Below are 72,089 nucleotides of genomic sequence, written 5' to 3' on the forward strand. Positions count from 1 at the left end.
AATCGGGTTGCAATGGAAGATTGCCTCGGCGGGATTTGTAAAAGCAACGGCGTCCGCCACCTTCATGGATATGTTCTTCATTTTGACGTGTAGCTCGCAGCTAGTGTTCTCCGTGATGTCATCCACGGGGTATCTACCCAGCATTGCGTCGTCCGGGGCAGAACCCACGCTGCTTCTCGGCATGGATGGGGCGGTGCTATCCAATGCTGGATCATTCGCTAGCTGCTGCAGCTGCTGAGACCCCCTTTGCTGGGTAAGTGAGTCGATCTGCTCCTGCTGCTGCTGGAATTTGACTACCAATTCCGCTTGACTTGCTTCTAGGCCTTGAAGGCATTCATAGTCCCGCTTCCTCTGCTCCTCCTCCATCTTCCTCTTCTTCTCCTCCGCAATCTTCTTTCTCGCACGGGTTCTGTAGTCGGTGTTCCAGTCTGAAAACCCCTCATACCACGGAATAGCGCCCTTGCCTCGTGTTCTTCCCGGGTGTTCAGGATTTCCCAGGGCACGCGTAAGCTCGTCGTTCTCTCTGTTGGGCTGGAACACCCCCAATCGTGCCTCTTCTATTGCAACAAGTATCGCATCGTCGGCTCCCTTCAGACTTGCCCTCGTTGAAACATTGCCTGTCTTCGGGTCCAACTCCCCCCCCCCATGCGCATAGAACCAAGTCCTGACCCTGGGGGGCCAGCTCTTAGTAACCGGAGTGGCACCTGCATCCTCCATCTCTTTCTCAGACTTATCCCACTTAGGCATTGCCACCGCATAGCCACCTGGCCCCAGCTTATGGAACTTATCCTTTTTTCGGCATTCTTCTTGTTTATTCTCGACCGTTCCTTAGCTAATTCCGAATCCTTGAATTTCACGAAATCATCCCAATGAGCACGTTGGTTCTCTAGTGTTCCCCCGAATACTGGAGTCTTCCTTCCTCCCTTGACGTACTTGTCCCATTCACGATTCTTGTGGTTCTTGAATGCAACCGCCATCTTCCTAAGAGCAGCGTCCTTGACTTTCTGCACATCTGCTTCTGTGAAATGATCTGGTAGGGTGAAATGTTCCATGAGAGTATCCCAAAGCAGATCTTTTTGATTCTTGTCGACAAAAGTAACATCTGGACGTGGAGCAGCGTCCTCTTTGCCTTTTTGTCTTTTGTCTTTTGCTGGCTCTCTCCATTCTTGAAGGGAGATCTGGAGTTGGTCCTTCACAAGAACTCCGCACTGACGAACGAACTTGTCCGCAATCTCCTTAAGCGCTAATGGTTCACCATTAGGTCTGACTGCCTCGATATTGTACTTTATGCCCTCCTTCAACTTTTTGTTCGGGCCACGTTTCGTCCTTTTGCCTGAAGATTTGCTCGATCCGGATGGCTGAAAGAACAAAGATCGATTCGTTAATATATCTTCAAGTCATTTAAAACATGTGATGATCACCAGATACCTGCTTATATAAATATATATACCTCGCCGGTCTTTGTTGTTTCAGGATCAACATGTTCTTCGTCATCGTCATAATCGTAGTTCATGACTTCATCAATTCGGTCGTCGTGATCGAATATCATATCACCCTCTCTGGTGTTGTTTAGAAATTCGGAGCCGTCATAATCTTCTTCATTCTGATCATCATCTGGCCCGCGTATCATATCGAACATGGTCTGTTCTCCCTCTTTGTCGGTATTGTCTGCCATAGCTTTTATTTAACTAATTCAAAAGAAATATAAAACAATTTAGTATTCAAATTACATCGTCTCGAATAATAGATATAATCTCGAATACTTCGTCTAGAATAATAGATATAATCTCGAATACATCGTCTCGAATAATATATAAGATTGAATAGTACATCACTGGCTAGCTAATTAAAGATCAAATACTACAGAAGAATCTAGGACACTCGCGGTTCCTGCGGCGCGGGCGGTGGACACCCAAAGAGAAGGAACCCTCACAGGATCATAGCTGAAGTGAGATCCCCGAAGATACTGCCATGTATTGGAGAACTTACCGCCCTCTAACGCAACCATGTAGCGATGGACGTGCTCGTCCTCCTCCCTGACACGGCGACGTACCACCTCCGGCGGGGCCGGGTCCCTCCGCACCGAAACTGGCCCACGCGAACGCCACCAAACGAGATCAGGGTCGACGACGGGACCCGGGGCCGGGTTCCTCATCAAGCGGCGCGCCCCTCCAGGCAGCACCTCCCAGTGCCAGCCCGGTGGAGCCCAGTCCCGGACATGGGTCGGCTGGACGTCGTCGCGGACGGGTCGACGGCGAGGATGCGGGCCGGGCATCGTCGAGAACAAATACTAGCTATATGCCCGCAAAAAGTAACATTTTTTTAATGATTGGATTTTGATAACTAAAATTTCTAACATTTCTATATAACACTAATTATGCTAATCTAAATAATCTAAATAACACTAAAAATTTTAACATTTCTAACATTTCTATATAACACTAATTTCTAACATTTCTATATAACACTAATTTCTAACTGATTAAACACTAATTATATCCATCTAACATGCATTCATACATATATAATAGTGAAAAAATAATAATCTAAACTAATTAAACATACAAAATACGTGTGTGTGTGTACTAATTAAACACTAATTATCTAAACTAATTAAACATACAAAATAATAATCTAAATAATCTAAACTAATTAAAGACTAATTATCTAAACTAATTAAACATGCTTGTGTGTGTATGTACGGGCTCGGGGAGGGCTCACAGCAGGCGAGGCGACGGCGAGGCGACGGCGAGGCGACGGCCGGGGCGGCGACGGCGGGGACGGCGCGACGGGGACGGCGCGACGGGGACGGGGACGGCGCGACGGTGACAGGCCCGGGGCGGCGACGGAGACGAGGGCGGCGACGGGGACGGGGGCGGCGACGGAGACGAGCGGCGACGGAGACGATCGAGGGCGACGGTGACGGCGACGGAGACGGAAACAGAGGAACGAACAGAGAGGGAAACTGAAATTTTCGTAGCCGTTGTATATATAGAAGGCACCTTTAGTACCGGTTGGAGCCACCAACCGGTACTAAAGGCCTGTTTTGGCCAGGCCAAGCGGCGGGAAGCGACCCCCTTTAGTACCGGGTGGTGGCACAAACCTGTACTAAAGGCCCCCCCTTTAGTGATGATAGCTAGTACCCTAACTATTACAGAGATTCCCCTCTCGGTGCGAAACACAGAAAAAAGTGATGATAGCTAGTGAAGCCGATCACATCCCAGATCTTTGGGTGTGAAACTTTTTCTTCGCGTGTGTCCCTTTGCGCCGTAACCATGGAAAATCTTCATCATTTAACGGGATGCTCGGGTCAATATTCACTGTGAATGGAGCAATTTCATCAAACTTTTCATAATCTTCTGACTTTTCTGTCTTGTCATCCACTCCCACGATGTTTCTCTTCCCAGAAAGAACTATGTGCCGCTTTGGCTCATCGTACGATGCATTCGCTTCCTTATCTTTTCTTTTTCTTGGCTTGGTAGACATGTCCTTCACATAGAAAACCTGTGCCACATCATTGGCTAGGACGAATGGTTCGTATGCATACGCAAGATTGTTGAGATCCACTGTTGTCATTCCGTACTGCGGGTCTTCCGTTACCCCGCCTCGTGTCATATTGACCCATTTGCACCAAAACAAAGGGACCTTTAAACCACGTCGATAGTCAAGTTCCCATATGTCCTGTATATAACCATAATATGTTTCCTTTCCCGTCTTGGTTTCTGCATCAAAGCGGACACCACTATTTTGGTTGGTGCTCTTCTTATCTTGGGCGATCGTGTAAAATGTATTACCATTTATCTCGTACCCTTTGAAAGTCATTATATTCGAAGATGGTAACTGGGACAGCAAGTACATGTCATCTTCAACAGAGGTGTCATGCATGGTACGTGTCTGCAACCAGCTGGCGAAACTCCTGGTTTGTTCACGTGTAATCCAGTCATCAGACCGCTCCGGGTGTTTGGAGCGTAGCAAATTCTTGTGTTCATCCATATACGGAGCCACCAAGGCGGAATTATGTAGAACTGTGTAGTGTGCTTCAATGAGAGAATGTCCGTCCATACATATTATTTGTTCCCCTCCTAGTGTGCCTTTTCCATCCAGTCTGCCCTTATGCCGCGATTCAGGAACACCAATCGGCTTAAGGTCAGGAATAAAGTCAATACAAAACTCAATGACCTCCTCATTTTCATGGCCCTTGGAGATGCTTCCTTCTGGCCTAGCACGGTTATGAACATATTTCTTTAAGACTCCCATTAACCTCTCAAAGGGGAACATATTGTGTAGAAATACAGGACCCAAAATGTTAATCTCTTGGCACAGGTGAACTAGGACGTGTGTCATGATGTTGAAGAAGGATGGTGGCAACACCAACTCGAAACTGACAAGACATTGCACCAAATCATTCTGTAACCTTGGTATGATTTCTGGATCCATTACCTTCTGAGAGATTGCATTGAGAAACGCACATAGCTTCACAATGGCTAATCGAACGTTTTTCAGTAGAAGCCCCCTCAATGCAACCGGAAGCAGTTGCGTCATAATCACGTGGCAGTCATGAGACTTTAGGTTCTGGAACTTTTTCTCTGCCATGTTTATTATTCCCTTTATATTCGACGAGAAGCCAGACGGTACCTTAATACTGAGCAGGCATTCAAAGAAGATTTCCTTCTCTTCTTTGGTAAGAGCGTAGCTTGCATGACCCTGATGTATGCCGTCTTCTCCGTGCATACGTTGCTGGTCCTCCCGTGCCTCAGGTGTATCTTTTTTCTTCCCATACACGCCCAAGAAGCCAAGCAGGGTCACGCAAAGATTCTTCGTCACGTGCATCACGTCGATTGCGGAGCGGACCTCTAGGTCTTTCCAATATGGCAGGTCCCAAAATATAGATTTCTTCTTCCACGTGGGTGCGCGTCCATCAGCGTCCTTTGGAACAGATTGTCCGCCAGGACCCTTTCCAAATATCACCTTCAAATCCTTGACCATATCATGTACATCAGCACCAGTACGGTGGCGAGGCTTCGTTCGGTGATCCGCCTCACCTTTGAAATGCTTGCCTTTCTTTCTTACGGGATGCCTACTCGGAAGAAATTGACGATGTCACAGGTACACATTCTTCTTACAACTATTCAAATATATACTGTCGGTATCATCCAAACAGTGCGTGCATCCGTGGTATCCCTTGTTTGTCTGTCCTGAAAGGTTACTGAGAGCAGGCCAATCATTGATGGTCACGAACAGCAATGCCTTTAGGTCAAATTCTTCCTGTTTGTGCTCATCCCATGCATGTACACCTGTTCCATTCCACAGTTGTAAGAGTTCTTCAACTAATGGCCTTAGGTACACATCAATGTCGTTGCCGGGTTGTTTAGGGCCTTGGATGAGCACTGGCATCATAATGAACTTCCGCTTCATGCACAACCAAGGAGGAAGGTTATACAAACATAGAGTCACAGGCCAGGTGCTATGGTTGCTGCTCTGCTCCCCAAAAGGATTAATGCCATCTGCGCTTAGACCAAACCATACGCTCCTTGCGTCATCTGCAAACTTCTTCCCGTACTTTCTTTTGATTTTTCTCCACTGCGACTCGTCAGCGGGTACTCTCAACTTTCCGTCTTTCTTACGGTCTTCTCTGTGCCATCGCATCACCTTGGCATGCTCTTTGTTTTGGAACAAACGTTTCAACCGTGGTATTATAGGAGAATACCACATCACCTTGGCAGGAATCTTCTTCCTGGGGCGCTCGCCCTCGACATCACCATGCTCATCGCGGCTGATCTTATAGCACAATGCACCACATACCGGGCAAGCGTTCAAATCCTCGTACTCACCGCGGTAGAGGATGCAATCATTAGGGCATGCATGTATCTTCTGCACCTCTAACCCTAGAGGGCAGACAACCTTCTTTGCTTCGTACGTACTCTCGGGCAATTTGTTGTCCTTTGGAAGCATATCCTTTATCATTACCAGCAACTTTCCAAATCCCTTGTCAGATACACCATTCTCTGCCTTCCATTGCAGCAATTCCAGTGTGCTGCCCAGCTTTTTCTTGTCACCTACGCAATTCGGGTACAACAATTTTTTGTGATCCTCTAACATGCGCTGCAACTTCTTCTTCTCCAAATCACTTGCGCAGTTTCTCTTTGCATCGGCAATGGCCCGACCTAGATCATCAACAGGCTCATCTGATGCCTCTTCTTCAGCTTCTTCCCGCATTGCCAACTCAGCTTCTTCCCGCATTACCGGCTCAGCTTCTTCCCCCATTGTTGTATCATCGTATTCAGGGAACCCATGGCCAGGATAGCTGTCGTCGTCCTCTTCTTCTTCATTGTCTTCCATCATAACCCCTCTTTCTCCGTGCTTGGTCCAAACATTATAGTGGGGCATGAAACCGGACTCAAACAGGTGGACGTGAATGGTTCTTGACGTAGAGTAATTGTGACCATTCTTACAGCCAGCACATGGACAAGGCATAAAACCATCCGCCCGCTTGTTTGCCTCAGCCGCAAGCAGAAAAGTATGCACGCCCTCAACGAACTGGGGAGAGCATCGGTCATCGTACATCCATTGCCGGCTCATCTTCATTACACAACACCAAATAGACCAAATTAATACAAGTTCATACATAAAGTTCATACAACACTTAAATGCAACAAACAAATAACTCTCTAGCTAAAGCATTTAAATGCAACAACAAATGTGATCAAGATCGCAACTAAGGTAACAATTGATCCAACAGCATAATGATACCAAGCCTCACTATCGATGGCATATTTTCTAATCTTTCTAATCTTCAAGCACATTTTCTCCTTCTTGATCTTGTGATCATCGACGACATCGGCAACATGCAACTCCAATTCCATCTTCTCCCCCTCAATTCTTTTCAATTTTTCTTTCAAGTACTCGTTTTCTCTTTCAACTAAATTTAACCTCTCGACAATAGGGTCGGTTGGAATTTCTGGTTCACATACCTCCTAGATAAAAATATCTATGTCAACTTGATGGGCATAATTTGTCATAAACACGAAATGCAACAAATAGTTTTAAAAGAGAATATACCACATCCGAATCATAACAAGGACGAGGGCCGACGGGGACGGATATCAAAACCATGGCACTATGTATAACAAATAACGTACGGGTAAGATAATTATTATACGAGTAACTATATATCCAAATCACACAAACATCAATTTTTTATATAAAATTTCATGAACAAGAGGCTCACCACAAGGTGGTGCCGGCGACGGGACGGTGCGGGCGATCAACGGTGGTTACGACGGAGATTTAGAAGGCACTAAGTAAACCACACCTACATATGCAAACTAAGTGTTATTTTAACCTCAAATTGCATATAAATCAAATACTAGCACATATATATATTTCCTCCCAAATTACTAAACTCACAAATTAATAACTATATAAAGCATTGCAAGAGCTAATCTAGCAATGAGAGATGAAAGGACAAAGTTGCTAACCTTTGTGATCATTTGAATGGATGGGGGCCTTCAAATCTTGACAAATTTTGGGCAAAATGTGTGATGAGCTCGAGAGGAAGAGGGGAAGAACAGAGAGGAGAGGGGAAAGGGGAAGAACAGAGCGAGCTCGGGTGGATGAAGGGTTTATGTAGGACGACCTTTAGTACCGGTTCGTTCCAAGAGCCGGTACTAAAGGTGCTGGAGGGGGCCCAGACTGACAACATCCTGCCACCACTCTCATTAGTACCGGTTCGTGGCACGAACCAGTGCTAAAGGTTAGCCACAAACCGGTACTAATGAGAGCGGCCTGGCTAGCCGTTGGAACCGGCACTAATGTATACATTTGTGCCGGCTCAAATACAAACCGGCACTAATGTGCTTCACGTTTGACCCTTTTTCTACTAGTGATGGCTCACGCTCATGTATTGCGTGAAATTTGAAAAAGTTTGAGAATACTAAAAGTATGAAACAATTGCATGGCTGAAACCGGGGTTGTGCATGACTTAAATATTTTTTGCGATGAAGATAGAGCATAGCCAGACTATATGATTTTGTACGGATAGCTTTTCTTTGGCCATTTTATTTTGAGAAGACATAATTGCTTTGTTAGTATGCTTGAAGTATTATTGTTTTTATGTCAATATTAAACATTTGTTTTGAATCTTATGGATCTGAATATTCTTGCCACAATAGACAAGATTACATTTATAAATATGTTAGGTAGCATTCCACATTAGAAATTCTGTTTTTATCATTTACCTACTCGAGGACGAGCAGGAATTAAGCTTGGGGATGCTTGATACGTCTCCAACGTATCTATAATTTTTGATTGTTCCATGTTATTATATTATCCATCAAGGATGTTTTATATGCATTTATATGATGTTTTATATGATTTTTGGGACTAACCTATTAACCTAGAGCCCAGTGCCAGTTTTTTGTTTTTTCCTTGTTTTTTAGTTTTACAGAAAAGGAATACCAAACGGAGTCCAATTGACGTGCCAATTTTTGATGATTTTTATGGACCAAAAGAAGCCCGCGAAGTAAAAGAGTTGGGCCAGAAGAGTCCCGAGCTGTCCATGAGCGTGGGGGCGTGCCCTACCCCCCGGGCGTGGGCCCCTATCTCGTGGACGACTCGGAGACCCCCTGACATGAGACCTACGCCAAAAATTCCTATAAATACAGAAACCTCCAGAAAATAACCTAGATCGGGAGTTCCGCCGCCGCAAGCCTCTGTAGCCACCAAAAACCAATCGGGACCCTGTTCCGGCACCCTGTCGGAGGGGGGATCCCTCACCAGTGGCCATCTTCATCATCCCGGCGATCTCCATGATGAGGAGGGAGTAGTTCGCCCTCGAGGATGAGGGTATGTACCAGTAGCTTTGTGTTTGATCTCTCTCTCTCTTTTGTGTTCTTGATTTGGCACGATCTTGATGTATCACGACCTTTGCTATTATAGTTGGATCTTATGATGTTTCTCCCCCTCTACTCTCGTGTAATGGATTGAGTTTTCCCTTTGAAGTTATCTTATCGAATTGAGTCTTTAAGGATTTGAGAACACTTGATGTATGTCTTGCATGTGCTTATCTGTGGTGACAATGGGATATTCACGTGATCTACTTGATGTATGTTTTGTTGATCAACTTGCGGGTTCAGTGACCTTGTGAACTTATGCATAGGGGTTGGCACACGTTTTCGTCTTGACTCTCCGGTAGAAACTTTGGGGCACTCTTTGAAGTTCTTTGTGTTGGTTGAATAGATGAATCTGAGATTGTGTGATGCATATCGTATAATCATACCCATAGATACTTGAGGTGACATTGGATTATCTAGGTGACATTAGGGTTTTGGTTGATTTGTGTCTTAAGGTGTTATTATAGTACAAACTCTATGATAGATCGAACGGAAAGAATAGCTTCGTGTTATTTTACTACGGACTCTTGAATAGATTGATCAGAAAGGATAACTTTGAGGTGGTTTCGTACCCTACAATAATCTCTTCGTTTGTTCTCCTCTATTAGTTACCTTGGAGTGACTCTTTGTTGCGTGTTGAGGGATAGTTATATGATCCAGTTATGTTATTATTGTTGAGAGAACTTGCACTAGTGAAAGTATGAACCTTGGGCCTTGTTTCCTAGCATTGCAATACCATTTACGCTCACTTTTACCACTTGTTACCTTGCTGTTTTTATATTTTTAGATTATAAAAACCTATATCTACCATCCATATTGCACTTGTATCACCATCTCTTCGCCGAACTAGTGCACCTATAGAATTTACCATTGTCTTGGGTGTGTTGGGGACACAAGAGACTCTTTGCTATTTGGTTGCAGGGTTGTTTGACAGAGACCATCTTCATCCTACACCTCCCATGGATTGATAAACCTTAGGTCATCCAGTTGAGGGAAGTTTGCTACTATCCTACAAACCTTTGCACTTGGAGGCCCAACAACGTTTACAAGGAGAAGGTTGCGTAGTAGACATTAACAACTTATTTATGGCACTTCTGCTTAGGTCATATTGGTATAAAGCGCATGAAGAAACTCCATGCTGATGGACTTTTGGAATCACTTGATTATGAATCACTTGATGCTTGCGAACCATGCCTCATGAGCAAGATGACTAAGACTCCGTTCTCTGGAACAATGGAGCAAGCAACTGACTTATTGGAAATAATACATACTGATGTATGCGGTCCGATGAGTGTTGAGGTTCGCGGCGGGTATCATTATTTTCTGACCTTCACAGATGATTTATCTACTTGATGAAACATAAGTCTGAAACATTTGAAAAGTTCAAAGAATTTCAGAGTGAAGTGGAAAATCATCGTAACAAGAAAAAGTTTCTACGATCTGACCACGGAGATGAATATTTGAGTTACGAGTTTGGTCTTCATTTGAAACAAATGTGGAATAGTTTCACAACTCACGCCACCTGGAACACCACAGCGTAATGGTGTGTCCGAAGGTCATAACCGTACTTTATTAGATATGGTGCGATCTATGATTTCTCTTACCGATTTACCACTATCCTTTTGGGGTTATGCATTAGAGACAGCTGCATTCACGTTAAAAAGGGCACCATCTAAATCCGTTGACATGACACCGTATGAACTGTGGTTTAGCAAGAAACCTAAGTTGTCGTTTCTTAAAGTTTGGGGTTGTGATGCTTATGCAAAAAAGTTTCATCCTGATAAGCTCAAACCCAAATCGGAGAAGTGCGTCTTCATAGGATACCCAAAAGTAAATGTTGGGTACACCTTCTATCACAGATCCGAAGGCAAGATATCGGTTGCTAAGAATGGATCCTTTCTAGCGAAGGAGTTTCTCTCGAAAGAAGTGAGTGGGAGGAAAGTAGAACTTGATAAGTTAATTGTACCTTCCCCTGAATTGGAAAGTAGTTCATCACAGAAATCAGTTCTAGTGATGCCTACACCGATTAGTGAGGAAGTTAATAATGATGATCATGAAACTTCAGATCAAGTCACTACCAAATCTCGTAGGTCAACCAGAATACGTTCTACACCAAAGTGGTACGATAATTCTTTTCTGGAAATCATGTTACTAGACCATGACAAACCTATGAACTATAAGGAAGCGATGATGAGCACAGATTCTGCAAAATGGCTTGAGGCCTGCTACGTCTTGAGCTTGCATTGGTTTTCCTTGAAGAGGAAAGGGTGATGCAGCAATAGTAGCGTAAGTATTTCCCTCAGTTTTTGAGAACCAAGGTATCAATCTAGTAGGAGGCTCCTCAGAAGTCCCACGCACCTACACAGACAAACAAAGAACTCGCAACCAACGCAATAAAGGGGTTGTCGATCCCTTCACGGCCACTTGCGAAAGTGAGATCTGATAGAGATAGTATGATAAGATAAATATATTTTTGGTATTTTATAATATAGATTGGAAAAGTAAAGATGCAAATAAAAGTAGATTGAAAGCTTATATGATAAAAGATAGACCTGGGGGCCATAGGTTTCACTAGTGGCTTCTCTCAAGATAGCATAAGTATTACGGTGGGTGAACAAATTACTGTCGAGCAATTGATAGAAAAGCGAATAATTATGAGATTATCTAGGCATGATCAAGTATATAGGCATCACGTCCACGACAAGTAGACCGACTCCTGCCTGCATCTACTACTATTACTCCACACATCGACCGCTATCCAGCATGCATCTAGAGTATTAAGTTCATAAGAACAGAGTAACACATTAAGAAAGATGACATGATGTAGAGGGATAAACTCATGCAATATGATATAAACCCCATCTTTTTATCCTCAATGGCAACAATACAATACGTGCCTTGCAACCCCTACTGTCACTGGGTAAGGACACCGCAAGATTGAACCCAAAGCTAAGCACTTCTAACATGGCAAGAAAGATCAATCTAGTAGGCCAAACCAAACTGATAATTCGAAAGACTTGCAAAGATAACTCAACCACACATAAAAGAATTCAGAGGAGATTCAAATATTTCTCATAGATAAACTTGATCATAAACCCACAATTCATTGGATTTCAACAAACACACCGCAAAAAGAGTTACATTGAATAGATCTCCACAAGAGAGGGGGAGAACATGGTATTGAGATCCAAAAAGAGAGAAGAAGACATCTAGCTAATAACTATGCACACGAAGGTCAGTGGTAAACTACTCACAACTCATCGGAGGGGCTATGGTGTTGATGTAGAAGCCCTCCGTGGTTGATTCCCCCTCCGGTGGAGCGCCGGCGAAGGCTCCAAGATGGGATCTCGCGGATACAGAAGGTTACGGCGGTGGAAATTGTTTTTCGTTGGCTCCATTGATGTTTTCAGGGTACGTGGGTATATATAGGAGGAAGAAGTAGGTCGGTGGCCGCCCGAGGGGCCCACGAGACAGGGGGCGCGCCCTGTAGGGGTGGGTGCGCCCTCCACCCTTGTGGCCACCTCGGCTGCTTCTTGGCTTGCACTCCAAGTCCTCTGGATCACGTTCGTTCCAAAAATCACGCTCCCGAAGGTTTCATTCTGGTTGACTCCGTTTGATATTCCTTTTCTTCGAAATACTGAAATAGGCAAAAAAACAGCAATACAGGATGGGCCTCCGGTTAGTAGGTTAGTCCCAAAAATGATATAAATGTGTAAAATAAAGCCCATAAACATCCAAAAGGGGTAATATAATAGCATGGAACAATCAAAAATTATAGATACGTTGGAGACGTATCAAGCATCCCCAAGCTTAATTCCTGCTCGTCCTAGAGTGAGTAAATGATAAAAACGGAATTTTTGATGTGGAATGCTACCTAGCATAATTCTCAATGTAATTTTCTTTATTGTGGCATGAATGTTCAGATCCAAATGATTCAAAATAAAAGTTCATATTGACATAAGAAATAGTAATACTTCAAGCATACTAATCAAAGCAATCATGTCTTCTCAAAATAACATGGCTAAAGAAAGTTCATCCCTACAAAATCATATAGTTAGGCTATGCTTCATTTTCGTCAGACAAAAATGTTCCCAAATTCTACACCCCCGATGACAAGACAAGCAATTGTTTCATACCTAAATAATCTCAAAAAAATTCAACTTTCACGCAATACATGAGCATGAGCCATGGATATAGCACTATGGGTGGAATAGAATATGATGATGGGGATTGTGTGGAGAAGACAAAAAAGGAGAAAGTCTCACATTGAAGAGGATAATCAACGGGCTATGGAGATGCCCATCAATTGATGTTAACATGAGGAGTAGGGATTGCCATGCAACGGATGCACCAGAGCTATAAATGAATGAAAGCTCAACAAAAGAAAACTAGTGGGTGTGCATCCAACTTGCTTGCTCATGAAGACCTAGGGCATTTGAGGAAGCCCATCGTAGGAATATACAAGCCAAGTTCTATAATGAAAAATTCCCACTAGTATATGAAAGTGACAACATATGAGACTCTCTATATGAAGAACATGGTGCTACTTTGAAGCACAATATATGAGACTCGCTATATGAAGAACAGGGTGCTACTTTGAAGCACAAGTGTGGAAAAAGAGATAATAACATTGCCCCTTTTTTCTTCTTATTTTTTTCTTTTTCTTTTTTTCCTTTGGCCTTTCTTTTTTTCTTTTTGGCCTTTCTTTTTTTTTCTTTGGGACAATGCTCTAATAATGATGATCATCACACTTTTATTGATTACAACATATGAATTACAACTCAAAACTAGAACAAGATATGACTTTATATGAATGCCTCCGACGGTGTACCGGGATGGTGAAATGAATCAAGAGTGACATGTATGAAAAATTATGCATGTTGGCTTTGCCACAAATACGATGTCAACTACATGATCATGCAATGGCAATATGACAAAAGTAATGCGTGTCATGATGATAAATGGAACGGTGGAAAGTTGCATGGCAATATATCTCGGAATGGCTATGGAAATGCCATAATAGGTAGGTATGGTCGCTGTTTTGAGGAAGATATAAGGAGGTTTATGTGTGATAGAGCATATCGTATCACGGGGTTTGGATGCACCGGCGAAGTTTGCACCAACTCTCAAGGTGAGAAAGGGCAATGCACGGTACCGAAGAGGCTAGCAATGATGGGAAGGTAAAAGTGCGTATAATCCATGGACTCAACATTAGTCAAAAGAACTCATATGCTTATTGCAAAAATTTAGAATTCATCAAAAACCAAGCACTACGCACATGCTCCTAGAGGGATAGATTGGTAGGAAAAGACCATCGCTCGTCCCCGACCGCCACTCATAAGGATGCACAATTCAAGTACACTTCATGTTTCAAATTTGTTACACAACTTTAACCATATGTGCATGCTACGGGACTTGGTAACTTCAACACAAGCATTCTTTAAATTCATAATCACCCAACTAGCATGACTTTAATATCACTACCTCCATATCTCAAAACAATTATCAAGTATCAAATTGATCATAGCATCCAACTCACTTCCTATGATAGTTTTTATTATACCAAACTTAGATGCCTATCATTCTAGGACCAATTTTATAACCATAGCAAATACCATGATGTTCTAAGAGACTCTTAAAATAATATAAGTGAAGCATGAGAGACTAGTAATTTCTACAAAATTAAGCCACCACCGTGTTCTAAAAGATATAAGTGAAGCACTAGAGCAAAAACTATCAAGCTCAAAAGATATAAGTGAAGCACGTAGAGTATTCTAACAAATTTCAATCAAGTAGGCTTCTCCAAAAAGGTGTGTATAGCAAGGATGATTGTGGTAAACTAAAAATCAAGGACTAATATCATACACGACGCTCCAAGCAAAACACATATCATGTGGTGAATAAAAATATAGCTCCAAGTAAAGTTACCAATGAATGAAGACGAAAGAGGGGATGCCTTCCCGGGGCATCCCCAAGCTTAGGCTTTTGGCTACTCTTGAATATCTTGGGGTGCCATGGGCATCCATAAGATTAGGCTTTTGCCACTCCCTATTCCATAGTCCATCAAATCTTTACCCAAAACTTGAAAACTTCACAACACAAAACTCAACAGGAAATCTCATAAGCTCCGTTAGTGAAAGAAAACAAAACTACCACATAAGGTACTGTAATGAACTCATTATTTATTTATATTGGTGTTAAACCTACTGTATTTCAAGTTCTCTATGGTTCATACCACTTAATACTAGCCATAGATGCATTAAAATAAGCAAACAACACACGAAAAACAGAATCTGTCAAAAACAGAACAGTCTATAGCAATATGTAACTAACGCAAACTTCTACAACTTTAAAACTCCTACCAAAATAGGAAGTCCTGGGAAATTTGTCTATTGATCAGCAGCAAAAAGAAACAACGCAAAAGCACGTTTCTGTGATTCAACAAAACTAATTTCGTGCGCGCAAAGTTTCTGTTTTTCAGCAGAATCAAATTAACTATCACCATAGGTTATCATATAGGTTTCTAAACAGAAGGTAGATGCAAAATTAGTTTCTTGGCCGCCTCGGCTGTTTCTTGGCGTGCCCTCCACCCTCGTGGCCGCCTCGGCTGCTTCTTGGCTTGCACTCCAAGTCCTCTGGATCACGTTCGTTCCAAAAATCACGCTCCCGAAGGTTTCATTCCGTTTGGACTCCGTTTGATATTCACTTTCTTCGAAATACTGAAATAGGCAAAAAAACAGCAATACGAGATGGGCCTCTGGTTAGTAGGTTAGTCCTAAAAATGATATAAATGTGTAAAAATAAAGCCCATAAACATCTAAAAGGGGTAATATAATAGCATGGAACAATCAAAAATTGTAGATACGTTGGAGACGTATCAAGGCCATGAAATCTGAGATGGGATCCATGTATGAGAGCAAAGTATGGACTTGTGTTGACTTTCCCGATAATCGGCAAGCAATAGAAAATAAATGGATCTTCGAGAGGAAGGCGGACGCTGATAGTAGTGTTACTATCTACAAAGATAGACTTGTCGAAAAAGGTTTTTGACAAGTTCAAGGTGTTGACTACAATGAGATTTTCTCACTCGTAGCGATGCTTAAGTCTGTCCGAATCATGTTAGCAATTGCCACATTTTTACGAAATCTGGCAAATGGATGTCAAAACTACATTCATTAATGGATTTCTTAAAGAATATTTGTATATGATGCAACCAAAAAGGTTTTGTCAATCCTAAAGGTGCTAACAAAATGTGCAAGCTCCAGCGATCCATCTATGGACTGGTGCAAGCTTCTCGGAGTTGGAATATACGCTTTGATGAGTTGATCAAATCATATAGTTTTATATAGACTTGCGGTGAAGCCTGTATTTACAAGAAAGTGAGTGGGAGCGCTACAGCTTTTCTGATAAGTATATGTGTATGACATATTGTTGATCAGGAAATGATGTAGAATTTTTTTGGAAAGCATAAATGAGTGTTTGAAAGGAGTTTTTTCAAAGAAAGACCTCGGTGAAGCTGCTTACATATTGAGCATCAAGATCTATAGAGATAGATCAAGACGCTTGATAAGTTTTTTCAATGAGTACATACCTTGACAAGGTTTTGAAGTAGTCCAAAATGGAACAGTCAAAGAAGGAGTTCTTGCCTGTGTTGCAAGGTATGAATTTGAGTAAGACTCAAAGCCCGACCACGGCAGAAGATAGAGAGAGAATGAAAGTCATTCCCTATGCCTCAGCCATAGGTTCTACAAAGTATGCCATGTTGTGTACCAGACCTATTGTATACCCTGCCCTGAGTTTGGCAAGGGAGTACAATAGTGATCTAGGAGTATAGGACATTGGTCAAAAATTATCCTTAGAGGACTAAGGAAATATTTCTTGGTTATGGAGGTGATAAAGAGTTCGTCGTAAAGAGTTACGTCGATGCAAGCTTTGACGCCGATCTGGATGACTCTGAGTCTCGATCTGGATACATATTGAAAGTGGGAGCATTTAGCTAGAGTAGCTCCGTGCAGAGCATTGTAGACATAGAAATTTGCAAAATACATACAGATCTGAATGTGGCAGACACGTTGACTAAACTTCTCTCACAAGCAAAACATGATCACACCTTAGTACTCTTTGGGTGTTAATCACATGGCGATGTGCACTAGATTATTGACTCTAGTAAACCCTTTGGGTATTGGTCACATGGCGATGTGAACTATAGTGTTAAATCACATGATGATGTGAACTATTGGTGTTAAATCACATGGCGATGTGAACTAGATTATTGACTCTAGTGCAAGTGGGAGACTGAAGCAAATATGCTCTAGAGGCAATAATAAAGTTATTATTTATTTCCTTATATCATGATAAATGTTTATTATTCATGCTAGAATTGTATTAACCGGAAACTTAGTACATGTGTGAATATATAGACAAAAACGGAGTGTCCCTAGTATGCCTCTACTTGACTAGCTTGTTTGTCAAAGATGGTTATTATGTTTCCTGACCATAGACATGTTTTGTCATTTGATGAACAGGATCACATCACTAGAGAATGATGTGATGGACAAGACCCATCCGTTAGCTATTGCTTTCTTCATGACTTATACATGTTCCTCTGACTATGAGATTATGCAACTCCCGAATACCGGAGGAACACCTTGTGTGCTATCAAATGTCACAACGTAACTAGGTGATTATAAAGATGCTCTACAGGTGTCTCCGAAGGCGTTTGTTGGGTTGGCATAGACCGAGATTAGGATTTGTCACTCCATGTATCGGAGAGGTATCTCTGGGCCCTCTCGGTATTGCACATCATTATAAGCCTTGCGAGCAATGTGACTAATGAGTTAGTTGCGGGATGATGCATTACGGAATGAGTAAAGATACTTGCTGGTAACGAGATTGAACTAGGTATGATGATACCGATGACAAAGGGAACAACGTATGTTGTTATGCGGTATGCACCGATAAAGATCTTTGTAGAATATGTAGGAACCAATATGAGCATCCAGGTTCCGCTATTGGTTATTCACCGGAGATGTGTCTTGGTCATGTCTACATAGTTCTCGAACCCGTAGGGTCCGCACGCTTAACGTTCGATGACGATTTGTACTATGAGTTATGTGATTTGATGACCAAAGTTTGTTCGGAGTCCCGGATGGGATCATGGACATGACGAGGAGTCTCGAAATGGTCGAGAGGTAAAGATTCATATATTTGAAGGCTATACTCGGACACCGAAAGTGTTCCGGGTGATACCGGGTCACCGGAAGGGGTTCCAGGCAACCCCTGGCAAAGATATGGGCTTTATGGGCCAAGTAAGGGAACACACCAGCCCACAAGGGGCTCGTGCGCCCCCTATAGGGCCAGCCACATGGGGAGAAAGGGAAAGGAGAGGAGGAAAAGGAAAGTATGAAGTAGGACTCCTTCCTTCTCCTCCCCCCTCCTTCCTTTCTAAAGATATGGGCTTTATGGGCCAAGTAAGGGAACACACCAGCCCACAAGGGGCTCGTGCGCCCCCTATAGGGCCAGCCACATGGGGAGAAAGGGAAAGGAGAGGAGGAAAAGGAAAGTATGAAGTAGGACTCCTTCCTTCTCCTCCCCCCTCCTTCCTTTCCCCCTTGTCCAAATATGGTAGGAGGGGGGCCGAATTGGACTAGGGGCCCAAGTAGGATTCCTCCTACTTGGGCGCGCCCTTGGCTTCCTCCCTCCCTCTCCCTCCTTTATATACATGGGGAGGGCACCCCTAGAAGACACATCAATTGTTCCTAGCCGTGTGCAGCGCCCCCCTCCACAGTTAACACCTCGGTCATATCGTCGTAGTGCTTAGGTGAAGCCCTGCGCCGGTAACTTCATCATCACCGTTGCCACGCTGTCGTGCTGACGAAACTCTCCCTCGGCCTCAACTGAATCAAGAGTACGAGGGGCGTCATCAAGCTGAACGTGTGCTGAACACGGAGGTGCAATACGTTCGGTGCCAGGATTGGTTGGATCGTGAAGACGTACGACTACATCAACCGCGTTGATAAAACGCTTCCGCTTTCGGTCTACGAGGGTACGTGGACACACTCTCCCCGCTCATTGCTATGCATCTCCTAGATAGATCTTGCGTGATCGTAGGATTTTTTTTTTGTAATTACTGCGTTCCCCAACAGCGGGCCGTGGCCGCCGGGCAAATTCATCATCCCCACGCGAGACGCCTGTGCCTGCTCCGCCGCCGCCGCCGACGCGGCCGCGTCCCGGGCCTTCTTGGCGTTGAGCTTGTTTCGCCGGTCGGTGGTGATAGCCTCCCAGCGCTGAACCTCCACCCTCCACTCGGCGTTCGACATGCCTGGTGGTTTTGCCATTGGCGCCCTCGGCTTCCTCTACTTCGGCTGGGTGGAATCGGAAGCGGCATCGGTGCGAGGGGCCGAATACTTGTTCGGCGGCATGTCGGGACGGCGGCCGGATGGCGGGCAAAGGGAGGAGAATGGCAGGAGAAGAGGGGCAGAAGGGGGGAGGCAATGGGAAAATGGAGGGAAAAGGGCAGGGTCGGCGGGAAAAGGCATGTCTCTCGCCGATAGAGCGGACCCACGCGCCTTTTCGCTTCGGCCGGCGCCCCCCGGGGGCCTGGGTTCGGCTCAGGTTTGTCGACTGTTATTTCGGCCCAAACCGGCGATAAACAAGGTCCTGGGGGTGCGACTGAGCCGATTTTTCGGCGCGGGCGCTAAAAAAATAGCCCTGGGGGCATGTTGGGGGGGGGGGGGGGCGAGTGGAGGTGCTCGGCAGCCAAGGAGACAGAGATGACAAGCAAATTGGTGGCTCTCTCGATGGTAGCATGGAGCTGTGATTGCAAGATAATGGTGCTATGCCTTGAATTTCAGAATGATTGGAGCATCCAGAAAGCATCTGATCTTACTGTCGATGACCCTTTTCACTAATAAACTGAGGTTGACTATACACTTGCATGATCCAAAGATTGTTTTTTCTTTTTTTGTAGAGAATGATTTACTGTTCTACATATGCAAGGGCACTGTTTAGTTTGTATGCAAGTATGTCTGTTCTTGACAAAGAACATGAAGACTTCAACTAGAGCATGAGTGCCTGAAAGTGTTTAAGCTAACTGTACTATGCTTCATTCGGAACTTGGCATGGTTTTTTTTCCAGTGGGTTCAGTGGACAAATCAACCTGACAGATACTCAGTTCTGTCAACGTACGCCGGAGCAGCTACGCTCTTTCGCATCAAAGTCTCAACGGAAATGGGTTTCCTCTTGTGCTTGCCTGGACGAGGTTCTGGTTGCTCATCAGCATCAGTGAAGTCGACCTGCAAAAGTTTGATGGAAAGCTGTGACCATCCTAGTGAAAATAGACGTTCCTTATATCAGAGGCATGGCTACATAGGTAAACTATGTCACATGGTCATCTGGGAGTGGTTCTTTTGTGATAACTCCAGCTCTAAAATCTGTTTGCCAATAGTTTCAAGACGAATTCCTTTTGTTCAGGGAAAAAGCCATGTGCAGTCTTGGATCAGCTTGTCAACATGGATCTCATAATTGTTGAGAAACACGGAACATAAAACAAATGACTGCTACATACGTGATGCCGAGACGTTGTGGCTGAACTTGAGTATTGCTAAAAAAATGCCAACTTGCTCTATTGAAAACATAATGTTCTTTTTCAATAACCTTCTTTATGAGTTTCTTATCAAAAACTGCAATGTCATCGGCTTGAACTGTACTCATGATTCTTGGTTGCAAGTTATCACCAACACAAAGCTACAGATATCTTCAAGTACTAGGTACCCAAGTCCACCAGACACCCCTCGAAACTCCTGGATTACCTTGTCACTTTCCTTCCCTCAGAGCTTTGGAAGATCTTGCAAGCTAGGACACAAACATCAAAATCCTCTGCAGTTGGAAATGCTTCTGGATATCAGGGTCGTTGTAGGTGAGTGTGCCAAGGTGGTCATGCCTAACCCACTCATTCCAACATTGAGAAAGACGATGAGACAGTTAGTGACAGGTTGACCAGTTAAGAAGAGTTTGTCGAATGTCACGCTTCTCTTAATCTCTTGATTGGCCTATAATGTTCTCTGGGTCAACAATGACAGAATCTGTTTACCGCCACTGCTTGGGTGCCGGCCCTTGTTCCCATATTTAAACACAAAGGCATTCATGCTATGGAATATAAAACGGCTGTGATTGGAAAGAGCTTTTATCACATCAAAGCCGGCCTCGAAGTAGTGTCCACAAAAACCACGTACTTGAACTCGTCGAAGACTGACTTCATTCTCCTTGTAAGCCACCATGAAATCCTTGAGCTAGGCCTTGATCCCTTCTCTGTGGGCTGCTGCCTTCTCGGCCTCGGTGATGACTCCAGGATGACTGGGAGCAGCTTCACTTCAGGATCTTGTGCTGTGTCCCCATGCCCTTCATCACCTCGTACCAGTCTAGGATGTAGCTGGAAACCTTCTCCTTCACCATGGCCACCAGCAGCCCAACCACCATGGTTTGCAGGAAGAATGGAATGTTGTCTGGACATGATGTTGTCTGCGTGTCACAGACTGCCTGCATGTGCAGATGAAAGTAAATTTGCTCAGAAAGTATAAGAAATAACCTCATGGTACATGTAAAATTTCTTCGATTGCAGTTCATATAAATATCCTGAGAGGTTTAGGCTTTCGATGAATAGTTGCCCATTTCAAAAGCATCCCTGTTCAATAAGAACGGTGCCATCCCCTTCCTTACCAATCATTTTCTGTCATACCCTCACCATCATCAGTGGTGATGACAGACCACGAGTCGCCTGTCCCCGAAGATCCAGCTGGTGGACTGGCGGCCAAAGCCGGATCGAGCAGGCAGACCAAGCAAGGACTGGCGAGATTCGCAAGTCGGATGGCTCTGTAAGCTGGTGTTGTGGACCGTGAGCCCACATGTAAGAGTGTGGTTACGTGTGTGATACAAGGGGCATCTTGGTCATACCTTTACTTACATCATGAGGAGAAATAGCTGAATCTTCAATACGAAGTAAAGCAGAAAGAAATCATACTGCAAATACTTTTCTCGCATGTATGCAACAAGCTAAAACAGTGGAACTGACAACATAAAGTACATGAGACTCTGGCACGAGCTCCTGAATCTGCTAACTCAACATAGCATCGGCAACCTCAAAGGCTCAAACATCCATTCTTCCAGGCCCCGTTTGCCCTGACATATAAAACAGATTCTCAACATAGCATCAGCAACCTCAAACATCAGTGAGCATTACATAACTAAATATGTATTCATATGAAGAAAAGTGAACGTGTTAGAGATTTTACAAAATCTCAAGATTGTGTACCTTCCCCAAAATCGCCATCAGAAGTCGTTACCCCTAATATTCCATAGAAAATTACTTTGAATATGCAGTGCAAAAATCAATCAGATAAAACCCAACAAATCAAAAAAAGAATTCATAGAGGCTCCTATGTTTTCTCAATCGCTATCAGAAGTAATTACCCCTAAAATAGTAACCAGTCATGTTAGACTAATTGTCTGCCTTTCCTCACCCCATCCAAGATTAAAAGATTCATAGACATGTCACTTTCATGTGATCCGGACGCACAGCAAAATGAACTCAATTATACAAGTAGGCAGTTTGGTTTCTCATACAGTTGTTCTGGCAGGAGAGCTTTCGCAAGCAATAACATAACTGTGCTTTCTTAGGAGTTAGTCTCATAGGCAGCATATCAAATTATCAACTAGTCAACCAAATCCATCGAAAAATTGATACTTTGCTGGGAGCAACTTAATATCCTCCAGATGTTTCCCTTTCCTTGAAAAGAGAGACAACATCAATGAGGTAGTTGACGCTTCAAGTGAGATACTCTTCCCATCAACTTTAGACAAATAATTTCCAGCCTTAGCAATCTCACCTTTTTCCAACAACATTCTGATGATATCATTTATAAGACGGGAACTGGGAACGATACCACTGTTGTCCATTGATGAAAACATATTGTCAGCATCTTCCACTGCTCCGTCTTTTAGAAGATTTCTTATCATTACTGCATAAGTAGATTCATTGGGCACCAACCCACTAGCTGGTATTGCAGCAAACAAATCCTTAGCTTCTTCTTTTCTTTGAACCTTGTACATTGCATTAATCATGGTATTGAGTGTTTCAATATTGAACTTCACATTCATTGCTCGTAATTTCTGGAACAGTGCAATCGCTTCGTCTACACAATTAGTTTGACAAAGACCTCCAAGTATTATATTGTATGTGGAAATGCGCACTGTTGCTCCACTTTCAATCATCTCATGGAACATTTTCATTGCAGCAACAGTTCTCCCAGCACGAAACAACCCACCCAACATGATGCCATATGTAACAGTGTTAGGTTTAATTCTCTTACATGGCATTTCTCTAAAAAAAGTCAAAGCATCATCAATCCTTCTGTTTTTAAAATAGCCATCAAGAAGTGCACTATAAGTAACAACATCAGGCTCAACACCAACTAATTCCATGACATCAAGTATTTTGAATGCTGTATCCATCTTCCCAACTAAGCAATATCCGTCAATCAGTGAATTAAATGTAATGACATCAGGCCTCTCACCTATGCCTATAGCCAAGTCAAAGACAGCATGTGCATCCATAACCCTTCCTTCTTTGCACAGACTGTTTATTACTGAACTGAAGAAAACAATGTTAGGACGAGGAATACCTTTGTTCATCATATCAAACATCAGCTCCTTAGCTTTAACCAAGCCACCATGCATAAGACAACCCTGAATTAGGGAGTGATAAACAGCTGTGTTTGGCTGAATTCCCATGGCAATCATCTGATTAAATTTGTCCATAGAATCAGTCAACCTACCCATCCTGGAAAGTGCAGCTATTACAGTGGAATATGTGACTACATTGGGACTCACTCCTTTTTCCCACATTTCTGTAAATATCAGCATAGCTTCATCCGTCATTCCACATTTAGCATATCCATTAATTAATATGTTGAAAACATAGCAGTTGGCAGCAATACCGTTTCTTTCCATTGAATTAAAGAGATCAATCATATCAGCAAAGCATCCTTCATTGGCATACCCATGAAGCAAAATACAGTAGGAGATGACATCTCTGTGCCCTTTGGCAGTCATGGCATCAAAAAATTCTGCACCTTCTTTGCTTCTTCCATGCTTACAAAGGTAAGTCATTAAGGAGTTGCAAGTAGAAATATCTGGTATAAGGCCCCGGCTTTTCATTTCTCTAAACAATTTAACAGCCTCTTTCCACCTCCCAGATGTGGAATATCCATGGATCATGCAATTATATGTCACATTATCGGGTTGAACACCTTTGTTAACCATCTGCTGAAGCACTAGCTCTGTCTTGTCCATTGCTCTGGCCTTGCACAATGCATCAATGATTGAACTATATGTCCACACATTGGGCTCAACACCTTGATGCATCATTTCATGGAACAGATTGCATGCCTTGCCTGTTTCACCTTCCTTAAAGAAGCCATGGATGACTGTGCTATACGCCACCACGTCAGGGGGGCAGCCACCTCCTTCTTTCGCCATCATATGGAGCAGGTCGAGCGCCTGCTGGCTCATGCCATTGTCGCATAAGCTCTTGAGAACAATGTTGTATGAGAAGGTATCAGGCACACAGCCGAGCTTGGACATCCTATGAAGCAGCACGTTCACAGCCTCATCCGTCCGTTTCGCGTGGCAGAGACACTTAAGGAGGGTGTTGGCGACTATCAGGTCAGCCTTCAGGCCCGTCCTGAGGAGGCGCCCGAAGAAGGCTAGCCCTAGGTCCGGGCAATGCGCACGACAGCAGCAGTTCATGAGAATGCCGTACGTGAAGATTGTGGGCGGTGCCACCCGCGCGCCGGATTCATCCCGGCAGACGAGGTTGAAGAGAGCGAGGGCGAGGGCGGGACCATCTCTGCAGGCTTCGGAGGCGTGCGCACGGGCGAGGGCGGCAAGGAAGCCGTCGAGGGAGCGCTTGGGGACCGGGGTGGCCCGCCGTAGCAATTCGTCGAACAGGTTGTGTGCGTCTTCCCAGCTGAAATTCCCGGCGCGGACGCGCTCCGTGGCCGCAGCAAAGGCGGCGTGGGGAGACCAGGCACGCGAGGGTCGCGAGGGCCGCGCGGTGGAGGAGAAGAGGCGGCGGTGGAGGTGGAGGTGGATGAGAGACATCGGCGTGGTGATGTTGTGGTACTGGTGGAGGTGGAGGTTGAGGCGGAGGCGGGGAGCCGCAGAGGTAAAGCTGGAGGAGTGGCGGAGGCCGTACTCCGGCTAGGTGCAGGAGGGGGCGGGGCGGCGACGGAGGTGGGTTCGGATGCGGCGGAGCATCGGCGTCGGGAATGGCCGTCTACTGGAGTTCGTGGACATCGGCGTGGGGAGACCAGGAGTGAGAGAGCTTTTTTTCCTTTGACGGGAGTGGAGACGAGTGTTTCGCTAATTTCAGTCAGTTGGCAAAAAGGCGACTACGCCGGCGCGCCGGCCCAATAGTTGGGCCCGTCACGTCCCAGCCATCCGATGCAGCACAGTACAGCCGTTTGATCTGGCTTCCGCATTATAGCTGGCCAAACGGGCCGGCCCGGCCCGGCACGGCACGGCCCATCCTAATCGTGCCTGGCACGGTCTGGCCCGCCAAGGCACGATTATTATACGGGCCGTGCCGTGCCGGCCCGCGTGCTGCAGCCTGCACCCCAGGCACGGCCCATATGCTAATCGGGCCGGCCCACCGGCACGCTAGACCCGCTAATCTGCCTCCTATTTCGCGCACTGGGCGTTTTTAGCCTATTTTTATCTGTTGAGCCACATTAGGATACATAAAAAATAAAAAAAAGATAATCGGGTCGTGCCGTGCCGGCCCGCGTGCTCGGCCTTCAGGCCCAGGCACGGCCCTTGGCGTGCCACATGCCGGGCCTGGCCCGTTTAGCACGTGACGTGCCGTGCCAGGCCCGTGTCGTGCCGATCGTGCTACCGGGCCGACCCACCTATCCAGGCCCGTTTGGCCACCTATATTCTGCATCCTTTTCTTCCCCCGTCCCTCGCCTTCCTCTTCTTCCCGAGCGACACGGCCGCCCCCAGGACCGCGTTGATTACCCCGCGCCAATTACCCCCAGCGGGACGACCGGCCTCCAAGCTCACAATGCCCCGCCGTCTACAGTCGCCGCTCACCCCTCGTCGGTGCTGCCCCCGCCTGCCTCCCTGCTGATTCAATGGCGACGACGCTGTGGTTCGCATCCAAAAAGACGGTTGTAGCAAAAAAGGCACTGGTTCCAGCAAATTAAAAATACAGTGGTAGCAAATAATGCAAATTGGACTTTGTTCCAGCAAATCAAAAAATGCCGGTGGTAGCAAAAAATGAAGCTCGCTCCAGCAAACTAAAATACCGGTGGTAGCAATTACAAAATTAGGGGCTGGTTCAAGCAAACCCAAAAATCGGTGGTAGCAAAAACTTGTGATGGTTCCAGCAAAAAAATTAACGCTAGTAACAAAAATGCGAAATTGGGCGATGGATGCAGCTTTGCCAGCCGTGGATGTAGTTTTGTCAGCCATGGATGTAGCTTTGCCAGCAAATGGATGCAACACCTTCGTCGAGCGGTTCCAGCACCTCACCCAGCTCTGACGACAAGGGATGCAGCTTCCCCGGCAACGGATGCAACACCTCTGCCAGCCGGTTCCAACACCTCCACCATGTCGTCACAGCGCCGCCGTCGATGGATGCATCTTCACCGGCGACGGATGTAGCATCTCCGTCATGCCGTCGTAGCACCTCTACTGGGCGGTTCCAGCACCTCCGTCCACTCCTCATGGTGGGCGCCATCTCCAGCCTCGCGGGATACAGGCGTCCGACCTCATCGAGGGGGAGGATGAGGAGATTGACGGCCATGGCTTTCATGGCTTTCAAGCAGTCCATGGCCTCCCTTTGCAACGTCGCTTGGAAAAAATGGTGGCTGCTGGCACCCCCCGCCCCCTCCCTGACCCGTGGTGGTGGCTGGCCGAGTGGAGTTCGTCGGAGAGGACTAGAAAGGAGAGAGAAGGGGATGGGGATTCGATGTGGGTGGAAAGAATGAATGGCTAAGAGTGTTTCCTGTAGAGATAAGGAAAAGATGAGGGATAGAGGAGCGGTGGCTGGTGGGCCAAGTCTGCCGCATGGCGAGCACCCGTGAGACCGGGGCGCGACTCGACCGGTGCCCCTGAGGCAAATATGCCCTAGAGGCAATAATAAAGTTATTATTTATTTCCTTATATCATGATAAATGTTTATTATTCATGCTAGAACTGTATTAACCGGAAACATAATACATGTGTGAATACATAGACAAACAGAGTGTCACTAGTATGCCTCTACTTGACTAGCTCATTAATCAAAGATGGTTATGTTTCCTAGCCATGGACAAAGAGTTGTCATTTGATTGACGGGATCACATCATTAGGAGAATGATGTGATTGACTTGACCCATTCCATTAGCTTAGCTTGATCGTTTAGTATGTTGCTATTGCTTTCTTCATGACTTATACATGTTCCTATAACTATGAGATTATGCAACTCACGTTTACCGGAGGAACACTTTGTGTGCTACCAAACATCACAACGTAACTGGGTGATTATAAAGGAGCTCTACAGGTGTCTCCGAAGGTACATGTTGGGTTGGCGTGTTTCGAGATTAGGATTTGTCACTCCGATTGTCGGAGAGGTATCTCTGGGCCCTCTCGGTAATGCACATCACTATAAGCCTTGCAAGCAATGTAGCTAATGAGTTAGTTACGGAATGATGCATTACGTAACGAGTAAAGAGACTTGCCGGTAACGAGATTGAACTAGGTATTGAGATACCGATGATCAAATCTCGGGCAAGTAACATACCGATGACAAAGGGAACAACATATGTTGTTATGCGGTTTGACCGATAAAGATTTTCGTAGAATATGTGGGAGCCAATATGAGCATCCAGGTTCCGCTATTGGTTATTTACCGGAGACATGTATTGGTCATGTCTACATTGTTCTCGAACCCGTAGGGTCCGCACGCTTAAGGTTTCGATGACAGTTATATTATGAGTTTATGAGTTTTGATGTACCGAAGGAGTTCGGAGTCCCGGATGAGATCGGGGACATGACGAGGAGTCTCGAAATGGTCGAGACGTAAAGATCGATATATTGGACGACTATATTCGGACTTCGGAAAGGTTCCGAGTAATTCGGGTATTTTTCGGAGTACCGGAGAGTTACGGGAATTCGCCGGGGAGTATATGGGCCTTATTGGGCCATACGGGAATAGAGGAGAGAGGCCGAAAGGAAGGAGGCGCGCAGCCCCCCTCTGGTCCGAATTGGATAAGGGATGCAGCCCCCTTTTCCTTCCTCCTCTCCCCCTCTTTCCCCTTCTCCTACTCCAACAAGGAAGGAGAAAGTCCTACTCCCGGTGGGAGTAGGACTCCCCTTGGCGCGCCCCCTCCTAGGCCGGCCGCCCCCTCCCCCTTGCTCCTTTATATACGGGGACATGGGGCACCTCTAGGCAGGACAACAATTAATCTCTTGATCTCTTAGCCGTGTGCGGTGCCCCCCTCCATCATAGTCCACCTCGATAATATTGTAGCGGTGCTTAGGCGAAGCCCTGCGACGATAGAACATCAAGATTGTCACCACGCCGTCGTGCTGACAGAACTCTCCCTCGACACTCGGCTGGATCGGAGTCCGGGGATCGTCATCGAGCTGAACATGTGCAGAACTCGGAGGTGCCGTACGTTCGGTGCTTGGATCGGTCGGATCGTGAAGACGTACGACTACATCAACCGCGTTGTCATAACACTTCCGCTTCCAGTCTACGAGGGTACGTGGACATACTCTCCCCTCTCGTTGCTATGCATCACCATGATCTTGTGTGTGCGTAGGAATTTTTTTGAAATTACTACATTCCCCAACAGTGGCATCCGAGCCAGGTTTATATGCGTTGATGTTATATGCACGAGTAGAACACAAGTGAGTTGTGGGCGATACAAGTCATACTGCTTACCAGCATGTCATACTTTGGTTCAACGGTATTGTTGGATGAAGCGGCCCGGACCGACATTACGCGTATGCTTATGCGAGACTGGTTTTACCGCCGTGCTTTGCACACAGGTGACTAGCGGGTGTCTGTTTCTCCAACTTTAGTTGAACCAAGTGTGGCTACGCCCGGTCCTTGCGAAGGTTAAAACAGCACTAACTTGATGAACTATCATTGTGGTTTTGATGCGTAGGTAAGAACGGTTCTTGCTAAGCCCGTAGCATCCACATAAATATTTGCAACAACAAAATAGAGGATGTCTAACTTGTTTTTGCAGGGCATGTTGTGATGTGATATTGTCAAGACGTGATGCTATATTTTATTGTATGAGATGATCATGTTTTGTAACCGAAGTTATCGGCAACTGGCAGGAGCCATATGGTTGTCGCTTTATTGTATGAAATGCAAATGCCTTGTAATTGCTTTACTTTATCACTAAGCGGGAGCGATAGTCGTAGAAGCAATAGATGGCATAACGACAACAATGCTACGATGGAGATCAAGGTGTCGTGCCGGTGACGATGGTGACCACGACGGTGCTTCGGAGATGGAGATCACAAGCACAAGATGATGATGGCCATATCATATCACTTATATTGATTGCATGTGATGTTTATCCTTTATGCATCTTATCTTGCTTTGATTGATGGTAGCATTTTAAGATGATCTCTCACTAATTATCAAGAAGTGTTCTCCCTGAGTATGCACCGTTGCGAAAGTTCTTCGTGCTGAGACACCACGTGATGATCGGGTGTGATAGGCTCTACGTTCAAATATAACGGGTGTAAAACAGTTGCACACGCGGAATACTCGGGTTAAACTTGACGAGCCTAGCATATACAGATATGGCCTCGGAACACGGAGACCGAAAGGTCGAACGTGAATCATATAGTAGATATGATCAACATAGTGATGTTCACCATTGAAAACTACTCCATCTCACGTGATGATCGGACATGGTTTAGTTGATTTGGATCACGTGATCACTTAGATGACTAGAGAGATGTCTATCTAAGTGGGAGTTCTTAAGTAATATGATTAATTGAACTTGAATTTATCATGAACTTAGTCCTGGTAGTATTTTGCAAATTGTGTTATAGATCAATAGCTCGCGTTGTTGCTTCCCTATGTTTTATATGTGTTCCTAGAGAAAAACTATGTTGAAAGATGTTAGTAGCAATGATGCGGACTTGGTCCGTGATTTGAGGTTTATCCTCATTGCTGCACAGAAGAATTATGTCTTTGATGCACCGCTAGGTGACAAACCTATTGCAGGAGCAGATGCAGACGTTATGAACGTTTGGCTAGCTCAATATAATGACTACTTGATAGTTTTTGTGCATCATGCTTTATGGCTTAGAACCGGGACTACAAAAACATTTTTGAAACGTCACGGAACATATGGGATGTTGCATGAGATGAAATTGATATTTCAGACTCATGCCCGTGTCAAGAGGTATGAGACCGCTGACAAATACTTCGCCTAAAAGATGGAGGAGAATTGCTCAACTAGTGAGCAAGTGCTTAGATTGTCTGAGTACTACAATCGCTTGAATCAAGTGGGAGTTAATCTTTCAGATAAGATAGTGATTGGCAGAGTTCTCTAGTCACCATCACCAAGTTACTGGAACTTCGTGATGAACTATAATGCAAGGGATGACGAAAACGATTCCCGAGCTCTTCGTGATGCTGAAATCAATGAAGGTAGAAATCAAAAAAGATCATCAAGTGTTGATGGTTGACAAGATCACTAGTTTCAAGAAAAGGGCAAAGGGAAAGAATGGGGAACTTCAAGTAGAATGACAAGCAAGTTGTCACTCCCACGAAGAAGCCCAAAGCTGAACCAAAGCCTGAAACTGAGTGCTTACACTGCAAAGGAAATGGTCACTGGAAGCGGAAATGCCCCGAATATTTGGTGGATAAGAAGGATGGCAAAGTAAACAAGGGTATATTTGATATACAGGTTATTGATGTGTGCCTTACTAGTGTTTATAGTAGCCCCTGAGTATTTGATACTTATTCGGTTGCTAAAATTAGTGACTCGAAACAGGAGTTACAGAATAGACAAAGACTAGTTGAGGGTGAAGTAACGATGTGTGTTGGAAGTGGTTCCAAGATTGATATGATCATCATCGTACACTTCCTATATTTTCGAGATTAGTGTTGAACCTAAATAAATGTTATTTGGCGTTTGCGTTGAGCATGAATATGATTTGATCATGTTTATTGCAATATGATTATTGATTTAAAATTAGAGAATAATTGTTGTTCTGTTTACATGAATAAAACCTTCAATGGTCATACGCCCAATGAAAATAGTTTGTTGGATCTCGATTGTAGTAATACACATATTCATAATATTGATGCCAAAAGATGCAAAGTTGATAATGATAGTGCAACTTATTTGTGGCACTGCCGTTTGGGTCATATCGGTATAAAGCGCATGAAGAAACTCCATGCTGATGGGTTTTTGGAATCACTTGATTATGAATCATTTGATGCTTGCAAACCGTGCCTTTTGGGCAAGATGACTAAAACTCCGTTCTTTGGAACAATGGAACGAGACACTGACTTGTTGGAAATAATACATACTGATGTATGCAGACCAATGAGTATTAAGGCTCGTGGCGAGTATCGTCATTTTCTGACCTTCACAGATGATTTGAGCAGATATGGGTATATCTACTTGATGAAACATGAGTCTGAAAAAGTTGAAAGGTTCAAAGGATTTCAGAGTGAAGTGGAAAATCATCGTAACAAGAAAATAAAGTTTCTGCGATCTGATCGTGGAGATGAATATTTGAGTTACGAGTTTGGCCTTCAGTTAAAATAATGTGGAATAGTTTCACAAACTCATGCCACATGAAACACCACAGCGTAACGGTGTGTCCAAACGTCGTAACCGCACTTTATTGGATATGGTGCGATCTATGATGTCTCTTATCAGTTTACCACTATCGTTTTGGGGTTATGCATTAGAGACAGCTGCATTCACGTTAAATAGGGCACCATCTAAATCCGTTGAGACGACACCGTATGAACTATGGTTTAGCAATGAACCTAAGCTATCATTTCTTAAAGTTTGGGGTTGCAATGCTTATGTGAAAAAGTTTCAGCATGATAAGCTCAAACCCAAATTGGAGAAGTGCATCTTCATAGAATACCAAAAGAGACTTTTGGGTACACCTTCTATCACAGATCCGAAGGCAAGATCTTTGTTGCTTAATATGGATCCTTTCTATAGAAGCAGTTTCTCTCTAAAGAAGTGAGTGGGAGGAAAGTAGAACTTGATGAGGTAATTGTACCTTATCCCTTATTGGAAAGTAGTTCATCACAGAAATTAGTTCCAGTGATTCCTACACCAATTAGTGAGGAAGTTAATGATGATGATCATGAAACTTCAGATCAAGTTGCTACCAAACCTCGTAGGTCTTCCAGAATAAGATCCGCACCAAAGTGGTATGGTAATCTTGTTCTAGAAGTCATGTTACTAGACCATGATGAACCTACGAACTATAAGGAAGCGATGATGAGCCCAGATTCCGCAAAATGGCTTGAGGCCATAAAATCTGAGATAGGATCCATATATGAGAACAAAGTGTGGACTTTGGTTGACTTGCTTGATGATCAGCAAGTCAAGTTAAATAAATGGATCTTCAAGAGGAAGACGGACACAGATAGTAGTGTTACTATCTACAAAGCTCGACTTGTTGCAAAAGGTTTTCGACAAGTTCAAGGTGTTGAATACGATGAGATTTTCTCACTCGTAACGATGCTTAAGTCTGTCCGAATCATGTTAGCAATTGCCACATTTTATGAAATCTGGCAAATGGATGTCAAAACTGCATTCCTTAATGAATTTATTAAAGAAGAGTTGCATATGATGCAACCAGAAGGTTTTGTCAATCCTAAAGATGCTAACAAAATGTGCAAGCTCCAGCGATCCATCTATGGACTGGTGCAAGCATCTCAGAGTTGGAATATACGCTTTGTTAAGTTGATCAAAGCATATAGTTTTATACAGACTTGCGGTGAACCCTGTATTTACAATAAAGTGAGTGGGAGCACTACCGCCTTTCTGATAAATATATGTGAGTAACATATTGTTGATCAGAAATGATGTAGAATTTTTCGGGAAAGCATAAAGGAGTATTTGAAAGGATTTCTTTAAAAAGAAAGACCTTAGTAAAGCTACTTACATATTGAGCATCGAGATCTATTGAGATAGATCAAGACGCTTGATAAGTTATTCAATAAGTACATACCTTGTCAAGATTTTGAAATAGTTCAAAATGGAACAGTCAAAGAAAGAGTTCTTGCCTGTGTTACAAAGGTGTGAAATTGAGTAAGACTCAAATCCCGACCACGGCAGAAAATAGAAAAGAAGAATGAAAGTCATTCCCTATGCCTCAGTCATAGGTTCTATAAAGTATGATATGATGTATACCAGACCTATTGTATACCTTGCTCTGAGTTTGGCAAAGGAATACAATTTTGATCTAATAGTAGATCACTGGACAGCGGTCAAGAATATCCTTAGTGAGGACTAAGGAGATGTTTCTCGATTATGGAGGTGATAAAAGAGTTCGTCGTAAAATTTACATCGATGCAAACTTTTACACTGATCCAGACGACTCTAAGTCTCAATCTGGATACATATTGAAAGTGGGAGCAATTAGCTAGAGTAATTCCGTGCAGAGCATTGAAGACATAGAATATTTGCAAAATACATACGGCTCTGAATGTGACAGACCCGTTGACTAAACTTCTCTCACGAGCAAAACATGATCATACCTTAGTACTCTTTGGGTGTTGATCACATAGCGATGTGAACTAGATTATTGACTCTAGTAAACCCTTTGGGTGTTGATCACATGACGATGTGAACTATGGGTATTAATCACATACAGATGTGAATATTGGTGTTAAATCACATGGTGATGTGAACTAGATTACTGACTCTAGTGCAAGTGGGAGACTGAAGGAAATATGCCATAGAGGCAATAATAAAGTTATTTTTATTTCCATATTTCATGATAAATGTTTATTATTCATGCTAGAATTGTATTAACCGGAAACTTAGTACATGTGTGAATACATAGACAAACATAATGTCACTAGTATGCCTCTACTTGACTAGCTCGTTGAATCAAAGATGGTTAAGTTTCCTAGCCATAGACATGAGTTGTCATTTGATTAATGGGATCACATCATTGGAGAATGATGTGATTGACTTGACACATTCCGTTAGCTTAGCACTTGATCTAGTATTGAGTTGTAATTCATGAGTTGTAAATAAATAGAGTCACATGTCACTCTTGATTCATTGCCCATCCCGGTACACCGCCGGAGGCATTCATATAGAGTCACATCTTGTTCTAGTATTGAGTTGTAACTCATGAGTTGTAAATAAATAGAAGTGTGATGATCATCATTATTAGAGCATTGTCCCCAAATAAAAAAAGGCCAAAAAAAAAGAAAGGCCAAAAAAAGAGAAAGGCCAAATAAAAAAAAGGCAAGGCCCAAAAAAAAGAAAATAAAAAAGGGGCAATGTTACTATCTTTTTTTCACACTTGTGCTTCAAAGTAGCACCATGTTCTTCATATAGAGAGTCTCATATGTAGTCACTTTCATATACTAGTGGGAATTTTTCATTATAGAACTTGGCTTGTATATTCCTACGATGGGCTTCCTCAAAATGCCCTAGGTCTTCGTGAGCAAGCAAGTTGGATGCACACCCACTAGTTTTCTTTTGTTGAGCTTTCATACATTTATAGCTCTAGTGCATCCGTTGCATGGCAATCCCTACTCCTCATGTTGACATCAATTGATGGGCATCTCCACAGCCCGTTGATTATCCTCGTCAATGTGAGACTTTCTCCTTTTTTGTCTTCTCCACACAATCCCCATCATCATATTCTATTCCACCCATAGTGCTATATCCATGGCTCACGCTCATGTATTGCGTGAAAGTTGAAAAAGTTTGAGATTATTTAAGTACGAAACAATTGCTTGGCTTGTCATCGGGGGTGTAGAATTTGGGAACATTTTTGTGTGACGAAAATGAAGCATAGCCTAACTATATGATTTTGTAGGGATGAACTTTCTTTACCAATGTTATTTTGAGAAGACATGATTGCTTTTATTAGTATGCTTGAAGTATTACTATTTCTTTTGTCAATATGAACTTTTATTTTGAATCATTTGGATCTGAACATTCATGCCACAATAAAGAAAATTACATTGAGAATTATGCTAGGTAGCATTCCACATCAAAAATTCTGTTTTTATCATTTACCTACTCAAGCACGAGCATGAATTAAGCTTGGGGATGCTTGATACGTCTCCAACGTATCTATAATTTTTGATTGCTCCATGCTATTATATTATCCATTTTGGATGTTTATGGGCTTTACTTTACACTTTTATGTCATTTTTTGGACCAACCTACTAACCGGAGGCCCAGCCCGAATTGCTGTTTTTTTCCTATTTCAGTGTTTTGAAGAAAGGGAATTTCAAACGGAGTCCAAACGGAATGAAACCTTCGGGAGCGATCTTTTTGGAACAAATGTGATCCAGAAGACTTGGAGTGGAAGTCAAAAAACAAGGGAGGCGGCCACGAGGGTGCCCGGCGCGCCCCCTATAGGTGGGCGCACCCCCACACTCGTGGGCCCCTCGAGCGTCGATCGACCTACTTCTTCCTCCTACATATACCCATGTACCCTGAAAACATCAAAAGCGACCACGAAAACCTAATTCCACTGCCGTAACCTTCTATATTCGTGAGATCCCATCTTGGAGCCTTCGGAGGGCCTATACATCATATCCAAGGCCTCTCCGATGAGTTGTGAGTAGTTTACCACAGACCTTCGGGTCCATAGTTATTAGCTAGATGGCTTCTTCTCTCTCTTTGAATCACAAGACAAAGTTCTCTTCGATCTTCTTGGAGATCTATTCGATGTAACTCTTTTTGCGGTGTGTTTGTCGAGATCCGATGAATTGTGGGTTTATGATCAAGTTTATCTATGAGAAATATTTGAATCTCCTCTGAATTCTTTTATGTGTGATTAAGTTATCTTTGTAAGTCTCTTCGAATTATCAGTTTGGTTTGGCCAACTAGATTGATCTTTCTTGCAATGGGAGAAGTGCTTAGCTTTGGGTTCAATCTTGCGGTATCCTTTCCCAGTGACAGCAGGGGTTGCAAGGCACGTAATGTATTGATGCCATCAAGGATAAAAAGATGGGGTTTATATCATATTGCATGACTTTATCCCTTTACATCATGTCATCTTTCTTAATGCGTTCCTATGTTCTTATGAACTTAATACTCTAGATGCATGCTGGATAGCGGGCGATGTGTGGAGTAATAGTAGTAGATGCAGGCAGGAGTCGGTCTACTTGTTGCGGACGTGATGCCTATATACATGATCATGCCTAGATAATCTCATAATTATTCGCTTTTCTATCAATTGCTCGACAGTAATTTGTTCGCCCACCGTAATACTTATGCTATCTTGAGAGAAGCCACTAGTGAAACCTATGGCCCCCGGGTCTATCTCTTATCATATAAGCTTTCAATCTACTTTTATTTGCATCTTTACTTTTCTAATCTATATCATAAAATACCAAAAATATATTTATCTTATCATAATATCTCTAGCAGATCTCACTTTCGCAAGTGGCCTTGAAGGGATTGACGACCCCTTTATTGCGTTGGTTGCGAGTTCTTGTTTGTTTGTGTAGGTGCATGGGATTTTTGAGGAGCCTCCTACTGGATTGATACCTTGGTTCTCAAAAAGAGGGAAATACTTACTCTACTATTGCTGCATCACCCTTTCCTCTTCAAGGAAAACCAACGCAAGCTCAAGACATAGCACTGCGTACCAGACCTATTGTATATCTTGCTCTGAGTTTGGCAAGAGAGTACAATTTTGATCTAGGAGTAGATCATTGGACAACGGTCAAGAATATCCTTAGTGAGGACTAAGGAGATGTTTCTCAATTATGGAGGTGATAAAAGAGTTCATCGTAAAGAGTTACATTGGTGCAAGCTTTTACACCGATCCAGATGACTCTAAGTCTCAATCTTGATACATATTGAAAGTGGGAGCAATTAGCTAGAGTAGCTCCGTGCAGAGCATTGTAGACATAGAATATTTGCAAAATACATATGGCTCTGGATGTGACAGACCCGTTGACTAAACTTCTCTCACGAGCAAAACATGATCATACCTTAGTACTCTTTGGGTGTTAATCACAAAGCGATGTGAACTAGATTATTGACTCTAGTAAACCCTTTGGGTGTTGGTCACATGACGATGTGAAATATTGGTGTTTAATCACATGATGATGTGAACTAGATTATTGACTCTAGTGCAAGTGGGAGACTGAAGGAAATATGCCCTAGAGGCAATAATAAAGTTATTATTTATTTCCTTATATCATGATAAATATTTATTATTCATGCTAGAACTGTATTAACCGGAAACATAATACATGTGTGAATACATAGACAAACAGAGTGTCACTAGTATGCCTCTACTTGACTAGCTCATTAATCAAAGATGGTTATGTTTCCTAGCCATGGACAAAGAGTTGTCATTTGATTGACGGGATCACATCATTAGGAGAATGATGTGATTGACTTGACCCATTCCGTTAGCTTAACACTTGATCGTTTAGTATGTTGCTATTGCTTTCTTCATGACTTATACATGTTCCTATAACTATGAGATTATGCAACTCCCGTTTACCGGAGGAACACTTTGTGTGCTACCAAACGTCACAACGTAACTGGGTGGTTATAAAGGAGCTCTACAGGTGTCTCCGAAGGTACATGTTGGGTTGGCATATTACGAGATTAGGATTTGTCACTCCGATTGTCGGAGAGGTATCTCTGGGCCCTCTCGGTAATGCACATCACTATAAGCCTTGCAAGCAATGTAGCTAATGAGTTAGTTATGGAATGATGCATTACGTAACGAGTAAAGAGACTTGCCGGTAACGAGATTGAACTAGGTATTGAGATACCGACGATCAAATCTCGGGCAAGTAACATACTGATGACAAAGGGAACAACGTATGTTGTTATGCGGTTTGACGGATAAAGATCTTCGTAGAATATGTGGGAGCCAATATGAGCATCCAGGTTCCGCTATTGGTTATTTAGCGGAGACATGTATCGGTCATGTCTACATTGTTCTCGAACCCGTAGGGTCCGCACGCTTAAGGTTTCGATGACAGTTATATTATGAGTTTATGAGTTTTGATGTACCGAAGGAGTTCGGAGTCCCGAATAAGATCGGGGACATGACGAGGAGTCTCGAAATGGTCGAGACTTAAAGATCGATATATTGGACGACTATATTCAGACTTCGTAAAGGTTCCGAGTGATTCGGGTATTTTTCGGAGTACCGGAGAGTTACGGGAATTCGCCGGGGAGTATATGAGCCTTATTGGGCCATACGGGAATAGAGGAGAGAGGCCGAAAGGAAGGAGGCGCGCAGCCCCCCTCTGGTCCGAATTGGACAAGGGATGCAGCCCCCTTTTCCTTCCTCCTCTCCCCCTCTTTCCCCTTCTCCTACTCCAACAAGGAAGGAGGGAGTCCTACTCCTGGTGGGAGTAGGACTCCCCTTGGCGCGCCCCCTCCTAGGCCGGCCGCCCCCTCCCCCCTTGCTCCTTTATATACGGGGACAGGGGGCCCCTCTAGGCAGGACAACAATTGATCTCTTGATCTCTTAGCCGTGTGCGGTGTCCCCCTCCACCATAGTCCACCTTGATAATATTGTAGCGGTGCTTAGGCGAAGCCCTGCGACAGTAGAACATCAAGATTGTCACCACGCCGTCGTGCTGACGGAACTCTCCCTCGACACTCGGCTGGATCGGAGTTCGGGGATCGTCATCGAGCTGAACGTGTGCAGAACTCGGAGGTGCCGTATGTTTGGTGCTTGGATCGGTCGGATCGTGAAGACGTACGACTACATCAACCGCATTGTCATAACGCTTCCGCTTTCGGTCTATGAGGGTACGTGGACATACTCTCCCTCTCGTTGCTATGCATCACCATGATCTTGCATGTGCGTAGGAATTTTTTTTTGAAATTGCTACGTTCCCCAATAGCCCCGGCCGAGAACGTTTCCCTGGCAAAAATGGGTCCCATCTCCTTGTCATGCTCAACTTCCGTGTCATGCTTAATTATGATATCTCGGTTATTTTTCCAAAGAAACACGTTTAGGGCTTTTTTAGTCTTTGCTAGTAGGTTCGGCTTTGCAATGCTTAATAACAATTTCTAATACCTTATTTGAAGAATTATTTTTAATAATTTTAATATTTCGGTACATCCAAACATATGCAGTGTCATCTCAGACGATGAATACATACAAACACCATGATTGTTAAGGGGAGCCGCTATGTCTCGCTTTATGCAAGACAACATCATAAATTGATAACTACTTGATACAAGATACCAGAGGAGCACATGAAGGGACTAGGAGCAGAGAGAAACAGGAAGGGAGATGGCATCAGCCGATTCTAACTTCTTTGTTGTTACACTCAGAATACAAAATCAATATCATTAGATGCGTCATGAATTCAGTTTTTATATTGTATAATTTTAATATCGTAGATATTGATATTTTGCTATATAAATTTGGTCAAAGTCGATGAAGTTTGACTTCAGATAAATCTTATATACGGAGTAAAAAGGAACGGAAGGAGTATAAGGTTGGCATGACGGAAAGTGCAAACAGATCACCGGGCAATGGGGTACTTAAAAACATATTTCCACATTAAAAAGGTAATTTTCATAACAAAATACTTTCATATGCGGCGTAGAGAAAAAAAGAGATACATAATTTTGCGCAAAAAAAACCAAATACATACTTGAAAATAGGTCATTTTTTTGTTGTTGGGCCGGGAATTGTTTTTTGTGCAACCTGCAACCATAATATTTTTGAAGAATTTTACAAATCCATCATGAATATGTATAAATTTCCACGAATTATTTTATGATTCTTTTTAAACTTGAAAAAACATTTTTGAATCATTTAAAATAAAGTCCTCGGATGCCCTTGTCCACAGGAACTTCGCACTCGTTGGTGTGATGGCTTCTTGACACTTCCACGTGGGCCTATTTTTGAGAGATGGCTCACTTAGCTATGCGTGGGGACCTCCTTTTTTTAGATAAACTTGCGAAGCTTTATTTAAACCGTCCCAATGTTCATAGTTACAAAAGAGATCTCACCGGGGTGTCCTAACCAAACATGGCGGTCCACTCCTAACTTTAACACGTGCTTCGCTAGTTTGTGAACGTCAAAATTCGAGCTCCTAAACTCATGAACAAAACTACAACTACTATATGAATTGCCTTGGTCCCTTATTTCATGTAGATTGCTCCGTAGCTCGCCGGGTTCTTCTGCTTGATATCATCTACCATGGTCTTGCAATCTGATGCAACATGGATACTCTGGATATTTAGATCCTCAGCAAGCACTAGCGCCTCACAGACAGGTAGGGCTTCCAGTGTCGGCATGTCATAGACTCCCTTGACCACTATCGCGATGCACCTTGAAAAATTCCAATATGATCCCGACATACTGCTGCTGATACTCCTTGTCTCCGGTTCTGTGAAACTGCAACATCTACATTGATCTTGAAAGTCATGTCAGGAGTCTGGATCCATTGTGATATTCAGCCAATTCGCTGATCTGGCTGTTTCTTTCCCGTCTCCTCAATAGTGGAAAGATCTCTCAAATAAGCTTGGATAAACTGATGAGTGGAAAAAAGGGCTCTGAAAAACACCCCCGTATATCGCCTTCCGCCTTGCTTTCCACACAGACCAAAGCGTTACTTCTAGAAGAACAAATTGTTTCTGTGATAGTTCATCATGCAATGCAAAAATCCAGTTCCTTGCATTCGTATCATTGTTTAGACTCATTTGTTCAACCAACGTAGTTTCGAAGAGGGGCCATATATATGCACCTAGACATGGTACAGTCCAAAAGAGCATGCCTCCACGAATCCGCGCAGCCACAAAGCGCGCATAAATGAGTGTTTGACATGTTGCGATGGTGGAGGACGTCCATGGATGGCATTGAATGTTGTGTTAATCGCCACAGGAAAACCCTCAGGTTCGACGGGACCTTAGTATGCCATAGATTAGTCCAGGCCTTGTCTCTCGTACTCATGTCAGCAGCTCCTGCATTTTTGTCCAACCAATTCTCCTGATGGTGTTTCATGTTCATAACCATCCTATTTGTTGACCTGACCGAGAACTTGCCACTCCTCTCGCCTGCCCAAGCCCAGAAGTCATCGACGGCTCTAGTACACAAAGGGAGTGCCATGATAGCATCTACATCAAAAGTTATAAATGTAGACTGTATAAGTCCTTCCCTCCATGACGCAGTGGTGGTGTCAATCAGTTCTGTAACTAGCCTTGGGGGGTTTACCGAGATAGATGGTATTGGGCGCATAGGACCTACCCTAGGTAGCCAGTTGGTCTCCCAAATATTGATAGTACTCCCATCTCTGACTCGCCTTATGATACCTTATTTCAAAACTTCCCTTCCATCGATCACGGCTTGCCAGATTTGCGAAGGGTGATTCCTAACCGAGCTTGAAGGAAACAACTGCTTGGGAAGTAGGCCGATTTAAGTATTCTTGCACTTACAGAATTTGGATCATCAAGTATCTCCATGCCTGGCGGGCAACAATGCAAGGTTAAAGTTTTTGATGTCTCTGAAACCCATTCCTCCAAGATATTTTGGGTTGACCATGATGTCCCATGCCACCCACGCAGGTTTCCTTTTTCCTTGCTTGCTTCCCCACCAAAATTGCGGGATTATTGAGGTGATGTTCTCACACAATCCTCGCGGCAGTCTGAAGCAGGCTATAGAGTATATTGGGATAGACTGGGTTTTACACTAACTTGATAAGCACTTCCTTTCCAGCTGATGATAAGAGTTTTTCCATCCATGCTCGAACTTTTTCCCATACTCTATCTCTCAAATACTTGAAAGTACCCATCTTTGATTGACCCACATCTGTTGGCATGCTGAGATACCTATCACTCAATGATTCATTGTGTACATTTAGAATTTATTTATTATTGTCTCTCACCACTTGAGGGCATCCCATGCTGAAAAGGGAAAAATTGATTTTATACCCTTAGTTGTGTCACACTCGGCAGATTTGCCCCTACTTTCGGAAAACCCTCGTTCTTGCCTAACTCACATTGGTTTTCTTATGTTTTTGCCCTTCCGGCACGGTACTGTCTAGTCAGCGTCGTTTGACCGCTACCGCCGCTAGTTTTTGGACATTTTTACCCCTGTTGCTGCTAACCCTCAGTACCCCTTCGTCCTCAGCCAGCTCGCGTGAAAAACAGAGGGAGGGAAGGTGCGACAAGTTTGGAGGGGGAAGCGGGAAGCGGGAGAGAAAGGATTGGTGCGCATGGCGAGCTCGGGCTCGTCCAACTTCTCACCAGCGGCCAGAGAGGTAAGTAACACGGTTTCATTTCATGCTCCTCCACCCCCATCCCACTTGAATCTAGGGATTTCTAGGGTTTGTGATATTTGGGGGAAATTTTACCTTTGTTTTAGGTCGATGGGGTTGGGATTGTGCAACATTCCTCGGAGTTTTATCTTCCCGACTAGTCCTATTCCGGCTTGGAGTTTTTGTCGAAGCATCGCTATTGTCGTGGAATTAACACGTCAGATGTCCTAGTGAGAGGACTTAGTCGTGGAGCCATCACAACGAGATTAGCTTAAAGGGGTTAAACCGGACAAAGGATACGGGGACTTTATACTGGTTCGGCCCCTTGCGGTGAAGGTAAAAGCCTACGATCCAGTTGTGGTGGAATTGATGGGGTCTCGATGATCAGGGAGCGAATCCGCTTTGCCCGTCTCTCGACTTGTTGTTTCTTGTCCCTGAACCGCCGCCGGGTCGTACCTTTATATACACAGGTTGACGCCCGGCGGTTTACAGAATACCGAGGCCGGTTCATACACGTGCCCGGCTCGGTTTCTACCTTTCCCTATCTTACAACGCAAGTTACATATCTCATGGCGATTTATCTCTATGGGCCCTAATCCGCCCTTGGGCTCTAGGCCTCTAAGTCTCTGTAGTAAAGCGCCATACTCCTTGTCTTCGTGGGCTTCAATACGGATGAGCATAACCTGGCCCCTCCTGGGCGGTTTATACTCAGTAGTTATATCCCCAACATTAGGCCCCAGATTGATTTGAACCTGTTCATGTCAATCCTCAACACTTAGGAAAAACTCCTTGAACATCCTCGTATGGTCCTTGTAAACCGCCATGACGTCTCCTCCATATGAACTTGATAAACCGCCATGACGTCATCTTCCAAGATTAATTAAATCGCCGTGACATCATCTCTATATAAAAACCTGTAAATACTTTCTTTTTTTAATGACCCTCCGAAAACCAAGGCGACAGCTGTGTCACATATCCATTTTTGGGTTCCTCGATTCCCACGCATGTCATTTATCCTTTCGCATTATAAATAGGACCGAGGGTCATTTTTCTTTTCCCCTTCGTGCCCCTTCGCCTCGCCGTCTTCCTCACATCGCCTCGGTGCTCGAGCGCAGCCGCCGCCATCGACCTTCGCCTCTGCACCAACAACGGCCGCTGCATCAACCTGATCTGACCAGAGAAAAGCGGCGCCTCTCCGCTACTGCTTCAACCTCTATAAGTTTTCTTCTTCTTCACCTCAGATCTACCACTAGGGTTTCGTTGTTCTTTGGTGTTCTTCAGTGTTCATTACTGCACCTTGCGGCCACATAAGAACTTGATAAATCTTGATATTCCTCCTGTGTGGCCGTAGCTATAGTCATTTTCTTCTCATCATAGCATCTCTTCTTCAGAAAACAGATCCCATCTGGTTTTTGATTGTTCCATTGTCACCACTTAGGGCTTTGGAATTTTTCTCCTTTTTAGAACTGTGGTAGATCCAAAATCATAACACCAACTTGTGAAACCTGTTTGTGCAATACTTAAGAATTTCTTAGATCTGTAGCTTCCGCACCATCGTAGGCGGTTTAACCTTTAGAAGATGATAATCCATCAGGTACCATTAGCCCTCTCTTAAACCGCCAACTCGACCTCAATGTTAAACAATCTGGTTTATTATGCATATATGCTTCAATATATTCTTCCTTCTGTCCTTAGGCCGGTTTATCTGCATTAGTCATGAATCTTTGAATCGGCATTGATCCTTTTTCCAGCTTTCCATGGCCAAAACGTTCTATGCTTGCAATTGGGTTCCTTCCCGGGTCACTGAAGAACAACTGACTGGGTACGTTTTGACTGGCGCTTTAGCGAGCCAAGAAACCATCCACTAGAGGATCCCCAGTTAAGAAAATCCTCTTGAGCCCCAGAATGGAGAAGTGATTGTATCTACTGATCATCTGAATCGAGGGTTCAGCCCGCCCGGATCAAAATTCTTCCGTGACGTGCTTGCTAGTTTCCAGATCTGCCCTCAAGATATTGGACCGAACTCCGTGACCAATATATGCAATTTTCAAGTATTTTGCGAAGTCTATCTGCAAGAGGAACCCACTGTGGAGCTATTCCAGGACTTCTTTTACTTAAACAGCCGTATGAATTTACGGATGGGCCCAACACTGAACTCGGGGGCGTTTCAATCCAGAAGAGAAAGGATGTTGACTTCCTCATGCCAAACATCATAGCCACCCCAAGGACTGGAATCAGACTTGGTTTTACTACCGCAATACAACTCCAGACAATGAAAATCCTCTGTCGGTTATCATGAATACCGGCTTACCAAAACTCACCCGGTTCCTCAACGACTGACTGCCAAGGAACAATCAAAATATGCCCCTCAGCTAGCAAAACTCAGAGCCTTTGTGGCCAATGGTTTGACAAGCATTGATTTCGTTTGATGCTGGGTTTCTTGGAGCATTTTGCCTTTAAGCCGGCGCCCCGGTTTAATGTGTGAGTATACAGGGGATCTAAAAGACCCTCAGCGTCATATTGACATCCAGCTCACAGATGATGAAGTCCCCGAAGCTGTCAAGAAAATGCTTGATGAACCGGTGGCTGCATGTAGTAGAGTAGGGCTTAGCCCCTTCTGTGCATCCAACAAACCACCAGCTGTAAGAATTGTCTTATTTTGCCTTAATCCATTCCTCCTTAATCATTCCTTTATAACTTTTGTCCATCTGCACAGGGCGATGATCCGTTCTGGAAGAGAAATCGTAGATAAACCGGCGAGGGCGCCTCGCATCAAGACCAGGGTTACAAAAAGGCCAACAAAGAAGAAAACCACCGAGGCTTACTGATGTGCCCAATGATGAAGAGCTTGATGATCCTGGAGTCAGAGGTAGAACTTGACTCTCTTGGTTCTTTTTTCATACACCTCATTGACAATGATTGTTATCAGGATGGTGCGGAAGCTAGCCATGCTGGTGATGTAGAGGTAATTGTTCTATCTTCCGACTCAAATCATGTGCCAGTACCAAAACTCCGTCGAGCAGTCCAGAAAGTAAAATATTCACACCCTCTTGCTTATTTGGATCCGCACTTTTTCTTTGAAGACACAACAGCATGAAGCTCGCCGCAACAACCCGGCATAGTGGCCAAGGTTACCTCCTTCGGTTTACCATATTCTCCGGTTCGCAAACGCCGTCAAGAGGTCTCTTGTCTTCTAATACACTTTATCCCAAGGCGGGTTACTTCCGATATTCCTCTTAATCCATATGATTCAAATTATTAGGGAACCTCCCATTCATCTTCTGGCGATTCATCAATCACACAGATGCCTGCACTCAAGACCGTTCCTGGGTAAGCATACTATACTTAATTTTTATGCCTTGCACTGTTTTATTGTACTAACCTCTGTGTTTATTCTTTTTAGTGCCAAAGCCAGACTTAGCAAGAAAGCCAAGCTGACTACACCAGCTGATGATAATCCGGCCACTGAACCGGAGAAGACCTCAAAGGCTCTTGATCAGAATGCTGACATTGCTCTGGATGATTTGGTACCTCAGGGTCAGGACACTTTTGTTGAACTGCCAGAAATGAATCCAACGAGCCAATCTGCTGATCCGCCAAGCCTAGCTGCCGATCCACCAAGCCCAGCAAGAACATCTGCTAAACCGCCAAGCCTAGACAAGACTATTGATGGCACGACAGGTGATGTTGTGATTACCGGCTTTGGCCATACTGCTCCTGGAAATCCTGTCGCTTATGAAAGCATTGTGCCAAAGAAGAATTTTCTGCTGTGGACAAGGGCAAGTGGAAAACAGACTTATCAAGCTATGCTCACCTCATAGCTCAGGATATTCACTCTGGATATTTAAACCGTCTGTATATAAGCCACGACTATGAAGCCGATTTAGTAGGTCTAATGAAAGAGCGATATGAGGTAAATATCCATTCCCTTGCACAAATTTGTTTTCCTTATAGCCTGCTTTAATTATCAACTCCAGTAGCCCCAAGGGCCGGTTCATCAATGTGAATGTGAACCGCGACTTGTAGTAGGAAAGATTGGATTTTGCTTGTGTAGCCCCTATAGACCGGTTTATACCTTTAGGATGAACCGGTATATCTTTGTAATAAGTTTCCAAAATTCCTTTCAATCATCAACATGATCCGGTTTGTGAGAGAAACTGATAACCTTGAATTGATCCGATACGCATTAGCCCCCAAGTGCCAAGTATATAACTTGTTGTGTGCTTGGGACTTAAAATATCAGTTGAGAAAAACAATCCGCATTAGCCCCCAAGTGCCAAGTGTATAACTTGTTATGTGCTTGGGACTTTGAAAGATGTATTACCAACTTATTATCTGTCTTTTGCAGGCTGACTTGACCAAAAAAGATTCCCAAATCGCCGACCTTCAAGAAAACATCAAGTCCCAGCAAGCCGAAACTTCAAAGGCCAAAGAAGAGCTGAAGGGCGCTTTAACAGCCATGGAACAATTGAAGGATGGCTTCAAAGGCGAGCGAGCAGATTGGGAGGCTGAAAAAGCAACGTTGCTAAAGCGGGCGGAGGATGCTGAAGCGGCCCTTAAACCGGTGACAGAAGAACTGACTGGATTAAAGTGGCAAATCAATGCTATGACCTCTGCTATTTTTGGTAAGTACCCTGTTCATGAATTGTACTTAATCATCCTTGAAATCACCGGTTTAACAATAATATTGTAACCATTGCAGGTAGCCGTGTTGCCCATCTCGGTTCAGACATGCGCAAAAAACTGAAGCTGCCTATACCTTGATAGAGCAGTTATATATCGGCGCTCAACGGGTTATCTGCATAGCTTCATACAATAAACCGCCACCAACTTTAATCAAGTATACATTGGCCAAGTTATCCATGACGCCTTCCCAGCTAGAAGAGGTGAAGAGATCTGCGGCAAGGGCCTGTGCACTATCTGCACTGACTCGGGCTAAGGCCTGGATAGTTGATCTTGATCCGGAAGACATTGGGAATGGCTATCCCAGCCAAAAGAAGATGGGTCACAATTTGACAATGATGCCCTTAGAGCTTTGACAAAGGAGATGCACCCGCTTGCAAGTAAACTGACCGAAGAGACTGATTTGTCTTTCCACCGGTCGATTTATAATGCAGACAACAGAAGGATTGATGCGTCGATTTATGAAGCGCAAAATCATATCCCGCCAATCCGTAAGCATACTTATGCCCCTGATGTTGAACCGTCTGATCTTATAAGCGACGAAGCTGTCTTCCGAGCTTTATCTGGGATTGACTGGGCAACCATTGCTTCCAGCCACTGGGTGGGGAGGCGGAGGGTGAACCGGTGCAGGATGATCCGCAATCTTCACATCAACCTGAGGAAGAATCATAATCCGAAAGCCGGTTTATCATCTGCACACTGTCATCCTTGTGAAAAACAATGCCTTTTGGGCAGCAAAAAAACACCTTGTAATAGGCTAGCTTAAACACTTGGTCTGCTATGCCATCGTGCATAGCCACTTTGCCTGATACTGTTAATCCGCCATGATATGCATCATCTGCTTATGATCCTTAGCAGTTTTATGCAATCCTGTTTCTGCATAGAATAAACTGAAAATTGTCCTGGCGGTTTACCGCCGGACGGGTCATAATGCCCAATATAAAGCCAGGGTTTATAACCAAGGCTGTAAAACAACGAAATATGAAATACATCATACCTGTGATATTAAATCACATCGTTGGTTTACCAACTTTCTTGTAGTAAGGGTGATAACCCACTTGAGTGCTGTTAACTCCCACCATGCTGTGTTGGTTTATAATAAGCCATGCCGGGTTATGATAAACACTGGATGATCATCCTGGCGATTTATAGTCAATGCCAGGCCAGGTTAACAAACACCGGTTTATAATTGGTTGTGTACGAACAACTTATAGTTGAAAGCCACGCCGGGTTAACAAAAACCGGGTTATATTGATGACTTATAGTCAGGCCGGGTTAATAGACGCCGGTTTACCTCAAAACCTTATCAAAGGAGAAAAAACTTTGCCAGATAAAAGCAAATGAAAACTTGTAGTCGAGGCATTTCAGGGGCTGCCAGGCCCAAATTCGAGGCTTTTCATGGGCTGCCAGGCCACTGAGTTAAACCATTTTACAAAGCCTTTTAAGATGGGCCTCACATTAACCAATCGTCGTTTTAACTTTGACAAGTTCAGGGTCTGTATAAGATTGACTTGTCAAATGTTCGGCGGGTCATACCAGGATTACCTGGACGGAGTGGCTTACTTGATGAAGGCAAGTTAACCTGGGGTTTTAGGTGAATACACCTGGCTTCCAAGCCTGACATGATAGCCTATTACAAGGGTCCTTTAAAACTCTTTGTTGTTGTGCACAAAGAGCGCCCAGGTAACATTTTGAGCTGTGCTCTGTGGGTGCCTATGTTTGAGCTATGCTTGGCAACAGAATCTCTTTGGCCCCTTGGGTGTGAAGCCCCCAAGCTTTGTTGTGGCTTTATAAGCCGGTTTAATGGATAATCAGAACTCCGCTTTATAAGCATAAGCCCCCATGTAACCAAGAAATATTATAGACGAAACGGCAGAGGCCCCGCTTTAGCAAGGATGCCGGTTTATTTATTGATCATAATATGTACATTGTCAAAAATATATACATAGTAGGAGCCTATGGCTCAGGTATAGTAAGGCCGAAGATGAGCTATATTCCACGGCCGGCGGGTCTCCTCCTCCGATTGCGTGAGTCTTTGTGCTCTCGAACATCGATAAGGTAGTATGACCCGTTGTTCAGATTCTTGCTGACCACAAAGGGCCCTTCCCAAGGTGGGGATAACTTGTGCATGTCAGTCTGATCTTGGATAAGCCGGAGCACTAAGTCGCCTTCTTGAAAAGCTCTGGTTTTAACTCGGCGGCTGTGATAACGCCGCAGTCTTGCTGATAAATCGCCAAATGAGCTGCCGCAATATCCCGTTTTTCATCTAACAGGTCCAATGCATCTTGGCGTGCTCTTTCATTGTCCGCTTCAACATAAGCTACCACTCGGGGCGAGTCATGGCGAATATCACTTGGGAGAACTGCTTCTGCTCCATAAACCATGAAGAAGGTTGTGTGACCCGTAGATCTATTGGGGGTGGTGTTAATGCTCCATAAAATGGAAGGCAACTCTTCCACCCAACAACCCGGCATCCTCTGCAAAGGGACCATAAGCCGGGGCTTGATACCCTTTAGGATTTCTTGATTAGCTCTCTCCGATTGACCATTAGACTAAGGGTGAGCCACGGAGGACACATCAAGCCGGATGTGCTCACGTTGACAAAGCTCTTCGATAGCACCCTTGGAGAGATTCGTGCCATTATCTGTTATAATGCTGTGTGGAAAACCGAAGCGGAAAATCACCTTTTTCATGAATTGAACCACCGTGGCCGCATCACACTTGCTTACTGGCTCTGCCTCCACCCACTTGGTGAATTTATCAACCGCCACTAGAAGGCGGGTCTTCTTATCCTTGGACCTCTTAAAAGGCCCAACCATATCTAGCCCCCAAGTTGCAAACGGCCAGGTTATTGGAATCATTCTCAATTCCTGGGCCGAAACATGAGCTCGGCGTGAAAACTTCTGACATCCATCACACTTCCTGACCAGATCCTCCGCATCAGCATGAGCTGTTAACTAGTAAAAACTGTGTCGGAAAGCCTTAGCCACCAAGGATTTTGAACCGACATGATGACCACAATCTCCTTCATGGATTTCATGCAAGATCTCACAGCCTTTTTCAGGAGAAACGCAACTCTGAAACGCCCCTAAGACACTGTAATGACGTAACTCGCCATTGACAATAGTCATAGACTTGGACCGGCGGATTATCTGTCTGGCCATAACTTCATCCTCGGGTAACTCGCCCCGGGTCATATACGCCAGGTATGGCACTGTCCAATCTGGGATAGCATGAAGAACCGCCACCAATTGAGCCTCTGGGTCAGGAACAACCAGATCCTCCTCCGTTGGTATTTTGACCAACGGATTATGCAGAACATCAAGAAAAACATTGGGCGGCACCGGTTTATGCTGGGAACCGAGCCAACTTAAAGCGGCCGCCACTTCATTCTTACGCTGATCAATGTGCTTGACCTGGTAACCCTTGAAGTGACCGGCAATGATATCCACCTCACGCCGATAAGCCGCCATGAGTGGATCCTTAGAGTCCCACATACCATACACTTGCTGAGCCACTAAATCGGAGTCGCCAAAGCAACGTACCCGGATTCATATCCTTACCATCCGAAGACCGTGGAGCAAGGCCTCATACTCAACTGCATTGTTAGTACAGGGAAACATTAAGCGGAGAACATAACAAAATTTGTCACCTCGAGGGGAAGTAAGAACCACTCCAGTCCCCGAGCCCTCCAATTGCCTGGATCCATCAAAGTGAATAGTCCAGTATGTGTTATCCGGTTTATCCTCCGGCGCCTGCAACTCTATCCAGTCATTGATGAAATCCATGAGCGCTTAGGACTTGATAGCTGTGCGAAGCATGTATTTTACCTCGTGAGGTCCAAGCTCGATATCCCACTTAGCAACCCGGCCAGTCGCCTCCCTGTTCTGAATGATATCTCCCAAAGGAGAGAAACTGGCCATAGTAATGGGATGGCCCTGAAAGTACTGCTTAAGCTTCCGGCTCGCCATAAACACTCCATACACCAACTTCTGCCAATGCGGATATCTCTGCTTGGACTCGATAAGTACCTCACTGATATAATAAACCGGCCATTGAACCGGATACTCCTTACCAGCTTCCTTGCGCTCCACCACAATAGCCACGCTGACAGCACGGGCGTTAGCAGCCACATATAACAACAATTGTTCTTTATCAATGGGGCAAGCAAGAATAGGCAGTTCCGCTAATTGCTTCTTCAGATCCTCAAATGCCGCATTAGGAGCATCACTCCAGACAAAGTTGTCTGTCTTCTTCATCATCTAATACAGAGGGATGGCCTTCTCTCCCAACCGGCTGATAAACCGGCTTAGCGCTGCAATACGACCCGCCAGTCATTGAACATCATTGATACACGCCGGTTTAGCCAGGGACGTAATAGCCTTGATCTTTTTAGGATTAGCTTCAATGCCCCTGTTAGACACCAGAAAATCCAAGAGCTTGCCTGCTGGTACACCAAAAACGCACTTGGCCGGATTAAGCATCACCTTATAAACTCGGAGGTTATTAAAGGTCTCCTTCAAATCAGATATTAGCGTCTCTGCATTCCTGGATTTCACCACGATATCATCCACTTAAGCATATGAACATTGCGCCCAATCTGATTATGAAGACAATTCTGCACGCATCGGTGATAAGTCACTTGGGCACTCTTGAGCCCAAAAGGCATAGATACATAGCAGAAGGCTCCAAAGGGAGTTATAAAAGCCGTCTTCTCCTGGTCCTTAACTACCATTTTGATCTGATGATAACCCAAATAAGCATCCAGAAAACTCAAGCGCTCACAACCCGATGTAGCATCAATGATTTGATCAATATGGGGGAGGGCAAAGGGATCACCCGGACAAGCCTTGTTCAAATCTGTGTAATCCACACACATACGCCAAGTGCCGTTCTTCTTGAGTACCAACACCGGGTTAGCCAATCACCCAGGGTGAAAAACCTCCACAATAAACCCTGCTGCCAAGAGCCGGGCTACCTCCTCACCAATGGCCTTACGTCTCTCTTCATTGAAGCGGCGGAGAAACTGCTTGACCGGTTTAAACTTGGGATCGGTATTCAGAGTGTGCTCAGCGAGTTCCTTTGATACACCTGGCATGTCAGAAGGTTTCCATGCAAAGATGTCTCAGTTCTCACGGATGAACTCGATGAGCGCGCTTTCCTATTTCGGATCCAAGTTAGCACTGATGCTAAACTGCTTGGATGAATTGCCAGGAACAAAATCAACCAACTTAGTCTCATCAGGCGATTTAAACTTCAAAGCCGGATCATGCTCTGTAGTGGGTTTCTTCAAAGAAGTCATATTGGCCGGATCAACATTGTCTTTATAGAATTTTAACTCCTCTGTCGCACAAACCGACTCAGCATAAGCCGCATCACCTTCCTCACATTCCAAAGTGACCTTTCGGCTTCTGTGCATTGTGATGGTCCCCTTATGACCCGACATCTTGAGCTGCAGATAAACATAACACGACCTTGCCATGAACTTAGCATAAGCCGGCCGTCCAAATAGGGCATGGTACAGACTCCTGATTTTCACCACCTCAAAAGTCAATGTTTCTGACCTTGAATCATGATCATCTCCAAAAGCAACCTCCAGAGCTACCTTACCGACCGGGTAGGCCGATTTACCAGGCACCACACCGTGAAAAACGGTGTTCAACGGTTTAAGATTCTTATCCGTCAACCCCATACGCCGGAAGGTTTCATAATACAAGATGTTTATACTGCTCCCTCCATCCATGAGCACCTTGGTGAACTTATAACCCCCAACCCGCGGTGCTACCACCAACGCCACATGACCCGGATTATCAACCCCGGGTGGATGATCTTCTCGACTCCACACAATAGGTTGTTCAGACCAGTGCAAATAACGGGGCACCGCCAGTTCAACGGAATTCACTGCCCTTTTATGAAGCTTCTGATCGCGCTTGCACATGCTAGTAGTGAAGACATGATATTGTCCACTATTCAACTACTTCGGGTGACTCTGATAACCCTACTGTTGTTGTTGCTAATTCCCCTGTTGATTATAACCACCTTGGTTGCCCTAATTGCCTTGATTGCCCTGTCCACCTTGATTACCTTGAAACCCTGAACCGGAGTTACCTCCACCATAACCCGGCCTGTGAAACCGTGGTCCTGAACCGCTGGACGGTCCATGATCATACAGGAAGAGATATGAATTTTTGAACTCTCGCATAATAAAGCAATCCTTCTAGAGATGCGTAGGTGGCTTCTCTTGCGTCCCGTGCTTTGGGCAAGGCTGATTTAATAGGTGCTCCAGATTCATACCTGATCCTCCACTCCGCGGGGGCGGTTTACCCTTACGACGCTGACCATTACCCTGTACGTTGGTGTTAGCCACAAAATCCAAACTATTGTATGCTTTATGCTTACCATTGTTCCCATGGCCTGCCTAGTTGTGTTGTTGTCCTTTTGCACCGCCGTTCTTCTTTCCCTTCCCCGGCTTCTCATCGTCAGACTCGGGATCCTTGGTACTATCAGAATCGACATACTTAACCAAAGCTGCCATAAGTGTTCCCATGTCATTGCAGTGACGCTTGAGCCGTCCCAACTTCAACTTCAGCGGCTTAAACCGGCAATTTCCCTCTAATGTTATAATTGTCGAATCAGCATTGATGCGGTCTGACTAATGTAGGATTTCTGAAACCTGGCGCACCCAATGAGTTGTTGATTCGCCTTCTTCTTGGACACAAGCGGCCAGATCCACAATTGACATGGGTTGCTTGCACGTGTCCTTGAAGTTTGTTATAAACCGGGCCTTCATCTCGGCCCATGAACCGACGGAGTTAACGAGCAAACTCTTTAACCAAGTGCGAGCCGTTCCATCCAACATCATGGTGAAGTACTTCGCACATGCCGCTTCATCCACATCCAACATCTCCATTGCCATCTCATAACTCTCAACCCATGACTCGAGGGGTAAATCGGCGGTGTAATTAGGCACCTTACGCGGGCCCTTGAAATCCTTGGGTAACTGCACATTGCATAGAGCCGGGGTGAGACACGGCACCCCCCAAGAGCTGAAAGCAAGTCCTCGTTCCATTGACGTCGTTGGTCGAACCGGAGTAGATTGATGATTCGCGTATTGCGCTGCTAACTCTGCCTCCCGACACGCTCTACCATTATCCACAACATCCTGAGCATTTGCACCAGCCGCCGGATTAGGCCCTCATGGGGCGTCATAGTTCGGCGCACTGCTTGACACAGCCGGTTCATCAATGTGCCTACTGTAACTCCTGCTCGAGCGAGGGGTTGAATGGATTCTATCTCGGCTATATGAATAGGCCTGCTGCTGTACCATAGTGGTTTGAAGGAGATCCCTGGCCCGCCGCGTCTCAACCGCCGCTGGAGACTCGCCCTCCATTGGAATAGCTGCCAATCGAGATGCCGCGGCAATCATATCATCCAAAGGGGTGGAGAAGTGACCCAGCGGGGTCGACATGTATTGTGGCGGGTCATCTATTCGTCGAGGTGGGTCCGTCACCTGTGGCTGATCTGGTGCTCCTGTCCCAGGTGCTTCAGTCCGGTTTACTGCTGCCGGATTATTGGATCCTGCTCCTGGCGTGTTGAAGAGATTCATTGCTTCATAAACCGGAGGTAGACGAGACCGATGACTCCTCCTCAACACGTTATTCGAAGCGTTATGATCCAGCATGAGCCGGTAATTCTCTTCCTGAATCCGCCGTGACTGGGCATCTAAGGCGGCCCGCTCATCAGCCATCCTGGTTTCCTCAGCCGCCAAGTCCTCCTTGGCCTGAGTTATCTGATCCCGCAGCTTTCTGACCTCCACATTATGCCGATCTTGAGTCTCTGGGGTGACTGCCGTGGTCAACAATGTCATCCAGGCGTCCAATAAACCGGACAGAACTTGAGCCGGTCGACGCGCGGGGCCTCCTACTCCGGCTGCCGATCCAGAAGTCATTGTTGCTGCAGTTGAAGATTGCAATGTGGGCTGCGTACCGGCCATGAAGATCGCAACCCGGTTTGGCGGTTCAAAGGGGTCCGAAATATTGTCGCCATCGGAACAGCCCCCGAACCGGCCATATTGTAGTTGGTACAGCGATTCGGTCTCGCCAGTGGACGATTCGCCATCAGAATAAACGACCGTCTCACCATTGGACACTGGTTTAGATTCCGCGCCGTGGATGAATCCTACGAACGCATGCTTCATGGCAGGCTGAACCCGGGTAGGGCTTGCACACTGAGCCGTCTCGACGAGGTCGGTGCAGATGTCCGGTTCAGGGCCTGGTTCACCAATCTTGCCGATGAAGACGTGAATTCCTCCAAAGGGGACCCGGTACCCGTACTCGATTGAGCCAGCATCGGGCCCCCAGCCTGCATCGTCGATGTAGAGCTTGCCGCGATGACTCTTGGTCATCCGGCCAACCGCGTATCCCTTGAGTCCTTCAAAGTTGCCCTTCAGGAACTCGAAACCATCGTGCGATAGCCCCACGGTGGGCGCCAACTGTCGTGGAATTAACATGTCAGATGTCCTAGTGAGAGGACTTAGTCATGGAGCCATCACAAAGAGATTAGCTTAAAGGGGTTAAACCGGACAAAGGACACAGGGAGTTTATACTGATTCGGCCCCTTGCGGTGAAGGTAAAATCCTACGATCCAGTTGTGGTGGAATTGATGGGGTCTTGATGATCAGGGAGCGAATCCGCTTTGCCTGTCTCTCGACTTGTTGTTTCTTGTCCCTAAACCACCGCCGGGTCATCCCTTTATATACACAGGTTGACGCCCAGCGGTTTACAGAATACCGAGGCCGGCTCATACATGTGTTCGGCTCGGTTTCTAACTTTTTCTATCTTACAGTACAAGTTACATATCTCATGGCGGTTTATGTCTATGGGCCCTAATCCGCCCTTGGGCTCTGGGCCTCTAAGTCTTCGTAGTAAAACGCCATACTCCTTGTCTTCATGGGCTTCAATACGGATAATTACTTGTGAGCATAACCCGGCCCCTCCTGGACGGTTTATACTCGGTAGTTATATCCCCAACAGCTACCCTAGCCATGGCCTTGTCCCTACCCGCCGTGTATCATGGGGAGGTGCTAGCAGTGGCTGCCGTTTTTTAGGTTGTCCATTAGATGTAAGTTTTTGTGAATTTGAGATAGATTTAGTTTTTGTTGATTTGTACTCTCTAATGTTGATTACTTTGATATGCAATTAGTTACCAAAAGAGTGTGAATGGGTGGTTTGGGTTGACCCAGCTCCTCCATTGCATGTTGCCCTTGCTTTTGAAGACTTGCACGTAGAGGTTGATGACAGTTGGATCAAATGTCACCATCTGAAGAAGGAAAACATCGAGTTGGCAAGGAAGAACATGGCTTTGAAGAAGAAACTTAGAGAGAGAGATGAGATGCTGCTGGTGCGGGCATTGCTGTTAGTGGGAATTATTATGTTTGTTGTACTAGTATGGTAGATGTAGTTTATCGATGTATCTGAAGTAGTTGAGTATTTGAAGATGTTAATGGAACCCTATTTTGTTTGATGTAACTTTGTAGTTGAGGTTAATTGATGTCACTTTATCTGATGGAACCCTAGTTGGAGTTGTACTGGTATGGTAGATGAAGATTTTTTTGTCGATGAAAATCTTATGTGATGAGACCAAATGTGGATGGTAGATGAAGATTTGTCATCGACGTCGTCAACGACAAATCTTATGTGATGAAACAAATCATATGTAATGATTGACAGGAAGTTGAATAACAAAATTGTGATGAACAAAGGAGATAACAGCCAGCAACACACAGAAAAGTGCATAACAAACATTAAGCATAGAAACACCAAGTGCATAATAGCTAGTGCATAAAGCACTCAGAAGTTCACATAGTCAAGTGCACACAGATCAACATCTAGTTCATAACAACATCAAAACAAATAGAGCACAATACTTAAACATCTAGAACATCAATTTTTTGCTCCTAGTGTTCTTGGCTGGGTTTGGAGCTTCCCTTGCCTTGCTTCTAGTGTTCTTAGCTGGGTTAGCGGCAGTGGGTGGAGCTTCAGATGCTGCTGGTGCTTTCTTTATAGGAGAAATAACCTTGATGTCAACATTGCTTCTAGTAGCTGAGCAAAATGTACTTGCTGGCTGCACCCCTCCACCTCTCTTCTGTTTCACACACTTGGGAGAAGCTCCTCTATCTGTAGCTCTTTTATAGTTTTTCCTAGGGCTAAAACAATTGCAAACATGTCACAAACTGTAAGGTATGCATGAAGATAAATGGATTTGGCAATTGGACATACCTTACTACACTTGCTTGTGTAGATGCTTCATGTGATGGTTCCTTTGGTGGTGTCATTTGCTGCTGGACAACATCAGGTATTGGCTCATCCTCATCCTCATCTTGCACTTCTGCTTCTGCTGGATCATTAGTTGTAGGATGATCATCTGCATTTTGTGCACCCAATGTTCTTCTTCTCCAAATGTTGGATCTACAGATTGTGTGCAGCCCTTGGCTTGGTGTCCATATCTTCCACACCTCTTGCACTTCTTCTTCCTAGGCCCAAGGCCCTTTCCTTCACTGCTAGCTCTAATCCTATGCTTTCTTGGCCTGCCTGGTGCTTTCTTCTGAATAGGAGCACATAATTTGAATCCAGGATCTACAATGTCCCACTGTTGCTTGCCTTCCAAAGCTGGTAGGTTTTCAGCATATGTAGTTCTGAACATCTCAACCGAGTAGTACTTATGGACATACTTGTCAATTGCACTAGCATCACCTCTTAGAGTAGTGATAAAGAAAAGGGCATGGATGCATCGCTTACAAGTAACCTGCCACTGTCTGCAACTGCAAGTACATTTTTCTAGGTCCACTAGGTACCTCCATTCTCTCTTCTCTCTCTGTCTGTTGCAGTTATCTCAGCTTCTGTTGGGCTTCTCCTAACAATGCTCATCTCCAAACCTTTTGTTTTATCCATTAATGCCTTCATTACTGCTAGTAAGATGTAGTGCCCAATGAAATGGTCAATGCAAATTATTTTTCTTAAGTCAAACTTCTCCATAATGTACTGCCTAATCTTGTCCAACAAGTCCACTAGGTGTAGTCCCTTGTACTTCTTGATTCTGGAGTTGAATGATTCAGGAAGATTGTTATTAACATAGTCAACTTTGCTCAACTCAGTGAAACCTGCTCTAGCCTAGATTTTTGTGTGGTGCTGCTCAAGATATTCCTTTACTTTTGGTCTGCTTTTCAGCTGGTTTAGATGAAAGTTATGCTTCTTGATGCTATAAGTTAGTGAGCAAGGCCATAGGTTGTCATCATAAAATTTCCCTTTGAATTTCTTGCTGAAATTTTGGGCCAGATGCCTCATACACTATTTGTGCTCCACTCCTGGGTAAACATCATCAACATCACTCTCCAGTACTTTGCAAGCATCAGTATGTATGACTAAACCTTCAGGGTGTCCTATTGCTCCCTTCAGGTTTTTAAAAAACCAGGTCCAGCTCTCAGTTGGCTCCACTTCAAGAACACCATATGCAACAGAAAATAACCAGTCACTACAAAAAACATACACTTTCGTGATGATACGTGTTTGTCACAGTAGGTCGCGTTTTCTGTCATGCTTGTACATCCATGACGATTTTATGACAGAATCAATATAGTCATACCTGTGCTGTCGTAGAAGTGTTCCATGACATTACCAAAATTATCATCACGGAAGTGTCCACTTCCATGACGATAAATCGCGCGTCACAAAAGTGCTTTCGTCAAGGGTGACCGACACGTGGCATCCACCATAACGGAACGTTGTTAAGCTATCGGGTTGGGTTTTGGATCCGATAACCCGTTAACAGCCCAGACCAATGGGGATTTTCCACATGTAAAATCATCATTCACTGGAGGAAACATGTGTCGGCTCATCGTTGGGACAGATGTCATCCACTCATTGGACAGAAGGCGCCTATGATACGTCGACACGTGGCACGACCCAACAGAGGCCCATTCCTGTGAAAAGGCCGGCCCGTTTGACTTGGTCAAAATGTGGCGGGCTGGCCCATGGAAAGCCTGTTAACGGCCTGTTCGCATATAGCCCATTTACAACCCGCCAACCCAAGGCCCGTTACGCCCTATCCGAATTTGGCCCAGTAGCGTCATCTGGGCCATCCAATATGATTCCAGCCCGTTTTCACTTCCGGCCCATGTATGGTCCATGACATCTTTTGACCCATATGAGGCCCTTTGTAACTCTTGGCCCATTAAAAGCCCATGGTGAAACTGGTCCACAATGAATAGTGTATCACTTTATACCCATTAACGGCCTGTGGTGAAACTGGCCCGTAATGAATAGTGTATCACTTTATACCCATTAACGACCCGTTATTCCGTTGGGCCGTTTCCAGCCCATGTTATATTTTGGCCTTCTCAGAGCCCATTTATTCTTGGGCTCATTTCCAGCATTCGTTTACTTATGGCCCATTACTATCATTTTCTGCTTGTGGGCTAAATTCAGCCCGAGGTTACAGTCGGCCCATTTGTGGCCCGTTAATACGTTGGGCCGTTTTCATAGCGTCATCAAATACGACCAATTAACGATGGCCCGTTATGGTCGGCCCATGAATAGACGATTCTAACTCTAGCCCGTTTACGGCCATAATGCGGTCTATTATTGGCCCATGTTTGGCCAACCGATCATACGACCCGTAGAAGGCCCATTGATGATACAACCCATAGAAGGCCCATTGTGTCTACGACCCGTATAAGGCCCATTGCTTCTACGACACGTAGAAGGCCCATTGTTTCTATGGCCCATAGGAGGGAAATGGTAACTACAGTAAATATGTAGCCCATGGTTATTGTGGCCTAGTTTTAAAAAATAGGTTATTGCAGCCACTAGCAACCCACAGAAAAAGAACTGCACTGACTACAAGCAAAGAAATAAACAAGACAATAAGGAAATAAATAAGCAAGCAACTTACGCTAGGCTATCACGACTATTACACATATTACATCCACTGGGCATCAAAGTTCGCCACTAATACGTCTCCAACGTATCTACTTTTCCAAACACTTTTTCCCTTGTTTTGGACTCTAACTTGCATGATTTGAATCAAACTAACCCGGACTGACACTGTTTTCAGCAGAATTACCATGATATTGTTTCATGTGTAGAAAACAAAAGTTCTTGAAATGACCTGAAAATCCTCGGAGACAAGTTTCAGAAAATATAAAAAATACCGGCAAAAGATGAAGACCAGGGGCCCACACCCTGTCCACGAGGGTGGTGGGCGCGCCCACCCCCTCTGGGCGTGCCCCCCTGTCTTGTGCGCCCCCTACAGCTCCGCCGACCTCAACTCCAACTCCATATATTCCGTCTCATGGAGAAAAAAAATCAGAGATGAAGTTTCATCGGGTTTTATGATACGGAGCCGCCGCCAAGCCCTAATCTCTCTCAGGAGGGCTGATCTGGAGTCCGTTCGGGGCTCCGGAGAGGGGGATTCGTCGCCATCGTCATCATCAACCATCCTCCATCACCCATTTCATGATGCTCACCGCCGTGCGTGAGTAATTCCATCGTAGGCTTGCTGGACGGTGATGGGTTGGATGAGATTTATCATGTAATCAAGTTAGTTTTGTTAGGGTTTGATCCCTAGTATCCACTAAGTTTTGAGATTGATGTTGCTATAACTTTGTTATGCTTAATGCTTGTCACTAGGGCCCGAGTGCCATGATTTCAGATCTGAACCTATTATGTTTTCATGAATATATGTGTGTTCTTGATCCTATCTTGCAAGTCTATAGTCACCTATTATGTGTTATGATCTGACAACCCCGAAGTGACAATAATCGGGATACTTCTCAGTGATGACCGTAGTTTGAGGAGTTCATGTATTCACTATGTGTTAATGCTTTGGTCCGGTACTCTATTAAAAGGAGGCCTTAATATCCCTTAGTTTCCGCTAGGACCCTGCTGCCACGGGAGGGTAGGACAAAAGATGTCATGCAAGTTCTTTTCCATAAGCACGTATGACTATATTCGGAATACATGCCTACATTACATTGATGAATTGGAGCTAGTTCTGTGTCACCCTATGTTATAGCTATTACATGAGGAATCGCATCCGACATAATTATCCGTCACTGATCCATTGCCTCCGAGATTTTCATATACTGTGCTTCGCTTATTTACTTTTCTGTTGCTACTGTTACAATCACTACAAAACCCAAAAAATATTACTTTTGCTATCGTTACCATTACTATCATACTACTTTGCTACTAAATACTTTGCTGTAGATACTAAGTTATCCAGGTGTGGTTGAATTGACAACTCAACTGCTAATACTCAAGAATATTCTTTGGCTCCCCTTGTGTCGAGTCAATAAATTTGGGTTGAATACTCTAGCCTCAAAAGCTGTTGCGATCCCCTACACTTGTGGGTTATCAAGACTAATTTCTGGCGCCATTGCCGAGGAGCATAGCTCTATTCTCTGAGTCACTTGGGATTTATATCTGCTGATCACTATGAAGAAATTGAAAGATCAAAGAACTAAAATTTATCCCTCAACTATGAGGGGAGGTAAGGAACTGCCGTCTAGCTCTGCACTAGATTCTCCTTCTGTTATGAATAAGTTTGCGATGCCTAAACCTGCTACTCCTATGAATTCTGATATGTCGCATGTTATTGATGATGCCACTTCTGCTATGCATGATACTTATGGTGAAACTACTTCTATGCTTGATACTACTGTGCCATTAGGTGAATTTCTTGATGAACAACTTACTAGGGCTAGGGAGAATGAAATTATAGAGAATGAAATTATTGATGAAAGTGATGATGAAGGTTCTCCTCCTAATTATGAATTGCCTATTGTTCCTGAGGGTTATGTTATGGATGAAGAAACTGCTAGAGATTTTCTTGCTTGCAATGATAGATCAGATCTTAAGAAATTATTAGCTAAGATGAAACAAAAGACTTTAAATGCCAGAATGAAACATGACCTTGCTTTTTCCATTTCACCTATCTTTGTTACTGATAAGGAATATGAATTCTCTGTTGATCCTGAGATTATTACTTTAGTTGAATCCAATCCTTTCTATGGCACTGAATCTGAAACTGTTGTGGCACATCTCACCAAGTTAAACGATATAGCCACCCTGTTTACTAATGATGAGAAGTCTCATTAATATTATATCCTTAAGATATTTCCATTCTCATTAAAGGGTGATGCTAGGACTTGGTTTAATTCCCTTGATCCTGGTTGTGTGCGTAGTCCCCAGGATATGATTTATTACTTCTCTGCTAAATATTTCCATGCTCATAAGAAACAAGCTGCCTTGCGGGAAATATATAACTTTGTGCAAATCGAAAAAGAGAGTCTCCCACAAGCTTGGGGGAGGCTTGTAGGACCTTGAAGTATGTCTAGAGGGGGGTGATTAGACTACTTGACCAATTAAAAACTTAACCTTTTCCCAATTTTAGAGTTTGGCAGATTTTAGCAATCTTTGGACAAGTCAAGCAATGATCACTCAAATCAAGCAAGCATGCAAAGAGTATATAGGCAGCGGAAATTAAAGCATGCAACTTGCAAGAAAGTAAAGGGAAGGGTTTGGAGGATTCAAACGCAGTTGGAGACACGGATGTTTTTGGCGTGGTTCCGATAGGTGGTGCTATCGTACATCCACGTTGATGGAGACCTCAACCCACGAAGGTAACGGCTGCGCGAGTCCACGGAGGGCTCCACCCAAGAAGGTTCCACAAAGAAGCAACCTTGTCTATCCCACCATGGCCGTCGCCCACGAAGGACTTGCCTCACTAGCGGTAGATCTTCACGAAGTAGGCGATCTCCTTGCCCTCACAAACTCCTTGGTTCAACTCCACAATCTTGTCGGAGGCTCCCAAGTGACACCTAGCCAATCTAGGAGACACCACTCTCCAAGAAGTAACAAATGGTGCGTTGATGATGAACTCCTTGCTCTTGTGATTCAAATGATAGTCTCCCCAACACTCAACTCTCTCTCATAGGATTTGGATCTGGTGGAAAGAGGATTTGGGCGGAAAGCAACTTGGGGAAGGCTAGAGATCAAGATTCATGTGGTAGGAATGGAATATCTTGGCCTCAACACATGAGTAGGTAGTTCTCTCTCAGAACTGGTAAGTTGGAAGTGTAGGTTTGTTCTGATGGCTCTCTCCATGAATGAAGAGGAGGTGGAGGAGTATATATAGCCTCCACACAAAATCTAACTGTTACACACAATTTACCAATCTTGGTGGGACCGAATCAACAAACTCGGTCAGAACGATTTAGTAAACCTAGTGACTGTTAGGATTTTTGGTGGGACCGACATGCAACTCAGTAGGACCGATATGGTTAGGGTTAGGGCATAACGTAATCTCGGTGAGACCGATTACACAAACTCGGTGAGACCGATTTTGGTAATTAGCTAACCAGAGAGTTGGTCAGGTAAACTCGGTGGGACCGATTTGCTCTTTTCGGTGAGACCGAAATGTTTCAAAAGGGAAACAGAGAGTTTACATTGCAATCTTGGCGGGACCGATCACTCACTTCGGTTAGACCGAAATGTTACGAAGGGAAATAGAGAGATTACAATCCCATCTCGGTGTGACCGAGATCCCTACCGGTGAGACCGATTTGCCTAGGGTTTGTGGTAGTGGCTATGACATCTAAACTCGGTGGCGCAGGATAGAAAGAATCGGTGTGACCGATTTTGGCTTTAGGTTTAGGTCATATGAGGATGTGAGAAAGTAGTTGAGGGTATTTGGAGCATATCACTAAGCACTTGAAGCAAGAGGCTCATTAAGCAACACCTCATCCCTCCTTGATAGTATTGGCTTTTCCTATAGACTCAATGTGATCTTGGATCACTAAAATGTAAAATGAAGAGTCTTGAGCTTTTGAGCTTGAGCCAATCCTTTGTCCTTGATATTTTGAGGGGTTCACTTTCATCATCCATGCCATGCCATTCATTGAGCTTTCCTGAAATAACAGTCTTGGAATAGCATTAGCTCAGTGAGCTATATGTTGTTATGAATTACCAAAACCACCTAGGGATAGTTGCACTTTCAAGGCTCCTCCGATTACTTAATGCTTTGCCTAATCATCCTCTTAAGAAAAATGAAATACTTGATATCTTCTATAATGGACTAACCGATGCTTCCAAGGACTACTTGGATAGTTGTGCTGGTTGTGTTTTCAGGGAAAGAACAGTCGACCAAGCTGAATTGCTATTGAAAAATATGTTGACTAATGAAAATAATTGGACTTTTCCTGAGCCAATTCCTGAACCAATTGAGCCAACTCCTGAGCCTATTCTGAAACCCACTCCGAAGAAGAGAGGTGTTCTATTTCTCAGTCCTGAAGATATGCAAGAGGCAAAGAAATCAATGAAAGAGAAAGGCATTAAAGCTGAAGACATTAAGAATTTACCTCCTATTGAAGAAATACATGGTCTTAATATACCGCCTGTTGAAGAACCACATTGTCTTGATAACCCGGCACAGGTAGTTAAGGTAAATTCTCTCTATAGATATGATAAAGTTGAAATCCCGCCTACTAAATTTCATAGTCCATGATTAGATGAATTTGATGATTTCATGGATAGACAAGCAAATTTCAATGATTATGTTGGTAGACAATTGAAGAATAATGCTTATATGATAGGACGCTTGAATGATTATATAGCTAGAGTTAAAGGTGAACTTAAACTCACTAGTAAACATGCTTCTATGGTTGCTACTCAAGCCGAACAAGTACTTAACACTCAGAATGAATTGCTAGTTGAATTAAATAATAAACGTGACTTTGCTGTTAGAGTGGCTACTAGAACTGGTAAAATGACTCCGGAACCTTTGTATCCTGAAGCCCACCCTAAGAGAATTGAACAAGATTCTCAGAATAATAATCTAGATGCTCCTAGTTCTTATAAGAAGAAGAAAAAGAAAAATGATAGGACTTTGCATGCTTCTAGTGAACCTAATGTAGAAACACTTGAGAATCCTAATGATACTTCTATCTCTGATGCTGAAACACAATCCGGAGATGAACATGAACCTGATGATAATGCTAATAATGATGTCCATGTAGATGTTCAACCTAGTAATAACAATTATATAGAAATTGAACCTGCTGTTGGTCTTGATAACCCACAATCAAGAAACTAACGTTATGATAAGAGAGATTTTGTTGCTAGGAAGCATGGTAGAGAAAGAGAACCATGGGTTCAGAAACCCATGCCCTTTCCTCCTAAACCATCCAAGACAAAGGATGATGAGGACTTTGAGCGTTTTGCTGAAATGATTAGACCTATTTTCTTACACATGCGCTTAACTGATATGCTTAAAACAAACCCTTATTCTAAATATATGAAAGATATCATCACTAATAAGAGGAAAATACCTGAAGCTGAGATTTCCACCATGCTCGCTAACTATACCTTTAAGGGTGGAATACCTAAGAAACTCGGTGATCCCGGAGTACCTACTATACCATGCTCCATAAAAAGAAATTATGTTAAAACCGCTTTATGTGATTTAGGAGCCGGTGTTAGTGTTATGACTCTTTCCTCGTACCGTAGACTTGAATTAAGTAAGTTGACACCCACTGAGATATCCTTGCAAATGGCTGATAAATCAAATGCTATACCTGTCGGCATTTGTGACGACGTGCCTGTTGTTGTTGCGAACGTTACTATCCTAACAGACTTTGTCATTCTTGATATTCCTGAGGACGACAGTATGTCGATTATCCTTGGTAGACCCTTTTTAAATACTGCAGGTGCTGTCATTGATTGCAACAAAGGCAATGTCACCTTTCATGTTAATAGAAATGAGCATACAGTACATTTTCTGAGGAAACAACCTCAAGTTCATAGCATAAATTCTATTGAGAAAATTCCATCAATTATTATTGGAGGTTTTGAATTTCCTCTCCCTACTGTCAAGAAAAAGTATGATATTCTTATTGTTGGGGATGTTCATATCCCCGTTGAGGTAACCTAGTGTCACTTTGAAATTTCTCCGGTTCCGTGTTATTCAGAATGAGTTTGTTAACAAGACTTGATCAACCTTGTTAGTGGATTCATTTTGATGATCATTAGATGGATGAAACTAGAAGGCACAACCTTCTGTACCCTCTTTTTACTTTTTGTTATTTAAAATAAATAAAGAAAAAATAGTATTATCTGTCTGTTTTCTGAATTATCTATGCAATAAAAAAATATCTCGAAAATAAAAGTGCTCCAAATGCCCTGCAAATTTAGTATGATTTTTTATGGAATATTTGAGGATTTTAGGCACTGAAATCACTGCAGGAGGGGCAAGCACCAGGCCATGAGACTGGAGGGCGCGCCCACACCCCCTGGGCGCCCCCTGTCTTGTGGGCCCCTGGTGGCCCCCCTCCACTTATGCCAGCACCCACACACTCCATCTTCTTCCCAAAAAATCCCCATCCATCTCAATCACGAGTTCTAGCTCATTTTGGTGCGATTTTTGATCTCCTTGCTCAAAGCTCCATTCACAAAACTGCTTTGGCATATTGCTGCTTGGTATGTGACTCCTCCATTGGTCCAAATAGTTTTTGTTCTAGTGCTTTATTCATTGCAAATCCTTGCTGCCTTGGTGACCCTGTTCTTGAGCTTGCATGTTAAAAGTATGAGGTCCCAAGTAATTCTAATGCATGATATAGGCTCTAGGCACTTGTAGGAGTAGTTGAAATCAATCTTATTTAGTTTTATTTACTTTTATTTTTAAGTTACTAGAATTTCAGAAATTTTCAGAAAATGTTAAAGAGATTTTTGAGGGGCTCTTCTAGCCAAGGCTCCCAGGAAAAACAAGCCAAAGAGAGGAAAAGGCCAAATATAATCTTCCTCGCATAGCGGAAATACGACCGTGTGAATGGCCATGCGATAATTTCTTAAGAGAAGCTGGAATTCATGAAGATTTTATTCTTTGATAGAGAATGCAGGCCTCACTGATTCCTCCACGACCGGATCAATCAGTATCTCTTACTTACCAATACTTTCATGCAAAACTTTTATTATTATCCTAAGAAGTCACCGCCTTCAGTATCATTTCATTTATATGATGAATTCAGGGAAATGTCTTTACATGATTTTTGCGCGGTATGTAGGATACCCTTTGAGGGAAAATTAGAGGAACCACATCCTAGGGATGTGGATGGCTTTGTTAACACTATCACTGTAGGGGATCCAAAGAAGGGTTCCGATGCGAGAATCTCTAGTATACACTTTCCTGCTTTACGCTACTTTGCCATATTTGCTAGTAGATGCTTGATTGGTCGTGGAAATAGTGGAAACTTCAGCGTCCCAGATATTATTATTATATTCCATGCCTTGTTTGGTGATAATAGTTTTAGTATGGATGCCGTTATTGCTAAACATCTAAACCTGAATCGTACAAAAGGCCCCGTCTTTGGAGGTATCTATGCTGCGCGTCTTGCTAGACATTTTGGGATACCTATTAGGCACTATGAGGAATAGGAGAAAATTTTGCCTTCTTACATTTTAGATTACAGGAGCATGGTAGCACACGAGTTTATTGTTCAAAATGATGATAAGACGCTCCTGTATAACTTGAGATTTAATAAGAAACACAATGAGACTATTATTCTACCTGCACCTCTGTTGTTTGATTTGACTGCAGATAATTATCTTGTCACGCCAGAAGCGGTGTACACTCTTTGAGATAAAGCATCCACTCCAGAGCCTGAGCCCAATCCGGAACCTTCACTGGACCCTTACCGTGCATCATCTTTTCAATGGGGTCCGGAGGAGACGGCCAGCCCATGGTATCCTGATTACAGCTCTCAGTACACCGGGGAGAGTAGCCGTGGCCCATGGCCATATACCAACTTAGGCCAAAAGCCTAACCTTGGGGGATTATGTATTTCTCACTGACTTTACATTCATGTTCACACACTATCCTAGTCATCAGTGCTCATACTCTTTCATTGTATTATCCATGCTAGTTTAATTTTCTTTTTCTAGTTTTCTTCTTGTGTGTTTGATAAACCTTAAGAAAAACCAAAAAAATTAGTTAGTTTAATTTCCATGCTTGTAGTAGAAATTAAAATGAAAACCCAAAAAGATTCCTCGTTCTTCTTTTATTTGTTGGGAGCTTTCCCATGTAAATAGTTTTATTTTCTTTTCTTTCCTTTGAGGGTCGGGAGTAGAAGACCATATTGAAAATGTTTAGTGGCTCTCATATGCATGATTGTTTATTTAACTTAGAGCCCATATTATTTTGTCTTCTCTCTTGAGTTGAATGCTTGCAGATTCCAGCTTAGTCCAATGCACGTGCACTATTATTATTATACACATCGTTCGGTCGTGCAAGTGAAAGGCAATAATGACGATATATGATGATGATTGAGATAAGAAAAGCTGGTATGAACTCGACCTCTCTTGTTTTTGTAAGTATGATGAGTTCATCGTTCCTGATTCAGCTTATTATGAAGTAAACATATTTGCAATGACATTTAGAGATTATAGCTGCTTGTGCCATGCTTGATTAACTATGAGTTATAATGGTTTACCTTGCATGCCAACATGCTATTAGAACGATTATGATGTGGTATGATGGGATGGTATCCTACTTTGAATGAATTGAGTGACTCGGCTTGGCACAAATTCATGCCTGTAGTTGAAACAAATCAACATAGCCTTCACGATATTTATGTTCATGGTGGATTATATCCTACTCATGCTTGTACTCGGTGTGAATTAATTTTAATGCATGTTTATGACTGTTGTCGCTCTCTCAGTTGGTCGCTTCTCAGTCTTTTGCTAACCTTCACCTGTACTAAGCGGGAATACTGCTTGTGCATCCAAACTCCTTAAACCCCAAAGTTATTCCAATGAGTCCACCATACCTTCCTATATGCGGTATTTACCTGCTGTTCCAAGTAAATTTGTATGTGCCAAATTCCAAACCTTCAAATAAAATTCTGTTTTGTATGCTCGAGTAGCTCATGTTTCAACTAGGGCTGCCTATATCTTCCATGCTAGGTGGGTTATTCTCAAGAGGAGTGGACTCCGCTCCTCATTCATGATAAAGGGGCGGTAATCGGGATGCCTAGTCCCATGATCCAAAAAGATCAAAGCAAATCAATATAATTAAACAAAACTCCCCCAGGGCTGTTGTTAGTTGGAGGCACTCGTCGTTTCAAGCAAGCCGTGGATTGATGCTTGTTGGTGGTGGGGGAGTATAAACTTTTACCATTCTGCGTGAGAACTTCCTATAATGCATGTAGTATGGAAGATACAGCCATCTCATAGTTGTTGCGTTGACAGTGAAAGTATGCCACACAAAATATTATTCAATCTCTATTTCAAAATCGAGCTCTGGCACCTCTACAAGTCCCTGCTTCCCTATGCGAAGGGCCTATCTATTTACTTTTATGTTGAGTCATCACCTTATTATTAGAAAGCACCCGCTGGAGAGCACACTGTCATTTGCATTCATTATTATTGGTTTATATTGGGTATGACTTGACTGAATCTCTTTTACCATGAATTACAATGTTTAGTCAGTCCTTGATCTTTAAGGGTGCTCTGCATTTATGTTTTGCGGTCTTAGAAAGGGCTAGCGAGATACCATTTTTTTATATCATGTTATGATTGTTTTGAGAAAGTGTTGTCATCTGAGTTTTATTATCGCTCGCTAGCTGATTTTGCCATTGATATGAGTAATTGTGAGACCAAGGTATTATTGTGAGTATGGTTAGTTCATAATACTTGTTGAAACTTGAATGCTGGCTTTACATGTTTACAACAACAAGAGCAAACAGAGTTTGTAAAAGTTTTTCTTTATCACTTTCAGTTTATCAACTGAATTGCTTGAGGACAAGCAAAGGTTTAAGCTTGGGGGAGTTGATACGTCTCCAACGCATTTACTTTTCCAAACACCTTTGCCCTTGTTTTGGACTCTAACTTGCATGATTTGAATAAAACTAACCTTGACTGACGCTGTTTTCAGCAGAATTACCATGATGTTGGTTCATGTGTAGAAAACAGAAGTTCTCGGAATGACTTGAAAATCCTTGGAGACAAGTTTCAGAAAATATAAAAAATATTGGCAAAAGATGAAGACCAGGGGGCCCACACCCTATACATGAGGGTGGGGGGAGCGCCCACCCCCTCTAGGCACGCCCCCTGTCTTGTGGGCCCCCTGCAGCTCCGCCGACCTCAACTCCAACTCCATATATTCCGTCTCGCGGAGAAAAAAAATTAGAGAGGAAGTTTCATCACGTTTTACGACACGGAGCCGCCGCCAAGCCCTAATCTCTCTCGGGAGGGCTGGTCTGGAGTCTGTTCGGGGATCCGGAGAGGGGGATTCATCGCCATCGTCATTATCAACCATCCTTCATCACCAATTTCATGATGCTCACCGCCATGCGTGACTAATTCCATCGTAGGCTTGCTGGACGGTGATGGGTTGGATGAGATTTATCATATAATCAAGTTAGTTTTGTTAGGGTTTGCTCCCTAGTATCCACTATGTTCTGAGATTGATGTTGCTATGACTTTGCTATGCTTAATGCTTGTCACTAGGGCCCGAGTGCCATGATTTCAGATCTGAACCTATTATGTTTTCATGAATATATGTGTGTTCTTGATCCTATCTTGCAAGTCTATAGTCACCTATTATGTGTTATGATCCGACAACCCTGAAGTGACAATAATCGGGATACTTCTCGGTGATGACCGTAGTTTGAGGAGTTCATGTATTCACTATGTGTTAATGCTTTGGTCCGGTACTCTATTAAAAGTAGGCCTTAATATCCCTTAGTTTCCTCTAGGACCCCGCTGCCACGGGAGGGTAGGACAAAAGATGTCATGCAAGTTCTTTTCCATAAGCACGTATGACTATATTCGGAATACATGCCTACATTACATTGATGAATTGGAGCTAGTTCTGTGTCACCCTATGTTATAGCTATTACATGGGGAATCACATCCAACATAATTATCCATCACTGATCTATTGCCTACGAGCTTTTCATATACTGTGCTTCGCTTATTTACTTTTCTTTTGCTACTGTTACAATCACTACAAAACCCAAAAAATATTACTTTTGCTATCGTTACCATTACTATCATACTACTTTGCTACTAAATACTTTGCTGCAGTTACTAAGTATCCAGGTGTGGTTGAATTGACAACTCAACTGTTAATACTCAAGAATATTCTTTGGCTCCCCTTGTGTCGAATCAATAAATTTGGGTTGAATACTCTAGCCTCAAAAGCTGTTGCGATCCCCTACACTTGTGGGTTATCAAGACTAATTTCTGGTGCCATTGCCGGGGAGCATAGCTCTATTCTCCGAGTCACTTGGGATTTATATCTGCTGATCACTATGAAGAAATTGAAAGATCAAAGAACAAAAATTTATCCCTCAACTACGAGGGGAGGTAAGGAACCGCCGTCTAGCTCTGCACTAGATTCTCCTTCTGTTATGAATAAGTTTGCGACGCCTAAACCTGCTACTGCTATGAATTCTGATATGTCGCATGTTATTGATGATGCCACTTCTGCTTTGCATGATACTTATGATGAAACTACTTCTATGCTTGATACTACCGTGCCATTAGGTGAACTTCTATGCTTATACCTGTTGCGCCATTGGAGTTTCAATTGCATCCTTCAAATTTGAAATTAGTTCATATGAGTAAATACAGTGATGCAAGAGCAAAGTAGTATGAACCATAGCTATGAAACTTGACTTAAAAACAATTCTTCTTCTGCTTTAAGCATTGACTTGGGGTTCGGAGTGGTGGTCCTCGTGCTTTGGGCACTGCAGTTGCCTTACTAACTGCTCGTGTTTGAGTGCTCTATGGTGGAGACGATGCTGTGTCAATGGGAACTGGGTTACTATCTGTTGGGGTTGGGGTTAGAAGGGGTGTAGCTGGTTCTCTGTCCAACTGGGTAGGGGTACAATCTGCATGAGTTTGGGTTATGTGTGGTGGGGCTAGTTCTTGGGAAAGTACAACCGTGGTTCT

At 43.9% G+C, this 72,089-nt stretch overlaps 1 protein-coding gene across 3 annotated transcripts; it reads right to left on the minus strand.

Annotated features, from left to right (window-relative positions):
- Positions 1–19,896: 19,896 nt before the first annotated feature.
- On the minus strand, positions 19,897–25,283 carry LOC123106919 (protein Rf1, mitochondrial). 3 transcript variants are annotated; one of them, XM_044528963.1, is made up of 2 exons: positions 23,885–25,283; positions 19,897–23,794 (listed from the first exon to the last, which is right to left on the minus strand). In XM_044528963.1, exons 1-2 carry the CDS (start codon positions 25,047–25,049, stop codon positions 22,605–22,607), a joined length of 2,355 nt encoding a protein of 784 aa, XP_044384898.1. In that variant the 5' UTR covers positions 25,050–25,283; the 3' UTR covers positions 19,897–22,604. The 3 variants fall into 3 exon arrangements, with proteins under 3 accessions (XP_044384898.1, XP_044384890.1, XP_044384885.1); XM_044528955.1 differs by having other exon boundaries at positions 19,898–22,067; positions 22,201–25,283; XM_044528950.1 differs by having other exon boundaries at positions 19,898–21,428; positions 21,609–25,283.
- Positions 25,284–72,089: the final 46,806 nt, after the last annotated feature.

This window comes from Triticum aestivum, chromosome 1B (assembly GCF_018294505.1).
Source record: "Triticum aestivum cultivar Chinese Spring chromosome 1B, IWGSC CS RefSeq v2.1, whole genome shotgun sequence".
Taxonomy (NCBI): domain Eukaryota; kingdom Viridiplantae; phylum Streptophyta; class Magnoliopsida; order Poales; family Poaceae; genus Triticum; species Triticum aestivum.

Excerpts from the sequence above, each read along its gene's own strand:
- LOC123106919 (XM_044528955.1), bottom strand. The coding sequence starts at position 25,049 with ATGTCTCTCATCCACCTCCACCTCCACCGCCGCCTCTTCTCCTCCACC.